The 72,089-nt window shown below is 38.5% G+C and overlaps 4 protein-coding genes across 4 annotated transcripts in view; 3 read left to right on the forward strand and 1 right to left on the reverse strand.

Annotated features, from left to right (window-relative positions):
- Window positions 1-743: 743 nt before the first annotated feature.
- Window positions 744-3,045, forward strand: LOC117304765 (ficolin-2-like). The gene is made up of 4 exons (XM_033789372.1): window positions 744-1,242; window positions 1,525-1,661; window positions 1,789-2,050; window positions 2,772-3,045. Exons 1-4 carry the CDS (start codon window positions 744-746, stop codon window positions 3,017-3,019), a joined length of 1,146 nt encoding a protein of 381 aa, XP_033645263.1. The 3' UTR covers window positions 3,020-3,045.
- Window positions 3,046-28,803: 25,758 nt separating this feature from the next.
- Window positions 28,804-31,421, forward strand: LOC117304352 (ficolin-2-like). The gene is made up of 4 exons (XM_033788756.1): window positions 28,804-29,622; window positions 29,904-30,040; window positions 30,168-30,429; window positions 31,151-31,421. The coding sequence occupies exons 1-4, from the start codon at window positions 29,136-29,138 to the stop codon at window positions 31,393-31,395; spliced, it is 1,131 nt and encodes a 376-aa protein (XP_033644647.1). The 5' UTR covers window positions 28,804-29,135; the 3' UTR covers window positions 31,396-31,421.
- Window positions 31,422-43,302: 11,881 nt separating this feature from the next.
- On the reverse strand, window positions 43,303-57,270 carry LOC117304654 (annexin A13-like). The gene is made up of 13 exons (XM_033789214.1): window positions 57,253-57,270; window positions 54,819-54,863; window positions 53,093-53,168; window positions 51,689-51,783; window positions 50,961-51,074; window positions 49,935-49,991; window positions 48,479-48,512; window positions 47,887-47,966; window positions 47,078-47,146; window positions 46,676-46,777; window positions 45,738-45,813; window positions 44,722-44,834; window positions 43,303-44,445 (listed from the first exon to the last, which is right to left on the reverse strand). Exons 1-13 carry the CDS (start codon window positions 57,268-57,270, stop codon window positions 44,308-44,310), a joined length of 1,017 nt encoding a protein of 338 aa, XP_033645105.1. The 3' UTR covers window positions 43,303-44,307.
- A 2,818-nt stretch (window positions 57,271-60,088) lies between these two features.
- LOC117304543 (annexin A13-like) overlaps window positions 60,089-72,089 on the forward strand; it is a 15,513-nt gene continuing 3,512 nt past the window's right edge. Inside the window, exons 1-10 of the mRNA XM_033789065.1 lie at window positions 60,089-60,158; window positions 64,838-64,913; window positions 65,953-66,047; window positions 67,887-68,000; window positions 68,757-68,813; window positions 69,344-69,377; window positions 69,679-69,758; window positions 70,639-70,707; window positions 70,948-71,046; window positions 71,983-72,058. Of these exons, the coding sequence (XP_033644956.1) occupies window positions 60,156-60,158; window positions 64,838-64,913; window positions 65,953-66,047; window positions 67,887-68,000; window positions 68,757-68,813; window positions 69,344-69,377; window positions 69,679-69,758; window positions 70,639-70,707; window positions 70,948-71,046; window positions 71,983-72,058 (703 nt within the window). The 5' untranslated portion in view covers window positions 60,089-60,155. The remainder of the gene's footprint in view (window positions 60,159-64,837; window positions 64,914-65,952; window positions 66,048-67,886; window positions 68,001-68,756; window positions 68,814-69,343; window positions 69,378-69,678; window positions 69,759-70,638; window positions 70,708-70,947; window positions 71,047-71,982; window positions 72,059-72,089) is intronic.

Below are 72,089 nucleotides of genomic sequence, written 5' to 3' on the forward strand. Positions count from 1 at the left end.
ACTTGAGGTCTCAAAATCAAATTCGTGGAAAATTACTTCTTTCTCGAAAACTACGTCACTTCAGAGGGAGCAGTTTTTCCACAATGTTTTGTACCATCAACCTCTCCCCATTACTCGTTACCAAAGGAGGTTTTATGCTAATAATTATTTTGAGTAATTACTAATAGTGTCCACTGCCTTTAAATAGTCCGACTGTCTACAAGTAGGTCTGCTCTTGAACTCAATACAATATTCCTACTTTTTTTTTTAAGGTGCCCATGTCATGTCTGTGCTACAATTTAATCATTGTCAATGAGTTGTTATTCGCCTTCGGCCTCAACTGATTTTGAGGTAAAACGCACATTTTGGTTACGTTTCATAAGTGAAAAAAATCTAGTTAAAAAAAAAGCCAGTTCAATAGTTTCAGTCCAAGTGTATTATTTGCGCTACCAATAACTACTGTACACAAAGTGTAATGCAGTGTACATGTATGTACTTCCTCATACTTTCTGGGATATTAACCCATGTAAGTCAATGGATACATCGAAACACAACCTTTGTTGGTGTAGGTTTGGGTCCAATGCTTGACAAAGACACACTATTTTTGTGCCCAAAGCAAATAAGCCAATGTTTTCATTGTGGACCAAACATTTTTGTTAGTGCGTCACAGCAAAAGTTCAGCCCATAAAAAGTCGTCTTGTCTGCACTGAAAGTACGAAACTGCCTACAAAATAACATTCATTGGTTATCAGTTTGCATTAAAAATGGAACCAGCTTGTATGAAAATGACCCTGTTGGTCTTCCTGGCCGTGTTTGCTATGAGAGCAAGGTCCCAAACTCAGCATAGCATTGGGCCCTACACAACGAGCGAGACTGAGCGATGTGTGTGCCAGCCACACATCACAGTCAACCCGCCAGTTTGCGGACGATCCGTTCCCGTGAACTCCGGTACCGGCGGCTACAACTGTACGACCGTACAGGAACTACTTCGTACAGTATCAATAAATCAAGAAGATACAACACGTAAAGTAGATACTGTTTCCTCCGAGCTGACCGATACTAAACGTATAGTCGAGGAATTGCAGGACACAGTCGCAGCAAATCAGGAGACTGTCTCCTCCGAGCTGACCGATACTAAACGTATAGTCGAGGAATTGCAGGACACAGTCTCAGCGGTCTCCTCGGAGGTCCAGGGTTTAAGACGACAGCTTGAAGATCTTCAAGTGTCTGTTTCTACCTTGATTGAACTCCTTCATGTTAGACGTAAGTTTGCAAACAAATTGAACAATATTGTTCACGAAGCCGAAGATAACTTTGTTGGTAAGGTCAAGCAGTGCCGTGGAAATATAAAGATTGTATTAGACACCGTCTTGACCTTGATAAGTATGTTAAATGTGTGTGTCCAAAAACACGTTGAGAACTTGGTTATCAATCTCGTTAAGCATACACGTATAATTTGAATAGAATTGGGGCAAATAAATTATAACAATTAGGTACTTACAGTTACTAAAATAAAAACTGAAATGTTTTTATTGTTTACTACAGTTAACCCTCGAAAGGATTGTTCCGAGATTCTTGCAAGGGGTGAATTGATCAGTGGCGTGTACCCGGTTCAACCTCTAGACTCCGGTGAAGCTTTCCAGGTATACTGTGATATGGAAACAGACGGTGGTGGATGGACGGTAAGTTTAAGAATTATAGTGAATTAGATAGTACTCATGTCTACGAATATATTTGTAAATAAGAATAAGTTTGATCAAGTCAAAGAAGACCAGGGTTATTTTAAAAACCTCCACGTTCCCGTGATAGGTTTTCCAGCGGCGTCAGGACGGCAGTGTAGATTTCTATTTGGACTTTGCCAACTACAGCCGGGGCTTTGGGAATCTAGAGGGAGAGTTTTGGCTCGGTAACGACAACTTGCACCGTCTGACTGCTCAGGGCGAGTACGAACTCCGCGTAGATCTCACAAGCCTCGACGACGATACCGGCTTTGCCTGTTATGGCTCGTTCAGCATCGCCGATGTAAGCGATAACTACACGCTTACAGTGGGAAATTACTCGGGAACAGCAGGTAAGATGCTGTAAGTGGAAACTTCGAAGTGATACAGAAATATTGCAGGGTAATCTGTGTCCATCGTTGTGACCGATTGTTTTTGGTAGGTTTCAATGAAAGACAGAAAAGCAACATCGTGATTCAAATAGTTGAATGAGAAATCACCTCTTTCTCAAAAACTACGTTCCTTCAGAGGGAGCCGTTTCTCACGATGTTCACATCTCCCCATTGCTAGTTCAAGTAAGTTTCTAATAATCATTTTGAGTAATAACCGATAGTGTCTGGAGTGCCTTTAAAAGTGGAGGGGGAATTGTCTATGTTTTGTTCCTCAACTCCAGACGGAAGAGAAGGGTGGAATTTTGCATCCCTTGTAGCCAAAACTAAGCGAAAAATATGAAATTCAAGCTTGTTATAAACATTTTTATTGAATCGTAAAACCACACTTTAGAGGGGCAAATTTTAACAAAGTTGCTTAAATTCGATAGCAATTTTCGAACTATATTATTAAACTGTAACTTAAATAAAGAAAGCAAATTGCAGTTAAACAAATGAACCTGATTGTGAAACATTAACTTCACTTTTCCCAATATCCCAGTTCCATTAATTGATAAATTTGTTTCTAATCCCACCTTATCGGCCTAAGTTATGTTCGAAACAAATTAATGTTTAAAGTTACCTCCTGTCAACATCGCCTTTATTTACACGTATGACTATAATGGCTACGTGTGTTATATTACAGGAGATAGGTTATCATACCACAATAACCAGGCCTTCTCGACCAAAGACCGAGACAACGATGCCTTGAGTAGTGGTAACTGTGCTGAGGCATACCACGGAGCCTGGTGGTACAATGCCTGCTACCACTCCAATTTGAACGGGAGATACTTCAATGAGGCCTCTACGAACGACGAAGGAATTAAGTGGGTTGGCTTTTCGGGTAACCGCTCACTCAAAACAACTGAGATGAAGATTAGAAGGAAAGTTTAGTCCTTAATTAAGATGGACACCATTATTAAAAGGTACGCAGTAATAAACATCTCCTCATAAATCACCTGATCGCTTCATCTTATTAAGTTTCTCGTAAATTTTTAAACAAAAATAATTAAACCTGTACTTTGAAACCTAAAAATGGAAAACATGGAAAACAATTTAATGTGAATTAACTTTTAATGCAATGGATTAAATGAGACATGTATAAAAATCGTGACATCGAGATGCTAAAATAGTCGCAGAAAGTAACTAATAAGGAATGTCACTTTAAACCCAATACGACCAGTATAGTATGTAAGACTTCCAAGTACAAACTCATTGCTTATAAAACTATCAAGATACCCTCCTAATATAACCCGTTCTAAATCCGACTCGTATAATGAGAGTGGATGCTAGTGTTTTTATAAGCAATGCGATGGCTTGTTGAATCGAATACAATATTTTTTTTTGTAAATTTTGTCATGAAAGATCTGCTATTGTAAGTTATTCACATAGAATTTAGATATATACGAACATTAAAAAGGGCTTAATACGATTCCATACTAAATCGACGCCTTTTTAAAGGCAGTGGACACTATTGGTAATTACTCCAAATAGTTATTAGCATGTTCACCTTGGTAACGAGTAATGGGGAGAGGTTGATAGTATACAACATTGTGAGTAACGGCTCTCTCTGAAGTGACGCGGTTTCGAGAAAGAAGTAAGTGTCCATGAATTTGATTTTGAGACCTCAGAACTTGATGTTGAGGTCTCGCAAAGCATCTGAAAGCACACAACTTCGTGTGACAAGGTTGTCTTTTCTTTCATAGTGATCTCGCAACTTCGACGACCAATTGAGCTAAAGTTTTCACAGGTTTGTTATTTTATGCATATTATTAGATACTCCAAGTGAGAAGACTGGTCCTTGACAATTACCAATAGTGCTCATTTCCCAATAATTGTTCTGTTTGGGTCCCCCCCTGCAAATGATTAGAAACAAGCAAATGGCGGTATGGTGGAAAATTGATTATTCTCTTAGTAGGCCTAATAAGACTAATATTAACTGCAATGGATATGTCCTGGTTAATTAATGCTCAGATATAATCTATGACAGAAGTATAATCTATGAATGAAATCTAAAATAAACAACTGTGTAACAGGTAATGATCCAACTTGGGTAGGTTTCTAATTTCCTGTACTCAAAATCTTTCAGATTGGATTCACTGGCTATCCCAATGTGATGAAACTTTCACAGATATTATTTTGCTAAATGGATTTTGAACTTGAGGTTGTGATTGATTGTATCTTGAAATAACAATCAGATAGCAGCCTGGCAGCGCAAGGAGGACTTCTGTTTTATCTCTCTGCTTAAGTTTTAATTTCTACATAATTTTGCCTGCTCCAAGTGGATTTCCTGCTAATAATTATGGAATCAGTTTCAAAAGCCATTTTGATTTTATTTTATTTTATTTTTTTTTTTGTTAGCTTTGGTCAAGGTTTCTTATAGTTTATTTTGTAATAGATGTTAGATTTGCATCGGGGATAAAGAATATTAATTTTGGTTTTTACCCATACACCGATGTGTGTAAGCACTGTATACTCAGTACTTTCCAGTGTCCTGTACCCATACACCGATGTGTGTTAGCACTGTATACTCAGTACTTTCCCGTGTCCTGTACCCATACACCGATGTGTGTTAGCACTGTATACTCAGTACTTTCCAGAGTCTTGTACCCATACACCGATGTGTGTTAGCACTGTATACTCAGTACTTTCCAGTGTCCTGTACCCATACACCGATGTGTGTTAGCACTGTATACTCAGTACTTTCCAGAGTCCTGTACCCATACACCGATGTGTGTTAGCACTGTATACTCAGTACTTTCCCGTGTCTTGTACCCATACACCGATGTGTGTTAGCACTGTATACTCAGTACTTTCCAGAGTCCTGTACCCATACACCGATGTGTGTTAGCACTGTATACTCAGTACTTTCCAGAGTCCTGTACCCATACACCGATGTGTGTTAGCACTGTATACTCAGTACTTTCCAGAGTCTTGTACCCATACACCGATGTGTGTTAGCACTGTATACTCAGTACTTTCCCGTGTCCTGTACCCAAACACCGATGTGTGTTAGCACTGTATACTCAGTACTTTCCAGAGTCTTGTACCCATACACCGATGTGTGTTAGCTCTGTATACTCAGTACTTTCCAGAGTCTTGTACCCATACACCGATGTGTGTTAGCACTGTATACTCAGTACTTTCCAGAGTCTTGTACCCATACACCGATGTGTGTTAGCACTGTATACTCTGTACTTTCCAGAGTCCTGTACCCATACACCGATGTGTGTTAGCACTGTATACTCAGTACTTTCCAGAGTCCTGTACCCATACACCGATGTGTGTTAGCACTGTATACTCAGTACTTTCCAGAGTCTTGTACCCATACACCGATGTGTGTTAGCACTGTATACTCAGTACTTTCCAGAGTCATGTACCCATACACCGATGTGTGTTAGCACTGTATACTCAGTACTTTCCAGAGTCCTGTACCCATACACCGATGTGTGTTAGCACTGTATACTCAGTACTTTCCAGAGTCCTGTACCCATACACCGATGTGTGTTAGCTCTGTATACTCAGTACTTTCCCGTGTCTTGTACCCATACACCGATGTGTGTTAGCACTGTATACTCAGTACTTTCCAGAGTCCTGTACCCATACACCGATGTGTGTTAGCACTGTATACTCAGTACTTTCCAGAGTCTTGTACCCATACACCGATGTGTGTTAGCACTGTATACTCAGTACTTTCCAGAGTCCTGTACCCATACACCGATGTGTGTTAGCACTGTATACTCAGTACTTTCCAGAGTCTTGTACCCATACACCGATGTGTGTTAGCACTGTATACTCAGTACTTTCCAGAGTCTTGTACCCATACACCGATGTGCGTTAGCACTGTATACTCAGTACTTTCCCGTGTCCTGTACCCATACACCGATGTGTGTTAGCACTGTATACTCAGTACTTTCCAGAGTCTTGTACCCATACACCGATGTGTGTTAGCACTGTATACTCAGTACTTTCCAGAGTCTTGTACCCATACACCGATGTGTGTTAGCACTGTATACTCAGTACTTTCCAGAGTCTTGTACCCATACACCGATGTGTGTTAGCACTGTATACTCAGTACTTTCCAGAGTCTTGTACCCATACACCGATATGTGTTAGCACTGTATACTCAGTACTTTCCAGAGTCTTGTACCCATACACCGATGTGTGTTAGCACTGTATACTCAGTACTTTCCAGAGTCCTGTTTATGTTGGTTTAGGTTTAACTTGGTTTTCTTTGTTTGAAGTTCCGAACAGAGTCATTTTTAAGCTTTAGATCACAAGTTCATACATTTTGGGATTTGCATTGTTTTATACTGCTTTTGTTAAATTGTCTTATAATCAATAAAGTCATTTTTTAATTTTGTTTGGGAAACCTATACTTTGTGTCATCTGTTCCAAATTTTTTTGTTTTGCATTTCCTCGCGTCTTTTCCCCATCCGATCTTGAGTGTGTTTAATTAGTTATTATTCAATATAGTTTTATAAGTGTATCCTTTTTCCAGGTTACATTTCATCACACGGCGATTGTTATAATTTATGCAACTTCTTCAATTAAACGAGAAGTACCCTCCTTCGGCCAAGTTAGTCAGTTCCAAGTCTAGTTAGAAAAAAAATAATAACAACCAAATAAAATCAGCCCAGACAGTGCAATGATTTTTGCTACCTACCGCTGTATACAAAGTGTAGTGCAGTCTACATATGTACTTCATACTTTCTGGAATATTAACCCGTGTAGGTTAATGGATAGATCAAAAAACAACGTTGTTGGCGTAGGTTTTGGTTCAATGATTGACCAAAAAACACACAATATTTTTGTGCGCAAAGCAAACAAACCAGTGTTTTCACTGAGGAAACATTTTTGTTAGTGCATAAATAAGTCGTCTTGTCTGAACTGAATTTCCCATCTGGGATAATAAAGTGAATTAAATTTAATTGAATGTTGCAATTAGAATTAAAGGCACTGCAGCCGATTTCATGAAATGCTAGGATAAATCCTATCTCGAGTTAGGACGAGTAACTCGTCCTAGGAGATGGGTTCAATGCGTCGTAACATCTAGGCCCATGGTTACGGAACTGAACTCGTCCTAAGTCCTAAAATTGATTCTAAACTTAGGCAGAGTTTGGTGAAAATGACGGCTGGACACGTTTGGTATTAACTGTCAAAGACCATTCTCACTTGGTGTATCTCAACATAATGCAGAAATAACAATCTGTAGAAAAGTGGACTCAACTGGTCGAAGTTGCAAGAGAATATTGAAAGAAAGAAAAACGCCCCAGATAAGCTAGCTATCGTGCCCCCCCCCCCAACTCGCAGTTGATAGGGCAAACGACTGATGTTAAAGGAACACGTTGCCTTGGATCGGACGAGTTGATCTTTAAAAAGCGTTTGTGACCATTTTTTATAAAATGCATATGGTTAGAAAGATGTTTTTAAAGTAGAATACAATGATCCACACAAGTTTGCCTCGAAATTGCGAGGTTTGCCTTTTACTGTGCGAACTCACATAAATGGCCGACCATGTTAGTCGACGCGGTAAAAGGAAAACCGTGCAATTTCAAATTTGTTTGTGTAGATTATTGTGTTCTACTTTTACAACATCTTTTTACCCATGTGCATTTCATAACAAACGGTTACACACGTTTTTCAACATGTTATGTCAAAGACCAACTCGACCGTAGGCAACGTGTTCCTTTAAATCTAACAAGGGGCGCTGGCAATCGGCTAGACTAACCATCGCAGACCCCAGCAGTGCGCCCACAGCATGCAGACGACCAAATCTGTGTCAAATCTGTGTTTTGATGATTGGTCCAATGTGATGTTTGTCAGCTGTACCCACATCACCTCTGACCAATTGAAATACAGATGTGGAAAGCTAACGTCACTTCACGTTTATCCATTGAAATCATTGTATCCAATGAAATCACTGATGGTGCAAAAGCAAGTATAGGGCCGCTACCCAAAAAGGGTTTCAGGGTGTAGGCCTACACATTTTCCCTATTGTGACTTGGGGTTGTTAACTTCCATCTTGATGTACGATTTGGATGAGTCCCTAAAAAAGTGGCATTATTGACTTGGAGGCCAGCAGGGAGACTAACTCGACAGGCCTAGGGACTACTTATACTAAGTTGAGCAGAGTATTTAAAGGCAGTGGACACTATTGGTAACTACCCAAAATAATTATTAGCATAAACCCGTACTTGGGTACGAGTAATGGGGAGAGGTTGATAGTATAAAACATTGTAAGAAACGGCTAAAGTGACGTAGTTTTTGAGAAAGAAGTAATTTTCCACAAATTTGATTTCGAAACCTCAGAACTAGATTTTGAGGTCTCGAAATCAAGCATCTGAAAGCACACAACTTAGAGTGACAAGGGTATTTTTCTTTCATTGCTATCTCGCAATTTGTACGACCAAGTTGAATATGAATTGAATCTAAAATAAACAACTGTGTAACAAGTAATGAATGATCCAACTTGGGTTAGTTTTTAATTTCACGTACTCAAAATCTTTATTTTACGTTATTTTGCTAAATGGATTTTGAACTTTAGGCTGTTTTTTAATATTTTATCTAAAGACATCGTGCAGTTCTCACAACCCAAACCTTCATGCGTTCGAGTAAGAATGTCATGAAATCTTCACCTGATACACTCTCACTTGAGTTATCACTCTGCGATTGTTATAATTTATGAAACTTCTCCATTTAAACGACGTGCACGTTAGCCGGAAAGTGTGTGGCGAACATTTTTTTGGGGGAATCCTTCAAGCTGAGAAAAAGTTCTATAAATGGTTTCTTATTCGTTTTCTCAAGATTATTTGGCCGATTTTTATGATTCAAAATTGGCTTTCACGAAAACACTGTTTTCTAATAAGCTAGTTCATTATAATTTAAACAAGAATCTACAATTCCTATAGCACAGAAAGCAGAGAAAGAAAAAAGGATCATAGACAACACCTGACAGTGTGAAAACCTACAATGTCGCTCTATCTCATCATGAAGTATACTTGAAGTTTTACCCTTTTACACTGATGTGTGTTAGCACACTATACGCAGTAGCCTACTTTACCGAGCTCTGTTGAACAAAAAGTCAAACATATTACTCGGGTGGGATTCTAACCCACTTGCAATTCAAGAGCAGTGTTTAAACCAACTAGACCACCGAGACTACCCGGTAGCTAGAGGCAGTTCGAACACTATGTTTTGGCAGCGGGTGCGATTTAAGATAATGTTAATGAAATGTGCATTGGGGGTATAATATCCCGATGCAAATTTAACAGCTCTTAAATGACTGTATACATTTTATAAGCGATTTGCGTAATATGCTCCGGTGCCCAAAAGAACACATGGTAGATTAAAGAAAAGGGATGATAGACAAGCCCACAATGCCGATCCACTACTAACTTGAAGCGATTTGCGTAAAGATAAAAGATAAACATTATTTTGAGAAAATGTAAAACTTGTTTAATTTCCATATAAGCATTCTCGAGTGTCCTAAGTCGACCCTCGTCTTAGGGTCATGTATCGATCCGATTTAATCACTCAAAGGGCTGTCTAGTCACAAAGTAATAAATTTATCTAATCACCTAATACTTTATTTATTACCGATTTGTGTATGTATGTTTGCGTCAAAGATAAAATGTAGCCGAATAAAATACTAGTTTTAGTTGCAACTGTAATTTAATTCACATTTTCATCCGCGCTCTTAAGAAATATTTAATTATGTCGTTTCAAATCAGTGTTGTTATGAGTGTAAGTTGCTACCACTCTAACCTGTCGATTATTATCTTGGTAACTAACAAACAATGAGGCCGCGGCTTTTTAATTTATATTAATTCCATCGTTCCTAAACTAACTTGTTTAAACGACCGTTGTCGTTGTCATTGTCATTGTCGTTGTCCTTGTCGTTATCGTTCCCGTGTGGAGAAGCAGCGTATAACTGATAATGCTATTTTGTTGTGATTTACCCTCGTATAATCTCAATCTAAAACGAGCCCACGATTCTCTTTTGCAATTTGTTAGAGACTCAGGACCCAACCCATTACCAAGCGCTATACTACATTGTCCACAGTGAAAGCTTTAAAAACCATCAATATCTTGTTAAGCCATCTTTCCTTGTTATGTTCAGACTGAGTTGTACTTCCTGGTTCGTTGTCAACACGTCATTATAACAGCTTTGGGTCTGGCCCAAGTCCAAAACCGATCCTCGAGTCTGGTTGAAAGTTGTGCACGCGACACTCTCCGAACTCTGACCTACCTACATAGCTCCCGAGTCAGTCTCTCTTAAAGGCAGTGGACACTATTGGTAACGAGTAATGGAGAGCTGTTGATAGTATAAAACATTGTGAGTAAAGGCTCCCTCTGAAGTAACGTAGTTTCCAAGAAAAAAAGTCAATTTCAACGAGTTTGATTTCGAGACCTCAGAATTAGATTTTGAGGCCCTCGAAATCAAGCAACTGAAAGCACGCAACTTCGTGTGACAAGTGTATTTTTTCTTCCATATTATCTCGCAACTTCGACGACCAGTAATGAGCTCAAATTTTCACAGGTTTGTCATTTTATGCATATGTTGAGTTGTGAGAAAACTGGTCTTTGACAATAACCAATAGTGTCCAGTGTCTTTAACGTTTAACGGCTATTTCCCCTAAGAATCCAGGTCGCTCTAACAGCGTATCAGGAAGAAAAACAAACTTTAATGCGGGTACCATCTGTTCAATATAAAATGATCTACAGATAGGCTTTTCCAGTAATAAGGTATTTTGATGTGTTGACCTTTTTCAGAGGTGTAGTTGGTCCTTTAATAAGTTATAAGTTATGTATTAATTTACTGTTCACGTTTGGTTAATTATATAATTTCTTTTTGCTTTGGTATTTCTCATAATCTGGTTAGGGTAGTTTTTCCTCGTTTTTCTACCTATCTGCCTGGTTTGCGTTAAACGTGGGTTTCAGTCCGTATTGCTACCCTTTGTTCTTATTTTTTTATTTGCGGAGTTCCCAGGGGTCTATTCAATGGCTAAATTCCATTTAGCTTTGGTTTTTGGACGGGTTCATCAGTTACGTCACGGGTCCTTTTTGGTCCATGGCGGGTGGGGTTGGGTTTGGGTTAGTGGTTTGGGGGAGGGTTTTTTGTCCAACCTTTTTTTTTTTTTTTCTGCCAGTGGCCCTTTTTTTGCTGTTTTGGGGGGGTTTTGGTAATGTAAAAACCCTGGAGGAGGAAATATGCAGTACTAGTAAAACCTTCTTTCTGTACAGTCAAAGCTTTCGTGTATACGATATGTAGAGAATGTTAAGGCTATTGCGTTGGTTACATGGAATGTCAGTTTACTTTCTATTACTGTGTTGCCTTTACAATTTCTTAAAGGATTGTAGATGATTAACGGTCAAAGTACTTATATAAAGCAACGCCAGCTCCTATCCATAGCCTCTATGAATTGCCGTGGTTTGGCTGATCACACAAAAAGGACGGATCTTCTGCATTTTTTGAAATCCAAGAAACATTCCATTTATTGTTTGCAGGACGTCCATTGGGACACAAATATTGAGAGTAGAGTAAGAGCTGAATGGGGGCTGGAATGCTTTTTTAGTTCTTTTAAAAGCAATGCTAGAGACGTGGCTATTTTGTTTAACAATAATTTGGAGTTTAATGTCCATAGGTCTTGCAACGATCCTAATGGTAATTTTTTGGCTTTGCATATTAAAGTGAGTGACATGAACATCACCTTGATTAATATTTATGGTCCAAAGGATTAGCCATTTTTCTACGATGGTATTAGCGATACTATTAATAATTTTGATAACCCCCACACGGTTATTTGTGGGGACTGGAACTTGGTTTTGAACGATAATATTGATTGTATTAACTACGTGAATAAAAATAACCCGTTAGCTAAGAAAAGAGTTCTCAGTCTTTGTGGTGAGCATGATCTTACTGACCCCTGACGTATTCAGAATTCTACTACTGCTAGTTACACTTGGAGGCGGCACGATTCAGTGAAGCAGTCTAGATTAGACTTTTTTCTCATCTCTTCAGAGATGAACTCTAAAGTCACCGGTTGCGATATTAAGCCAGGGTATCGTACAGATCACTCCTTAATAGACATTCAGTTTGACTTCAATCAAATGGATAGAGGGCCAGGTTACTGGAAATTTAACAATGCCCTTCTATCTGATACGGTGTAGGTTGATCAAATTAAAAATGCTATTAAAAAGGTTGTAGAAACTTATGCAGCCTTTCCCTAGCTGCATTCCAACTTGGTTCACATCCATCCAAATGACATCCATTTTACTGTTAATGATCAGCTCTTTTTCGAAATGCTATTGTTGGAGATTAGATCAAAAACAATCTCGTACGCTTCGTGGAAAAAGAAAAGCAATAACAAGAGAGAGTCCCACATTGAGACAGCGATTCAAAATCTTTCTTATCAAATTTCTCAGGGGGACTTAACAGTCACCGAAGAGCTTAAGTCAAAACAAACTGAGCTTATTGATCTGCGTAATAAGAAAATGGAGGGTGTTCTTATTCGATCTAAGACCCGCTGGATAGAAGAGGGTGAAAAACCATCACGGTATTTTTTGAACATGGAAAAACGCAAGATGATTAATAAAACTATCAGTTCTGTTGTCAGAGATGACAACACTTATGCTAGGTCCTCCTGTGAAATCCTAAATGAGTCTAGGCTTTTCTATACAAAACTTTATTCCGAGGCTGAAAACTTGAACGACAGCAATTTGAGCTGTGTTTTTAATGGAGTTCCAGTTCTCTCGGATAAACTGCGGGAGAGTCTGGAAGGTCCTTTGCCATACCATGAACTCCTAAATGCCCTAAAGGGGAGCAAAAATGACAAATCTCCAGGTTCGGATGGTTTCAGCTTCGAATTTTATAAATTTTTCTTTTCTGATATTGCATGGTACCTGTTGCGTTCTTTAAATTATGCATACTCCTCTGGGAGTCTTTCAGTTACGCAACAGTATGGTATTGTTACGATGTTGCCTAAGGGGGACAAGCCACGCCAATTTCTTAAAAATTGGAGACCTATTTCACTTTTGAATACCTCATATAATCTAGCCTCTTCTTGCATTTCTGATAAACTCAAAAAAGCTCTTCCTTTCATTATTCATGAAGAACAAAAGGGTTTTCTTAGTGGCCGGTATATTGGAGAAAATATTAGGCTGATGTACGACTTGCTTAATTTTACAGAAAACAATAATATTCACGGTATGTTTTTGTAAATTGATTTTGAAAAAGCCTTTGATTCAGGTTCACACAGTTTCATTTTGGAGGTTCTTGAACAATTTAATTTTGGCCATTCCATTCAGAAATGGTTCAGTGTTTTTTATAGCGGGGCGAAAGCTTCCGTTCTTGTGAATGGTTTTCTTTCCGAATCTTTTAAGATTGAAAGAGGTTGTACACAGGGTGATGGTTTGAGCCCCTACCTATTCCTTTTATGTGCAGAAGTGTTTGGAATGTTGATCCGAAAAGACAAACTGCTTAAAGGCATAATGGCTAGCGGTTGTAAATTCAGACTTTCCCAGTATGCTGATGATACAGTTCTTTTTTTAGACGGCTCAGAAGGATCCTTTGAAAAGTCCTTTGAAATACTTGCGGCCTTTGCTAGAATGTCTGGCTTAAAAGTCAACATTGACAAAACTAATGCGGTTTGGATTGGTAGCAACAAAGGGCGTAAGAAAGGGATTTGTGAGCACATCAAAGTTAACTGGGTTTTAGCTGAAAACTCTTTCAGAGCCCTTGGTATAGACTTTAACACTAATCTTGCTAGTATGGTGAATTTGAACTACACCAAGGTCATTTCTGCTATTAAAAGTTTAATTGAGCAGTGGTCTAAACGTAACCTAACGGTGCTGGGGAGAGTTACTGTAACAAAGTCGCTCCTTTTATCTAAGCTTACTTTTCTTATTTTAACTCTCCCCAACCCGCCTAGCAATGTTATCAAAGAATTAGACTGTACGTTGTATAACTTTATATGGAAAGGGAATGACCGTGTGTCCAGGAACCAGATGATTCAAGGCTATTGTCATGGAGGAGTTAAAATGATTGACATGCATTCGTATATAAAGGCCCTTTAAAGGTCACCTGGATCCGCAGATTTCTAAATTCAAATAACTTGGGTTGGGTCACTCTTTTTTTTTGAAGATTTTGAACATTTATGATCCTCTAGCACTCGAAGGAGGCCACCAGGCATTGCTGATCTATTTAAAAGGGGCCGCAAATCAAAACCATTTTTGGATTGATGTTCTTAGTGCTTGATGCGTGTCATGTACCTGCCAGTCAAATTGACGCTTTGAAAAATGTGTTGTGGCATAATCAGAATATTATGGTCGGTAACAAACAAATTAACTATAAACACTGGGCCAAAAAGGGTGTGAACTTCGTGTGTGACATTTTTGACTCGCAAGGTGTGGCTCTTTCTCTTGTGGCATTTCAAAGGAAGTTCAGGGTCAGAACAATTTTTTTAGAGTACGGGGTGTGGTCAATGCAATCAAACATTCCTTCCGTAATGTACTGAATCGAGAAACCTCAGAAATTGCTCGCCCTTTTTTACCATTTAATTTTGAGACTTTGTTGATGGGCATAAAGGGCTCCACCCGTCTGTACAGAGTTTTCACCTCCAGCAAAAAAGTTGTGCACAAGTTTATTGTTAAATGGGAAGAAAAAATTGGCGTGATTTTTCCGATTCCTCAATGGCACATTTTCTGTGGTTTACCCTGAACATGTGACACCAAGTTACGTTGGTTCCAGTTTAGATTGGTGCATAGAATTCTGGGTGTAAATTCCTTTCTTTCTAAAATTGGTCGGAAGAATTCTAATCTGTGTACTTTTTGTAAAATGGAAGAAGAGACACTAGTCCACTTGTTTTGTAATTGCAAGGTGTCTCTGTATTTTTGGCGTCAGATAAAACACTGGTTGACTAATACACTGAACATTAATATTAATTTTGACAACACGACCAAGCTGTTTGGTGTCCTTAATAGAAAATGGTCTGCTCTCAATTTAATTCTCATTCTTTGCCGTTTTCATATTTATCAGATGAAGATGAAAAACAGAAAGCCCTCATTTGTTCTTATCAAAAAGGAAATAGATCATTATTTTATAATGGAAAAAATGATCTTTGTTAAGAATAACAACTTGGATAAGTTCAATACCAAATGGGAGTCTTTTGTATTGCTATGTACCAACTAAATGTCTTGCATAATCATCAAACTTCCTGTTTTTGCAATTGCCATTTCTCTCTTAGTATCGTTCTATAAGTAGTTGGTTTTACCAGTAGTTTGTGTAGCTTTGTACATTGAAGAAACTTGAATAAATTTCCCCCTTCAGGGAAAAAAAAAAGAAAAAAGAAAAAAAAAAGATAGGCTGTTGCTCACTCATTTTCTACCCTATTTAGCAACGAAAGAAGTCGTGTTTTGTTGTTGCAGTTATAATTGAGCAAGATGGGGTTGTTTATCCGTTCGCTCTTGGTCGTTCTGATTGTGAAGTCTCTTGTTAAGCCATCTTTCCTTGTTATGTTCAGACTGAGTTGTACTTGGTGGTGCATGAGACTTTAAATTTGTTTAAGTGTCATCGTGTTTCTACAAAAGTCCTTAATGTTTTTCCAAGTTCTGGTCTGCAATGCCACAGGACAGGACCATTCAATGTCACGTTTTCCTGGAATCTTCTTCAGCAAAATGAATCTCTGCAAGCCCTCAGTTACGTCTTTCTTTTCTTGGGCAGTCCAGGGGCGTCGCTTGAATTGTCGACGCTTGACTTGTCAAGCTTTTGGAGCTGGATCCGTTTGGGTTGGTGGCCTTCCTACAACACACAGGAAAGAAGAGGTAAATTAGTAAACATAATCAAATGGGGCGTATACATTTGTACATACCCTAAATATGTTCATTTTACCAATGTGCCGGTACTTGCCGAAAATGCCTGACAAGAAGCAGCCATCTTGTTTCATCCTAGCGTACAAAATGAGTTGCCGAGATGGGCTAATCTAGACTAATCACTTGGCTGTGCCTACAGAGTGACTCTAGGTTATGACTGTACTTTGATGGTGCATGACACCTTAAATTTGTTGACAGCAAACAGAGTCTGGCATCTTATCGCATTTTGGTCTGGGGGGGGGGGGTAAACAGGGAATAGGACCAACATATGCAAGAGACCTACAAGAGATATAGGCAGTCAAAAATATTATAAACTTACTGGCATCAACACTGTCCTCCAAAGCTGGGTCACACGAGTCACCTGAATCACTGCTGTCCTCATCGCTTGTGAAGCCTTCTGCAATAAAAAGAAATTAAACTTCTACAGTTAGCTTTGATTGGTTTCTGGCACACAAATAACAATGTGGGACAATCCGTTGGGTTGGGTGTGTGGGATTTGGGGTGTACAGTGAATGAGGTTCACAGGGGGGGGGGTAGGTGATGACGGCCACAGGCCGAGTTATCAGGCCCCCAAAACAAAGAGCAATTGTTTCATTTAGGTATGCTTGCTTTTTGGCGTACACACCTAAACATGTTGGCCAATCCATTGGGGGGGGGGGGGGGGGGAAGGGGGGGAGGTTGTACAGTGAATGAATGTTATTTGGGGGGGGGGTACCACAGTTTGAATTAAATTGGAAAGACAAGTTAAAATGGGTTTGTTTACCTCCAGTAACATGCAACTCCTCCAAAGATTTGCCATGTTACCAACCAAGTTGCCTCTCTCCAAGCTGAGGAAAAGTCTAGACAGTTTGGTAACCCTCTGGACAGTGTCTGGCAACTGGTAGTACTCACGATGGACCCGCAAATCATGACCCATGAAGTCTGCAAGTGTTTCAAGTTGATGTTCATTCAAGGCCAGAATTTGTGAAACAGTCGCTACATGTTTATGAAGCTGGCGGGGATGCACGAATACTTCCAGTGATGCATTTGGTTGGTGGGTGTTTTTTCTCAGTTGTATAACAAGACGACCAAGTTCTCGTAGTTTGTTCCGAATGTAGCCATGTTGTGTAACATCGTGGCCAAGTCTGAGGTATTCACGTTTGGCAACTTCCAGAATCAAAGAATCATTCTTGACAACCAGACCAACATTGTCTCTCCTCATAGAACTAAGAACCTTGTTCAACTGGAAAGATACACCAGCAGGGGCTGGTTTTAACAAATCACTATTGTTAGCTACTCGCCCCCTAACACAACCTATCCTACTGCTACCATCAGTCTGTGCAGGGAGAGCAGGCTTAAGTGGGCACTGATGACGCCAAAGATCAAGACGCACGTAATAGCCATAACAATGTATGCATGGTCCATATGCGTGTGGAGATGCTTCATGATTTGGTCTGTATACTATAATAAGGACACCCTTTCCCTCTCTAAGGACTTGGCAATTGTGTCTGTGATTACCAATATTGCGGATGTATAACAGAAGTTTCTTGCGGGCAGTAAAGTCCGTCTCCGATGCTATCTCTACAACTTCCCTCTCCTCTTTGTGACGCGACTGAAGATGATGGGGTAACTTGGCCTGAGGCTCATCACAGTAAAAGCAATATTGATTTTTGTCCCATTTCCTTTGTCCACCGACATTATCGGTCTGCATGACTGTTACGGCACACTTCTCACTAGAATCATTTGTTTCACATCCTACAGCTTGATTGCTTTGGTGAAGCTCAGCAGTTTCTAAAATAGCTTGTGGGTCATCGTCATCCCAGGAACTGGTGTTGGGGTTGACAGAACTTGAAGGATCAGACTGAAAAATAGCTTGTGGGTCATCGTCATCCCAGGAACTGGTGTTGGGGTTGACAGACCTTGAAGGATCAGACTGAAAAATAGCTTGTGGGTCATCGTCATCCCAGGAACTGGTGTTGGGGTTGACAGACGTTGAAGGATCAGACTGAAAAATAGCTTGTGGGTCATCGTCATCCCAGGAACTGGTGTTGGGGTTGACAGACCTTGAAGGATCAGACTGAAAACTAGCTTGTGGGTCATCGTCATCCCAGGAACTGGTGTTGGGGTTGACAGACTTTGAAGTATCACACTGAAAATCTGATGTTTGATGGGCCAGCTAGCAAGGAAAAGACAAATGACATAATTAACACCACTGAGAAATGAAAAGCGTTTGAAACCGTTTGTTATGAAATGCATATGGTTAGAAAGATGTTTTACAAGTATCACTACAAATTGCACGTTTTCATTTTACGTCGCGAACGAACACGGTCGGCCATTTATGGGAGTCCAAGTTTTGACTCCCATAAATGGCCGACCGTGTTTGTCGACGAGGTAAAACGAAAACCACGCTATTTCATGGCCTATTTGTGTTGATCATTGTATTCTACTTCTACAACATCTTTCTAACCATATCGATTTGATAACAAACGGTTACGGGACTCTGTTACATTTAGAGAGGACATTCTATTGCCGCAACACGTCGTAAACCTTGAAAAAACGTCTCAATTGTACAGAACATAATATACTATGAAGAAACATAGCATGTTATTAAACTCATATTGATGCAATTAATACATGACATCATCATTTACTCACCTGGTGCTCAAATAAGGAGCGTGTGATGCCATCCTCATTGTAACGCACAGAGTACTTCATTAGTGACTTCCCTAAAAAATGAAAGGCAAAGGGTTTATTAATTTGTATTTCATTTGGGGGGGAGGGGGGGAAACATACAACTTTGTGCCATCTTTAAAACGTGCTCTGCACGTGATGTGGATCACAATAAGGGTGTGTAACTGTAATTTCGTGTGTCCACAGTACAAAAGTAATGATACTTGTTTAAATATGTGAATACAAAACTTTCGGAGTGCCACGGCAGTTTGGGGCTGTATAGAAAGATTCAAGGGATGTTTGTTGGCCCAATGACCAGGGGACTAATGTAAAGCGCATTGATACGGTTTATTGTGAAATGCGCTATATAAGAATTTGTTATTATTATTATTATTATTAAATACCTTTGGTTATGGAGGTGATTACAGCTGGATACCATGACGAGTCTGGTGGCCACAGTGCCATTACGCTGTCCCCTTCTTCATACTAGAAAGAAAACATACAAATTATGTAACATATCGATCGGTTTAGTGGAACATGTCATAAGGGTCGCACTAAATAGCGACAACTCACGACCCCTCACGACGTAAAAAGGTCAACTCGTACCCAAGTCAACTCGTACCCAAAATGTTGTACCCAAAATGTTGTACCCGAGTCAACTCGTACCCGAGTAAACTCGTACCCGAGTAAACTCGTACCCGAGTCAACTCGTACCCAAGTCAACTCGTACCGTATAACGTACAATGTATGCCGAAACGGAGAATTCCCGTGCGCCGTGATTTTATATAAGTGATAGTAAACCGTGTTCTACTTTAGTACTTGCTTCATAACATAATGTCGTTTTTCATAATGTTATATGTTCCTCTCGTTTCTGCTGAAAATCATTCAGATCCACTTTTTTTTAGCAAACAAACATGTTTGATGTTCATCTCTTTTCTTAAAGACATAGCTATAGACATAGGCCTAAAAATATACGTTTCGTGTCATGAGATGTGTTGAAAACAAATCCATTATTGAACTTGTGGAATTCCAACTGGGGTACGTATTATTAGGGGTGAATTCTTAATCACAGGCATAAACTTAAATTGGTAATGTCCTAAATCATTTAACTATTATGTGTTGGTTGACAAGTGTAAGGAATCGTTAACTGGTCAAACGACTGTATATAGTGATGTAGTCAGTACAGTAAGGATTACATTGAAATTTATTTACACTTAGATCACTCACCATTTCTTGTCTTCTCTCGAGAGCTGCCATGGGTCGAATGGTTGTCTCTAGGGTCCTGGTGGATGCAATGCACTCAATGTTTATGATGCGTCCCCATGACACCTGCAACCAGCCACGCTACCCGACTCAAATCGAATAAGCTAACCGTCATGCATAAATGAGTTCAGGATTAGAAATGGCCGCCTCTACTAGTACTACTCTACAAGAAGGAAACTTCATATCAACAGAGGGCGATGTAACCATCCAAGAGTGCTAACCGGCAACAGAATGGTGTTAACTCACACATACTCCTCTCGAAAATGACGTAAACCGAGGATTAGTCCCAAAAGCTTAGATATCTCAGTGGCGTCCAAACTGGCATTTATCACAATTTTTCAAAGCGAGGACGTCCTCGCTGTGCTCAAAGTCCTCGATGTGCGAGTGTGTATTCACACAGAAGACCTCGCTTCCCGGCGATGACAAGTACACGCAGTTTGCAATACATACACATTCCCACACACACACACGACGTCAGTTGCATGGCCGTACGTGAAAGAGCTCATTATATATGCGGATGACCCTTCAGTGGCCTTTCAGTAGACGACCGCAAACGGCCGGCCACCTCCCTGAAGCCTGAATGGGAATGAGTATACCAACGGCGCTGAAACGCATGAGGGCGATATTCAAAAATCTATACAGGGAAATTTGCAAGCCTTGACCGTGCGTGGATATTCAATGATTTCATGCAAAATGTGTAATCGGTTTTTCACTATTTTCTCAGGACCCAGATGGCTGATCGATCTCAAACTTCTACAGGTTTGTCAGTTTATGAATATGGTGGCTTACATTAAGTGTTTACACTGCCAGCAACTGTTTTGTTAGTAACAACCAGTTCTGTAACCGCCCTTTAGTTGGTTGTAAAATCATTGCTTAAAAACACTTCATTAAGTGTTTGTCGCTCAAATAAATTTCAAGTCTTTGAGAAAACAAATAAGCTGTAGTCTTTCCAACAATCTCCACAACATACAAGTAGTAAGTATATTTATTTAACCCTATGGTTTTTTGTAAATTTGTTTTAGCCCATTTGTACTATTTTATAGCCTACACCATGTGTACATATATGTCAGCCCTTGTTAAAATTATGAAATATTTCGACTTTTTTTTTTCTAGGACCAAATATCATGTCTGTTTTGATGAGTGTTTTCTATCTGTATTATGTAGTTGATGATTTTTGTTTTGTTTTGTGAAGCGCTTTGAGGCCTTGCTTAAGGCGCTATAAATAAATGCTTATTGATATTATGATGTTGTTATATTTCATTACCATCTATTCTGTGACTTATTCATTTCCTTCACAAAAATGTCCATCAAAAAGAAACATTTCAACCATGACAGTCAGACAAATCAAACGGTCAATTTAATTCAGAGAAAGTTTAAAACATATCTGTTTTTGCAATAGCCTTCAGTATTTCTTTCTGTATCAACTCAATTTTGCTTTTGTAATTACCTCATCTGTATTAACTTTTACTTCTATTTTGTTTTCATCTCAAAGTGCATAGAGACAGCTCTGTGATTGTGATATGCGTTATACAAGAATAGTTCATTATTATTATTACTAAGGGAATCAATGTGTGGTGAATGGGTTTTCAACTAGTGGTTTATGTTAATCCCAACGAGGCCTGGTTCTTGATAAATTACAAAGAACCAGGCCTCGGCGGGTTTAACCCACTAGTTGAAAACCAACACATTTTGATTCCCATTCATTAATACCTTTTCGGTCAAAAACATCATAACTTTTTGGTCAAAAAGTAAAATAAACGCAAAAATTATAATTGTTAAATGATTTCTTTCAACACAACACCCCTCCAGCTATGAAATGGTAAAGCCCTCCGCCGCCCTCAGGTAAACAACTCCTTATAAGGGAATGCTGTGCTCGTATCGCGTGATGTGGCACAACTGTTGCTCTCGACCAATAGGAATGAAGAAACTGTCTTATAAGAACAGGTGCAAGGTCGCGTGTCACGCCCATGAATTAACACTTTTTACCGGTCATAAACAACGGTTTATACACACCCACGCGACGCGCTCTCCACCAATAGGAAGAGCGAAACTGTCCGAGGTATTTATGAATAATCAATTATGATGCCTTCAACTCTCCCTAATTAACCAATAATTTTTTTTTTGCAGGAACCACCAGTTTAAAGCCCCAGTGACCTGACACCATAGCTAGACATCAACGCATCCATGAGTTGCTGTTGATTTATAAGTAATTCTAACAAAGAGGGTAACTTGTTTCAGCTTAATTTTTGTAATCCAACCGTCCAGTTATCACCAGGTTTTAGTATCGGACGCTATCAATGTTACTGAGGAAATTTCAAAAGTGTGAAGGAATTGTGTTCATAATTTTTTGTTCATGGAATTTTTTTCCCAAACAAGACTAAAGGCCACTTTATAGTCGGTCGCACGGTAGTTGCGCAATGGAAATCTTGACGCGTGATCCTAAAAGTCATCGCCGAGGCATATAAACTGTTTTTTTTTAATGATCGACGCATCAAGATTTCCATTGTGTGACCATCGTGCGCCTGACTTTAACCCATCACTCTTGCTAGGGGCAACAAGAAAAACATCTACGATTGATGTAAAGTTGAACTTTCTAATGTTGAGTGATATTCATTCGGTATTATTACTGACTTTTACCTTCCATCAAAGAACAATATTGTTAAATTTGGTTTTACCCATATACACCGATATGTGTTAGCACTGTACAAGCATTCTCAGTACTTTCCAGAGCTCTGTCAACAAAATTACAGGCATATGAGTAAAGCCAAAATTAATATTCTTTATTCCTGATGAAAACTTCCATCTATTAAACAATAGTTGATTTCGTCATTTGTAAAATTTTGGTCCAGGAACTTTTAAGAGATTCTACAAAAAGCAATATTTGGCCTGACAATGACTTGCAGTAGGGATTGGTGATAACACACTGTTTGTGAGCATGGGGGCTAATGACACCTTAAGGACCTTTGCCGACAAAAATTACCCACTCAAAATAAACAATATCACAATATTATCTGCAATATTTATACTGTCTGTTATTATTTGAACCAAGCAGTCGGTTGATGATATTTTCAGGCAATCTCTGAACATCGTGTTGAGTATTTGGGCGGTAAACTGACACGAACTCAACTCTTAAACCTCATTTTCTCATCAGGGATTTATTTAATATTATTTTGTAGAGTTCAAAACAAAATGCGTCCCCACCTTTTGCAGCATTTTGTTTGTTCCCAGTGTTTATACAAATTAAGTTTAAATCGTCCTATCTATTAAGACTTCTTGATCAAAGTAAGAGAAAGTTATAGATGAGTAAACAAAATAAATAAATTATCGACGAGTGCGAAAACTGATCAATGTTCACTGATCATGGAATTAAATTTGTTTAAACAATGTCAAATCGTTCTGGGTCTGAATTTGGCTATACCGGGCAGGACATTCTTCCTACTTTTAGTCCGATTTCCGATTCGTTTGCTCTTGGGAAAAATCTTAATATTTTTGATTTAGTAGCCTTAAATTCTATTAAAGACTACACCGTGTGTAGAGGTAGGTCCACCCTTGAACTCAATAAAATGTTCCTACTTTTTTTTTCCTCCAAAGGTTCAAATATCATGCCTGCTATACATTTGAACAACGTCGAGAACTTCCTTGTTTAGTTTGATTTCCGATTTTGTTTGCCCAAGGAAAAGTGTTTTGATTAAAGACAGTGGACGCTATTGGTAATTGTTAAAGACCAGTCCTTTCACTTGGTGTATCTGAACATATGCATGAAATGACAAACCTGAGCTCAATTGGTCGTCGAAGTTGGGAGATAATAATGAAAGAAAAAACACCCCCCTCTCCCCATTACTCGTTACCAAAAGAGGTTTTATGCTAATAATTATTTTGAGTAATTACTAATAGTGTCCACTGCCTTTAAATAGTCCGACTGTTTACAAGTAGGTCTGCTCTTGAACTCAATACAATATTCCTACTTTTTTTTCCTAAGGTGCCCATGTCATGTCTGTGCTACAATTTAATCATTGTCAATGAGTTGTTAGGATTTGTGGAGTAAGTTGCTCCAAGTCTTGTCTTTGATTGTTTCACTTTGGATCTTTCACCATAAGCAGTTTGTGCGGATGGGTAAACACAGATAATTAATTAACCTGTTGATGTTATTATTAACAATCGTGCCTTCTGAACTGTATAAATCCAGTCGTTGATATGCATTATGATGTCCTTACCAAGTGGATCAACATCAATGCGATTTTGTTTATATTAAAAAGGAAAACAGATAAACGTAAAGTTGTGATATAGGCACTTTTCGAAACCTCGGCTTTGGATTCGGCTCGGCTAGCTTGGCCCCCGGTTATTTTGACATTTGCCCGTGCTTTGTGTACGCGATCAGGGCTTCAGACGAGTGGACGGAGCCTGAGAAAAAGAAAAGAAACTAACAGTATTTCAAGTATTTTAACTCTATTTTGGCATAATGGAATCTTCTGTTGCAGGAAAGAAAGATCCGTTTAAAACAAGTTTATGAAAAGTGTAATTATTATAGTATTGTGATAAGTTAAAGTGGAAACAAGTGGGCCAGGCAATCCTCGAGATAAATTGTTCACCTTTAATATTACAGTTTCTTTTTTCCCCTGGTGTTTCCCAAACAAGACCAGTGAGACACCTGTCTTATAGGGAAGGTACATGTTTGGTAATTGTCAAAGACCAGTCTTCTCACTCGGTGTATCTCATCATAAGCATAAAACAACAAACCTGTGAAAATTTGAGCCCAATTGGTCATCGGAGTTGCGAGAAAATGATGAAAGAAAAAACACCCTTGTTGGACGAATTTGTGTGCTTTCGGATAGGAATAAAAGACTTCTAGCTAGAAGTCTTTTATTATTTTAGTGAGAAATTACCTCTCTCAAAACTACGTTACATCAGAGGGAGTCGTTTCCCGCAATGTTTTATACTACCAACAGCTCCACAATGCTCTTTACCAAGTCAGTCTTTGAGTTAATATTTGTTTTGAGTAATTATCAAACGTGTACCTTCCCTTTAAAGGTTTTTAGTAATTGTTGTCATCATTTAATTGGTACACTTAAAAAATATAATACATTACTACATTGCGTGGAAATTAGCATAACAAATGTTGCTCCTTTCAATACATTTCAGAGACTCGATTTAATTTTTCAGAGCTAAAAGTGTCTGAAACTTTTCACTGCTGACTGTACGATGTAACAATATTCCATTACCCCATACACTATCTGTATTCTTAACAATGGAAGGGATTGCTTACCGATGTCAAAGGTTAAAATTATCTTTAATTTCCTTTGGAGTGTTTTGACATGGATTTGAAGAGTAGATTGACCCCTTATTTACATAATTAAGTTTAAGGTGCCACTCATGATGTAATATTAGATTTAAGTTAAATTTAGGAACCTATAATCATGTTTTTTTCAGGAGCATTAATGTGTTCTTACCATACATGGCCACCTGTTTGATTCATTTTTAAGTGCTGCATTTTCATGAAGCAAATAAGAAAGAAAGAATGATGGTGTTACGTGAATGAGCAGGATACCAGCCACTAATGTACATTGCACAGCATTCTGGCAGGTCACCAGTGTAGGCCTACAAGCTTTTATACAAAAGCATCAATATCTACCATATAGTAGAATACCCAACGATTTTGACGAAAGTATGGTGTTCCTTCAAAAATAATGAAATCTGAAAGAAATATCGTTTTGATAATGTTGAATTCCCACTGCTTATTAGTGATGTATGGGTAAAATGTTTTATTATCATAATTATAATGTGATTATGCAGATTTTTTTTTTTCTGACTGTGAATAAACGATTGTAAATGTTTTATAAACATTCTGTGTCCATGTTGAGTTATCATTTGTAAATCTGTTTTAAATATTACATTTTCTGACCTTTAAGACCGAATTACAGAAACGATTAATTATGTCATGATTGTATGGGCTTTTAATGTGGGCAGACCTTCCGTCCATGGGCCCTGAAGTTCACACCCACCTTTTCAAATTGCATAGTATTTTACACTTTATTTAAAGAAAATAAATATACAAAAAATAAACTCTTCAGCTAAAGTGAAATGGAGGGTAATGGGAAGTTATTTAACACCAGTGTTTATGTTTGGTTCAAAGGGTTGGACTGTCTTGAGTTGGTGAATCCGGTGTGATTCTCTATGCTTGCGGTGTGTGTCATCACCCTTGCGAAGCTTATGTGTAATTGTGTGGTTTAAAAGTCAATATCTGTAAATAAAGGTAAAATAATGGATGAATAATGAATTACGTGTTGTATGATTAACTATTTTGTAAATATTGCTTTAAATAAAAAAAATTACTGTTGGCGCCCCATAGAGTCGCGACCCCAAAACTATGGTTATGACGTCACTTGGAAAAGTTTGTGCGTATAAGCCACTTAGGAATGTCAGCTGCGCATGTCTGTTACTGCTGACAATGGGGTTCGTCTATCTCCCATAACCTTTTGACAATACCCGCTGGGAGAATGACAAAATCCGTTGTTAGCAGTAACAGACATGCGCAGCTGACATTCCGAAGTGCTCTGAATTAATTCCAAAACCTGTTCTCGTTAGCACATTTTGACGGCGAGCGCGCTCTGTACTGTGTATGCTACGTGTTGTTTTATTGGGTGCGTTCGTTTAGCTTCCCTGGGTCGACCCCGGTCTGCCCCGGTACGTTCGAATAGCTTTGAGGGGGCTCACCTGGGTCAGCCCCCCAGTGCCCTGCTTGTGGAGTGGGTCACTTGGGGGTGACCTGAGATGCATGCCGTCACCACGAGAGAGCGAGTGTGATCGTTCGATTAGCTCTTGTCCGGGGCTCACCCGAGTGAGCACTGCGGGGGTCGACCCAGGGAAGCTAAACGAACGCACCCATAGTAAGTTTGAGCATATGCTTCGGGACCTCTCACACGAGAATGGGACTTGAATCAAGTCTACAGTGCAACTCAGGCAACGTTTATTCAGGCGACTTGTTGAACTCGTCGACTGCTGTGCAAAAGGTCGAGAGGTCATAACTGTAGCTGCTCCGGCAAACATTAGGCTGGTAAGATAAAACGGTAGCGTGTAACTCCCTAATGCATCTTTGACGGTTCCTGGAAAAAAGTCAGATGTCACAATTACATAAAATAATGATCGTAGTAATCTCTGGTGACTTTATGTCAAGTGATAGTTTGGGTTTCGGTCAATGAACTATCATGCGGATTTTTATCTTTGAAAAAAGGATAATAACCCATTGCGGGATTTTCTTTTAAAGGGAAGGTACACGTTTGGTAATTCGGTAATTGCAAATTAACTTCAAAACTGATTTGGTAACGAGCATTTGGAGAGCTGTTGATGGTATAAAACATTATGAAGTATCATCGATTTTGAGAAAAGAGGTAATTTCTCACTAAAATAATAAAAGACTTCTAGCTAAAAGTCTTTTATTCCTATCTGAAAGCGCACAATGACAAGGGTGTTTTTTTCTGTCATAGTTTTCTCGCAACTCCGATGACCAATTGAGCTAAATTTTCACAGGTTTGTTATTTTATGCTGATGGTGGGATACACCAAGCGAGAAGACTGGAAGGTGTACCTTCCCTTTAAAGGGTTTGGGTACATTTCGTACGTCACAAAGCTCAAAAGTCGTCCTCTACACCTTTATTCAGCCGAGACTCAGGACCCAACCCATAGCCAAGCGCTATACTACACATTGTCCACAGTGAAAGCTGCAAAAACCATCAAACTCTTGTTAAGCCGTCTTTCCTTGTTATGTTCAGACTGAGTTGTACTTCCTGGTTCGTTGTCACCACGTATAACAACTTTGGGTCTGGCCCAAGTCCAAAACCAATCCTCGAGTCTGGTTGAAAGTTGTTCACACGACACTCTCTGAACTCTGACCTACCTACATAGTTCCCGAGTCAGTCTCTCTTAAAGGCAGTGGACACTATTGGTAATTACTCAAAATAATTCATAGCACAAAACCTTACTTGGTAACGAGTAATGGAGAGCTGTTGATAGTATAAAACATTGTGAGTAAAGGCTCCCTCTGAAGTAACGTAGTTTCCGAGAAAAAAAAGAGTTTGATTTCGAGACCTCAGAATTAGATTTTGAGGCCCTCGAAATCAAGCAACTGAAAGCACACAACTTAGGGTGACAAGGGTATTTTTCTTTCATAGCTATCTCGCAATTCGTACGACCAAGTTGAAATTTTCACAGGTTTGTAATTGTATGCATTATGTTTAGATACTCCAAGTGAGAAGACATGGTCCTTGACAATTACCAATAGTGTCCAGTGTCTTTAACCACAACGTCTCATTTCCTATTGTTCTGTTTGGGTTGCCCTCTTGCAAAATGGCGGTTTGGTAGAAAAATCGGTTATTCTCTTAGTAGGCCTAATAAGACTAATATTAACTGCAATGGATATGTCCTGGTTAATTAATGATTATAATATATGACATAAGTATAATCTATGAATGGAATCTAAAATAAACAACTCTGTAACAAGTGATCGGACTTGAGGTATTTTCTAATTTCCTGTGCTCAAAAGCTTTCAGATTGGATTAACTGGCAATCCCAATGTGATGAATCTTTCACAGATTGTTTTTTTTGCTAAATGAATTTTGAACTTCAGGCTATGTTGTTTTTTTTTTTCTGAAGACATCGTGCAGTTCTCACAACCCAAATCTTCCTGCGTTCGAGCAAGAATGTCATGAAATCTTCACCTGATACACTCTCACTTGAGTTATCACTCTGCGATTATTATAATTTATGCAATTTCCCCAATTAAACGAGACGTATTCTCCTTCGGCCTCAACTGATTTTGAGGTAAAACGCACATTTTGGTTAAGTTTTTTAAGTAAAATAAATCTAGTTAAAAAAAAAGCCAGTTCAATAGTTTCAGCCCAAGTGTATTATTTGCGCTACCAATAACTACTGTTTACAAAGTGTAATGCAGTGTACATGTATGTACTTCCTCATACTTTCTGGGATATTAACCCATGTAAGTCAATGGACACATCGAAACACAACCTTTGTTGGTGTAGGTTTTGGTCCAATGCTTGACAAAGACACACTATTTTTGTGCCCAAAGCAAATAAGCCAATGTTTTCATTGTGGACCAAACATTTTTTTTAGTGCGTCATAGCAAAAGTTCAGCCCATAAAAAGTCGTCTTGTCTGCACTGAAAGTACGAAACTGCCTACAAAATAACATTAATTGGTTATCAGTTTGCATTAAAAATGGAACCAGCTTGTATGAAAATGACCCTGTTGGTCTTCCTGGCCGTGTTTGCTATGAGAGCAAGGTCCCAAACTCAGCATAGCATTGGGCCCTACACAACGAGCGAGACTGAGCGATGTGTGTGCCAGCCACACATCACAGTCAACCCGCCAGTTTGCGGACGATCCGTTCCCGTGAACTCCGGTACCGGCGGCTACAACTGTACGACCGTCCAGGAAATACTTCGTACAGTATCAATAAATCAAGAAGATACAACACGTAAAGTAGATACTGTTTCCTCCGAGCTGACCGATACTAAACGTATAGTCGAGGAATTGCAAGCAAATCAGGAGACTGTCTCCTCCGAGCTGACTGGTACTAAACGTATAGTCGAGGAATTGCAGGACACAGTCTCAGCGGTCTCCTCGGAGGTCCAGGGTTTAAGACGACAGCTTGAAGATCTTCAAGTGTCTGTTTCTACCTTGATTGAATTCCTTCATGTTAGACGTAAGTTTGCAAAAAAAATGAACAATATTGTTCACGAAGCCGATGATAACTTTGTTGGTAAGGTCAAGCAGTGCCGTGGAAATATAAAGATTGTATTAGACACCGTCTTGACCTTGATAAGTATGTTACATGTGTGTGTCCAAAAACACGTTGAGAATTTGGTTATCAATCTCTTTAAGCATACACGTATAATTTGCATAGAATTGGGGCAAATAAATTATAACAATTAGGTACTTAAATTACTAAAATAAAAACTGAAACTTTTTTATTGTTTACTACAGTTGTCCCTCCAAATGATTGTTCCGAGATTCTTGCAAGGGGTGAATTGATCAGTGGCGTGTACCCGGTTCAACCTCTAGACTCCGGTGAAGCTTTCCAGGTATACTGTGATATGGAAACAGACGGTGGTGGATGGACGGTAAGTTTACGGATTATAGTGAATTAGATAGTACTCATCTCTACGAATATATTAGTAAATAAGAATAAGTTTGATCAAGTCAAAGAAGACCAGGGTTATTTTAAAAACCTCCACGTTCCCTTGATAGGTTTTCCAGCGGCGTCAGGACGGCAGTGTAGATTTCTATTTGGACTTTGCCAACTACAGCCGGGGCTTTGGGAATCTAGAGGGAGAGTTTTGGCTCGGTAACGACAACTTGCACCGTCTGACTGCTCAGGGCGAGTACGAACTCCGCGTAGATCTCACAAGCCTCGACGACGATACCGGCTTTGCCTGTTATGGCTCGTTCAGCATCGCCGATGTAAGCGATAACTACACGCTTACAGTGGGAAATTACTCGGGAACAGCAGGTAAGATGCTGTAAGTGGAAACTTCGAAGTGATACAGAAATATTGCAGGGTAATCTGTGTCCATCGTTGTGACCGATTGTTTTTGGTAGGTTTCAATGAAAGACAGAAAAGCAACATCGTGATTCAAATAGTTGAATGAGAAATCACCTCTTTCTCAAAAACTACGTTCCTTCAGAGGGAGCCGTTTCTCACGATGTTCACATCTCCCCATTGCTAGTTCAAGTAAGTTTCTAATAATCATTTTGAGTAATAACCGATAGTGTCTGGAGTGCCTTTAAAAGTGGAGGGGGAATTGTCTATGTTTTGTTCCTCAACTCCAGACGGAAGAGAAGGGTGGAATTTTGCATCCCTTGTAGCCAAAACTAAGCGAAAAATATGAAATTCAAGCTTGTTATAAACATTTTTATTGAATCGTAAAACCACACTTTAGAGGGGCAAATTTTAACAAAGTTGCTTAAATTCGATAGCAATTTTCGAACTATATTATTAAACTGTAACTTAAATAAAGAAAGCAAATTGCAGTTAAACAAATGAACCTGATTGTGAAACATTAACTTCACTTTTCCCAATATCCCAGTTCCATTAATTGATAAATTTGTTTCTAATCCCACCTTATCGGCCTAAGTTATGTTCGAAACAAATTAATGTTTAAAGTTACCTCCTGTCAACATCGCCTTTATTTACACGTATGACTATAATGGCTACGTGTGTTATCTTACAGGAGATAAGTTATCACACCACAATAACCAGGCCTTCTCGACCAAAGACCGAGACAACGATGCATCTAGTGGTAACTGTGCTGAGCTAGGCCACGGAGCCTGGTGGTACCGTTCCTGCACCTACTCCAATTTGAACGGGAGATACTACAATGAGGCCTCTATAAGCGCATACGGAATTAGGTGGCGTGGCTTTTCGGGTTACCGCTCACTCAAAACAACTGAGATGAAGATTAGAAGGAAAGTTTAGTCCTTAATTAAGATGGACACCATTATGAAAAGGTACGCAGTAATAAACATCTCCTCATAAATCACCTGATCGCTCATCTTATTAAGTTTCTCGTAAATTAAAAAAAAAAAAAATTAAACCTGTACTTTGAAACCTAAAAATGAAAAACATGGAAAACAATTTAATGTGAATTAACTTTTAATGCAATGGATTAAATGAGACATGTATAAAAATCGTGACATCGGGTAGCTAAAATAGTTGCAGAAAGTAACTAATAAGGAATGTCACTTTAAACCCAATACGACCATAGTATGTAAGACTTCCAAGTACAAACGCATTGCTTATAAAACTCTCAAGATACCCTTCTAATATAACCCGTTCTAAATCCGACTCGTATAATGAGAGTGGATGCTACATCTTCATGAGTGTTTTATAAGCAATGCGGTGGCTCGTTGAATCGATACAATAATTATTTTATTTTGTCAATTTTGTCATGAAAGATCCGGTATTTTTAGTTGTTCACATAGAATTTAGATATACATGTATACGAGTATTAAAAGGGGCTTAAAGATGCTATGTCAGATTTTTTGCCCCCAACATTATAAAAAAAAAATTCTCTTAGTAAACCTAATAAGACTAATATTAACTGCAATGGATATGTCCTGGTTAATTAATGATTATAATCTATGACATAAGTATATAATTTATGAATGAAATCTAAAATAAAAAACTCTGTAACAAGTGATCGGACTTGAGGTATTTTCTAATTTCTTGTACTCAAAATCTTTCAGATTGGATTTACTGGCAATCCCAATGTGATGAAACTTTCACAGATTGGTTATTTTGCTAAATGGATTTTGAACTTCAGGCTGTATTGTTTTTTTTTTATCAGGAAACATCGTGCAGTTCTCACAACCCAAACCTTCCTGCGTTCGAGCAAGAATGTCATGAAATCTTCACCCGATACACTCTCATTATGAGTTATCACTCTGCGATTGTTATAATTTATGAAACTTCTCCATTTAAACGACGTGCACTTTAGCCGGAAAGTGTGTGGCGAACATTTATTTGTGGGGGGAAAATTCCTTCTAGCTGAGAAAAAAAGTCCCTTTAAATCGTTTCTTATTCGGTTTCTCAAGATTATTTGGCCGATTTTTATGATTCAAAATTTGCTTTCACGAAAACACTGTTTTCTAATAAGCTACTTCATTATAATTTAAACAATTCCTTATAGTACAGAAAGCAGAGAAAGAAAAAAGGATCATAGACAACACCTGACTGTGTGAAAACCTACAATGTCGCTCTATCTCATCATGAAGTATACTTGAAGTTTTACCCTTTTACACTGATGTGTGTTAGCACACTATACGCAGTAGCCTACTTTACCGAGCTCTGTTGAACAAAAGTCAAACATATTACTCGGGTGGAATTCTAACCCACTTGCAATTCGAGAGCAGTGTTTAAACCAACTAGACCACCGAGATTACTATGTTTCGGCAGCGGGTACGATTTAAGATAATGTTAATGAAATGTGCATTGGGGGTATAATATCCCGATGCAAATTTAACAGCTCTTAAATGACTGAATACATTTTATAAGCGATTTGCGTAATATGCTCCGGTGCCAAAAAGAACACATGGTGGATTAAAGAAAAGGGATGATAGACAAGCCCACAATGCCGATCCACTACTAACTTAAAGCGATTTGCATAAAGATAAAAAGATAAACATTATTTTGAGAAAATGTAAAACTTGTTTACTTTCCATATAAGCATTCTCGAGTGTCCTAAGTCGACCCTCGTCTTAGGGTCATGTATCGATCCGATTTAATCACTCAAAGGGCTGTCTAGTCACAAAGTAATCAATTTATCTAATCACCTAATACTTTATTTATTACCGATTTGTGTGTGTATGTTTGTGTCAAAGATAAAATGTAGCCGAATAAAATACTAGTTTTAGTTGCAAGTGTACTTTAATTCACATTTTCATCCGCGCTCTTAAGAAAATTTTAATTATGTCGATTCAAATCACAGTGTTGTTATGAGTGTAAGTTGCCACCACTCTAACCTGTCGATTATTATCTTGGTAATTAATAAACAATGAGGCCGCGGCTTTTTAATTTATATTAATTCCATCGTTCCTAAATTAACTTGTTTAAACGACCTTTGTCGTTGTCATTGTCGTTGTTGTCCTTGTCGTTATCGTTCCCGTGTGGAGAAGCAGCGTATAACTGATAATGCTATTTTGTTGTGATTTACCCTCGTATAATCTCAATCTAAAACGAGCCCACGATTCTATTTTGCAATTTGTTAGAGACTCAGGACCCAACCCATTGCCAAGCGCTATACTACATTGTCCACAGTGAAAGCTTTAAAAACCATCAATATCTTGTGAAGCCATCTTTCCTTGTTATGTTCAGACTGAGTTGTACTTCCTGGTTCGTTGTCAACACGTCATTATAACAACTTTGGGTCTGGCCCAAGTCCAAAACCAATCCTCGAGTCTGGTTGAAAGTTGTGCACGCGACACTCTCTGAACTCTGACCTACCTACATAGTTCCCGAGTCAGTCTCTCTTAAAGGCAGTGGACACTATTGGTAATTACTCAAAATAATTAATAGCACAAAACCTTACCTGGTAACGAGTAATGGAGAGCTGTTGATAGTATAAAACGTTGTGAGTAAAGGCTCCCTCTGAAGTAACGTAGTTTCCAAGAACAAAAGTCAATTTCAACGAGTTTGATTTCGAGACCTCAGAATTAGATTTTGAGGCCCTCGAAATCAAGCAACTGAAAGCACGCAACTTCGTGTGACAAGTGTATTTTTTCTTCCATATTATCTCGCAACTTCGACGACCAGTAATGAGCTAAAATTTTCACAGGTTTGTCATTTTATGCATATGTTGAGATGTGAGAAGACTGTTCTTTGACAATAACCAATAGTGTCCAGTGTCTTTAACGTTTAACGGCTATTTCCCCTAAGAATCCAGGTCGCTCTAACAGCGTATCAGGAAGAAAAACAAACTTTAATGCGGGTACCATCTGTTCAATATAAAATGATCTACAGATAGGCTTTTCCAGTAATAAGGTATTTTGATGTGTTGACCTTTTTCAGAGGTGTAGTTGGTCCTTTAATAAGTTATAAGTTATGTATTAATTTACTGTTCACGTTTGGTTAATTATATAATTTCTTTTTGCTTTGGTATTTCTCATAATCTGGTTAGGGTAGTTTTCCCTCGTTTTTCTACCTATCTGCCTGGTTTGCGTTAAACGTGGGTTTCAGTCCGTATTGCTACCCTTTGTTCTTATTTTTTTATTTGCGGAGTTCCCAGGGGTCTATTCAATGGCTAAATTCCATTTAGCTTTGGTTTTTGGACGGGTTCATCAGTTACGTCACGGGTCCTTTTTGGTCCATGGCGGGTGGGGTTGGGTTTGGGTTAGTGGTTTGGGGGAGGGTTTTTTGTCCAACCTTTTTTTTTTTTTGTTCTGCCAGTGGCCCTTTTTTTGCTGTTTTGGGGGGGTTTGGTAATGTAAAAACCCTGGAGGAGGAAATATGCAGTACTAGTAAAACCTTCTTTCTGTACAGTCAAAGCTTTCGTGTATACGATATGTAGAGAATGTAAAGGCTATTGTGTTGGTTACATGGAATGTCAGTTTACTTTCTATTACTGTGTTGCCTTTACTATTTCTTAAAGGATTGTAGATGATTAACGGTCAAAGTACTTATATAAAGCAACGCCAGCTCCTATCCATAGCCTCTATGAATTGCCGTGGTTTGGCTGATCACACAAAAAGGAGGGACGTTCTGCATTTTTTGAAATCCAAGAAACATTCCATTTATTGTTTGCAGGACGTCCATTGGGACACAAATATTGAGAGTAGAGTAAGAACTGAATGGGGGCTGGAATGCTTTGTTAGTTCTTTTAAAAGAAATGCTAGAGACGTGGCTATTTTGTTTAACAATAATTTGGAGTTTAATGTCCATAGGTCTTGCAACGATCCTAATGGTAATTTTTTGGCTTTGCATATTAAAGTGAGTGACATGAACATCACCTTGATTAATATTTATGGTCCAAAGGATTAGCCATTTTTCTACGATGGTATTAGCGATACTATTAATAATTTTGATAACCCCCACACGGTTATTTGTGGGGACTGGAACTTGGTTTTGAACGATAATATTGATTGTATTAACTACGTGAATATCAATAACCCGTTAGCTAAGAAAAGAGTTCTCAGTCTTTGTGGTGAGCATGATCTTACTGACCCCTGGCGTATTCAGAATCCTACTACTGCTAGTTACACTTGGAGGCGGCACGATTCAGTGAAGCAGTCTAGATTAGACTTTTTTCTCATCTCTTCAGAGATGAACTCTAAAGTCACCGGTTGCGATATTAAGCCAGGATATCGTACAGATCACTCCTTAATAGACATTCAGTTTGACTTCAATTAAATGAATAGAGGGCCAGGTTACTGGAAATTTAACAATGCCCTTCTTTCTGATACGGTGTACGTTGATCAAATTAAAAATGCTATTAAAAAGGTTGTAGAAACTTATGCAGCCTTCCCCTAGCTGCATTCCAACTTGGTTCACATCCATCCAAATGACATCCATTTTACTGTTCATGATCAGCTCTTTTTCGAAATGCTATTATGGAGATTAGATCAAAAACAATCTCTTACGCTTCGTGGAAAAAGAAAAACAATAATAAGAGAGAGTCCCACATTGAGACAGCGATTCAAAATCTTTCTTATCAAATTTCTCAGGGGGACTTAACAGTCACCGAAGAGCTTAAGTCAAAACAAACTGAGCTTATTGATCTGCGTAAAAAGAAAATGGAGGGTGTTCTTATTCGATCTAAGACCCGCTGGATAGAAGAGGGTGAAAAACAATCACGGTATTTTTTGAACATGGAAAAACGCAAGATGATTAATAAAACTATCAGTTCTGTTGTCAGAGATGACAACACTTAAGCTAGGTCCTCCTGTGAAATCCTAAATGAGTCTAGGCTTTTCTATAAAAAACTTTATTCCGGGGCTGAAAACTTGAACGACAGCAATTTGAGCTGTGTTTTTAATGGAGTTCCAGTTCTCTCGGATAAACTGCGGGAGAGTCTGGAAGGTCCTTTGTCATACCATGAACTCCTAAATGCCCTAAAGGGGAGCAAAAATGACAAATCTCCAGGTTCGGATGGTTTCAGCTTCGAATTTTATAAGTTTTTCTTTTCTGATATTGCATGGTACCTGTTGCGTTCTTTAAATTATGCATACTCCTCTGGGAGTCTTTCAGTTACGCAACAGTATGGTATTGTTACGATGTTGCCAAAGGGGGACAAGCCACGCAAATTTCTTAAAAATTGGAGACCTATTTCACTTTTGAATACCTCATATAATCTAGCCTCTTCTTGCATTTCTGATAAACTCAAAAAAGCTCTTCCTTTCATTATTCATGAAGAACAAAAGGGTTTTCTTAGTGGCCGGTATATTGGAGAAAATATTAGGCTGATGTACGACTTGCTTAATTTTACAGAAAACAATAATATTCACGGTATGTTTTTGTTAATTGATTTTGAAAAAGCCTTTGATTCAGTTTCACACTGTTTTATTTTGGAGGTTCTTGAACAATTTAATTTTGGCCCGTCCATTGAGAAATGGTTCAGTGTTTTTTATAGCGGGCCAAAAGCTTCCGTTCTTGTGAATGGTTTTCTTTCCGAATCTTTTAAGATTGAAAGAGGTTGTAGACAGGGTGATGGTTTGAGCCCCTACCTATTCCTTTTATGTGCAGAAGTGTTTGGAATGTTGATCCGAAAAGACAAAGTGCTTAAAGGCATAATGGCTAGCGGTTGTGAATTCAGACTTTCCCAGTATGCTGATGATACAGTTCTTTTTTTAGACGGCTCAGAAAGCTCCTTTGAAAAGTCCTTTGAAATACTTGCGGCCTTTGCTAGAATGTCTGGCTTAAAAGTCAACATTGACAAAACTAATGCGGTTTGGATTGGTAGCAACAAAGGGCGTAAGAAAGGGATTTGTGAGCACATCAAAGTTAACTGGGTTTTGGCTGAAAACTCTTTCAGAGCCCTTGGTATAGACTTTAACACTAATCTTGCTAGTATGGTGAATTTGAACTACACCAAGGTCATTTCTGCTATTAAAAGTTTAATTGAGCAGTGGTCTAAACGTAACCTAATGGTGCTGGGGAGAGTTACTGTAACAAAGTCGCTCCTTTTATCTAAGCTTACTTTTCTTATTTTAACTCTCCCCAACCCGCCTAGCAATGTTATCAAAGAATTAGACTGCATGTTCTATAACTTTATATGGAAAGAGAATGACCATGTGTCCAGGAACCAGATGAATCAAGGCTATTGTCATGGAGGAGTTAAAATGATTGACATGCATTCGTATATAAAAGCCCTTAAGGTCACCTGTTCCGCAGATTTCTAAATTCAAATAACTTGGGTTGGGTCACTCTTTTTTTTTAGGATTTCGAACATTTATGATCCTCTAGCACTCGAGGGAGGCCACCAGGCATTGCTGATCTATTTAAAAGGGGCCGCAAATCAAAACCATTTTTGGATTGATGTTCTTAATGCTTGGTGCAGCTTTGTTAGTGTCATGTACCTGCCAGTCAAATTGACGCTTTGAAAAATGTGTTGTGGCATAATCAGAATATTATGGTCGGTAACAAACACATTATTACTAACCTGAAATTCAAAATTAACCCTAAGCAACACCGATCCTTTCAAATAAACCATAAACCAACCTTAATAATAATAATAATAACTTTCGATTTATATAGCGCCTAATAACTAACACTTAATTCTCTAAGCGCTTTACATTAGTGCCCTGGTCATAGGGCCAATAACATCCCTTTTTAATGTTTCTCAGCTCCCTTGGGAGTATACAACCTGGGCAACAGTTTATATCGCTCCAAAGGCTTTTTCATTCACAATATCAACCTCTGCCCTCGCAGGTACCCATTTATACTCCTGGGTGAAGAGAAGCAATTATAGTAAAGTATCTTGCTCCAGGACACAAGTGTCACGACCGGGATTCGAACCCACACTCCGGTGAAAACGCACCAGAACTTGAATTCGATGCTCTTAACCACTCGGCCATGACACTCTATCAACCTTGCGACCCTCCACAACCTCCACAACCTTGCAACCTAACCCTGACCCCTAAATTTGAGCAACCCCAACCCTCCAAACTCCAAACAACCCGACCCTTAAAAAAAAACAACTTTCCAAACCATCATTCAAAATTACCATTAAAACCTAGCCGACCCTTCAAAACTAACCCTGACCCATCCAACCCCACAAGTTTATACCCGGAAACCCGGAGCTACCAAAATTAACCTTTCGGAGTTGTGGTTCTGTCCATTAACATTGGCCAGCAACGGAGCGGTCATTACCACACAGTGGATTTTACCACACGGTATGGCTGGAGACTCTGTCCACCGGAGATTTGCCCCTCAACTCCAACGGACTCCCCACTACACCACACGACGCTCAACCAATGATAGCTCTTCACGCGTGTACAATTCATCAAAGATGGCGGCCGATGACGTTTTCAGCTAGTGGTTTGTAATCCCAACGAGGCCTGGTTCTTGATAATTTACCTCGACGAAGTGTTTCATTTATTGAGAGGAATTAACTAGCAGTTCGCAGCGTGAACGGGGAACTATTGGGACGCTTGGTGCAGCAGACTTACCAGGTAAAATCCATTGTTCTCGGTAATGTGCGCATGCTCAGAACTACGTCAACAATGGAAATTTACCTGGTAAGTCTGCTGCCACCTAGCGCCTCAAAGTCTCCCATTGACCTACCAGCACGGTGGCTTTAACGGCACTTCGAAACATGAGATAACGTTAATGTAGGTTAGAGGAACATTACATAATTTGATTTTGCTATAACAGTTAGTGGCAATATAGGATGTGATCCACCATAACATAAACTGACAAACTTGTAAAAGTTTGAGATCGATCGGCCATCTAGCTCACGACAAAAAAGTGAAAAACCCATTATACGTTTTGCTTGACATCGTTTAAAATTAATTAATAAAACGCTGACTGAGCGATAAACTCCAAACGGAAATTATTTTTTTCTCATTAAATATAAAATTTCTCATTAAATCTAAAATTTCCGACAGAAACAAATCAAGGGATTGTTCTACTAGCTATCATCATCAATATACTGTGTTAGTTGTGTGTAAATCTGTGATCTGGGACAAGTTGTTATTGTCTCCATTTCTGTAATGTTCCTTTGAGAATTATAATAAGTTTGATGTCGCTAGCCACCAGCAACCTACCCTACCTGGGCAAAGATTCAAAAATGGATGACAGAATAAACAGTTTAACATTCTCAAATATTCATTTATTCAAACCCAAGTCAATAACTGTAAACAAACAATATCAAGACAATCGTTACTAAGGGAATCAATGTGTGGTGAAGAGATTTTCAACTAGTAGTTTAATCCAAACGAGGCATGGTTCTTGATAATTTTACCGAGACGAAGTCGAGGTAAATTATCAAGAATCAGGCCTCGGCGGGTTTAAACCACTAGTTGAAAACCGATTCAACACACATTGATTCCCTTGGTAACGATTGTCTTGATATTGTTTGATGACGTTTTCAGCTAGTGGTTTATAATCCCAACGAGGCCTGGTTCTTGATAATTTACCTCGACGAAGTGTTTCATTTATTGAGAGGAATTAACTAGCAGTTCGCAGCGTGAACGGGGAACTATTGGGACGCTTGGTGCAGCAGACTTACCAGGTAAAATCCATTGTTCTCGGTAATGTGCGCATGCTCAGAACTACGTCAACAATGGAAATTTACCTGGTAAGTCTGCTGCCACCTAGCGCCTCAAAGTCTCCCATTGACCTACCAGCACGGTGGCTTTAACGGCACTTTGAAACATGAGATAACGTTTATGTAGGTTAGAGGAACATTACATAATTTGATTTTGCTATAACAGTTAGTGGCAATATAGGATGTGATCCACCATAACATAAACTGACAAACTTGTAAAAGTTTGAGATCGATCGGCCATCTAGCTCACGACAAAAAAGTGAAAAACCCATTATACGTTTTGCTTGACATCGTTTAAAATTAATTAATAAAACGCTGACTGAGCGATAAACTCCAAACGGAAATTATTTTTTTCTCATTAAATATAAAATTTCTCATTAAATCTAAAATTTCCGACAGAAACAAATCAAGGGATTGTTCTACTAGCTATCATCATCAATATACTGTGTTAGTTGTGTGTAAATCTGTGATCTGGGACAAGTTGTTATTGTCTCCATTTCTGTAATGTTCCTTTGAGAATTATAATAAGTTTGATGTCGCTAGCCACCAGCAACCTACCCTACCTGGGCAAAGATTCAAAAATGGATGACAGAATAAACAGTTTAACATTCTCAAATATTCATTTATTCAAACCCAAGTCAATAACTGTAAACAAACAATATCAAGACAATCGTTACTAAGGGAATCAATGTGTGGTGAAGAGATTTTCAACTAGTAGTTTAATCCAAACGAGGCATGGTTCTTGATAATTTTACCGAGACGAAGTCGAGGTAAATTATCAAGAATCAGGCCTCGGCGGGTTTAAACCACTAGTTGAAAACCGATTCAACACACATTGATTCCCTTGGTAACGATTGTCTTGATATTGTTTGATGACGTTTTCAGCTAGTGGTTTATAATCCCAACGAGGCCTGGTTCTTGATAATTTACCTCGACGAAGTGTTTCATTTATTGAGAGGAATTAACTAGCAGTTCGCAGCGTGAACGGGGAACTATTGGGACGCTTGGTGCAGCAGACTTACCAGGTAAAATCCATTGTTCTCGGTAATGTGCGCATGCTCAGAACTACGTCAACAATGGAAATTTACCTGGTAAGTCTGCTGCCACCTAGCGCCTCAAAGTCTCCCATTGACCTACCAGCACGGTGGCTTTAACGGCACTTTGAAACATGAGATAACGTTTATGTAGGTTAGAGGAACATTACATAATTTGATTTTGCTATAACAGTTAGTGGCAATATAGGATGTGATCCACCATAACATAAACTGACAAACTTGTAAAAGTTTGAGATCGATCGGCCATCTAGCTCACGACAAAAAAGTGAAAAACCCATTATACGTTTTGCTTGACATCGTTTAAAATTAATTAATAAAACGCTGACTGAGCGATAAACTCCAAACGGAAATTATTTTTTTTCTCATTAAATATAAAATTTCTCATTAAATCTAAAATTTCCGACAGAAACAAATCAAGGGATTGTTCTACTAGCTATCATCATCAATATACTGTGTTAGTTGTGTGTAAATATGTGATCTGGGACAAGTTGTTATTGTCTCCAATTCTGTAATGTTCCTTTGAGAATTATAATAAGTTTGATGTCGCTAGCCACCAGCAACCTACCCTACCTGGGCAAAGATTAAAAAATGGATGACAGAATAAACAGTTCAACATTCTCAAATATTCATTTATTCAAACCCAAGTCAATAACTGTAAACAAACAATATCAAGACAATCGTTACTAAGGGAATCAATGTGTGGTGAAGAGGTTTTCAACTAGTGGTTTAATCCAAACGAGGCATGGTTCTTGATAATTTTAACGAGACGAAGTCGAGGTAAATTCAAGAACCAGGCCTCGGCGGGTTTAAACCACTAGTTGAAAACCGATTCAACACACTTTGATTCCCATTCATAAATACCTTTTCGGTCAAAAACATCCTTACTTTTTGGTCAAAAAGTTAAATAAATGCAAAATTTATAATTGTCAAATGATTTCTTTCAAAACAACACCCCTCCAGCTATAAAATGGTAAAGCCTTCCGCCGCCCTCGGGTAAACAACTTCTTATAAGGGAATGCTGTGCGCGTCGCGCGTATCGCGTGATGTGGCACAAAACTGTTTCAGCCGTTGCTCTCGACCAATAGGAATGAAGAAACTGTCTTATAAGAACAGGTACAAGGTCGCGTGTCACGCCCATGAATTAAGACTTTTTACCGGTCATAAACAAAGGTTTATACACACCCACGTGACGCGCTCTCCACCAATAGGAATAGCGAAACTGTCTGAGGTATTTATGAATATTATAGAAAGCACTCTTGGCTAAATATCAAGTTTACGCTCTTGTAAATATAATCATAATGTTTTGTCATAAAGTAACATCCTAAAATGTTGACAGTTAATTTTAATTGACAAAGCAAAAACAAAACAGCAACTGCTCAAACTAAAAGTTGAATTTTCTCGAGGAACATTATAGCCCGATGTATCTTGTGGTATTCTGCTGGGTGCCAGCCATAGCCAGTTTCACAAAGCTGCTTAAGCACACAAAGTGGCTAAGCACAACAACAATAATTATGCTTATCAGAAAGTTGTTACCAGCCAAACTACCCTTTTTTATATCACATATGCAATTTTTGACTGGTATAATGCTAATTAATTTTTGCAGACCGCGGAAAATTTTTAAACGAGATTTTCTGCTAAAACAGGCCTATGAAATTAATGATTTTGCGAGCTACAGGCATTATAAGTTTAGGCATTGCGGGTATTAATGTTTTACTGAATGAATGGAAAAAACCAAAGCAAAGTCTTAATAGAGAGCTACATGTATATAGTTCGCAGTTTCTTTATCCGAAGGCTGGGAAGGGACAGCGGTAAAAGAAGAAGAACAAAGTATTGCTAAATTGTTTTAAAACAAAGCTAATCCAAGTCGTTTCCACTGAACCCTTAAATCAATTCGAACGATTATAATATTAATAGATGAAAGTTTGCATCGGGGATAAAGAATATTTATTTTGTCCACTGCTAAAATATAGGATTCGAACTGCCTCTAGCTACCTGGCAAGCCGTGGTTTAGTTGATAAGACACTGCTCTAGAAGTGCAAAGGTCGTTGGTTCGAATCCCACCCGAGTAATCTGTTTGTGTTTTTTTCCACAGAGTTCGGGAAAGTACTGAGTATACAGTGCCAGCACACATCGGTGTATATAGGTAAAACCTAAATTAAGATCATAATCTTTGAATGTTTTTTTATCCGATGAAACAAAATGATAAAATGGAAAAAACAACAAAGTCTTACGAGAATGCTACAATGTACAATTCAATGATTTCGAGTTACACAACATTGTTTGTTTCAATGATATAGAGCTATTAGTTACACTGAAACATAAAAGTCAATAACTAGACAGGGGAGTGTAGAAACTTGAAGACGATAAATCGACTGTGAGGAACCAAAATATCAATAAAGAAGAAGCAGGTTAAACCCATGAAACAATTCTTACAAACTCTCTCATAATTGGCGTGTTTTTAAAAATAAGTGCAATGAAATAAGTAGATAGTGCATTATCAGATTTTAAACTGTGTTTTTTATAAAACCTACTTGGTGCTTTTTATTACTATAGCTAACATAATTTTGAACGCAACCGAACGGCTTTAAAAGAGTCTAATACAGATAAAGATACAGCATTTTGTCATGATCCAAGGCAGCCGATTTCACGAAACGCTATGGGATTAATCCTATCTCGAGTTAGGACGAGTAACCCATCCCAATGGGTTCATTGCGTCCCAACGTCTTCGAATACGGAACTTAACTCGTTCTAAGTCCTAAGATTAATCCTAAGTTAGGAAGAGTTTTGTGAAATCGACTTCGGCACGTTTACTCTGATCTTAGTGCTGCTTAGTCTTGATTGGAGACGTTCATTTTGTAAACTTATTTGCTGATATCGCAACACGTATAGTGTCCGCAACAAAAATCACTGGAGAAGAGATATCTGTATCACACAAACATCTGGATCAAACCTAACAATCCATATGTGTAGACTTGCTCCAGTCCTTCCATGCCATGCTCTAAAACAGTCGATGTAGCGCCCTCTACCGGTGATTAATAAAACAAAAGTCGCGAATCAAGACTATGTGCTGCTCTAATCATCATCGGTGTCTCCCTTGACGAGGGCAAGAAGAAGTTTACCGTAGTCTCCAGAGCAGTCGTCTTTGATGAAACTTGCCAAGCCGACCTCATATTTGATGAAGAAGGCAATCTTTATTTTCCTCATATCAATCTTTACGGATCAGAAAATGAATAAAGTCAATCAATGAAATGAATCGCTTATTATCGGAAATACTACATTAACATGCGCCATACAAAAAATGTCATGAATGCAACTCTGGACTCCATTCAAATTTGTTTGGAGCTTAATAACTGTTAAACATTATTTTGATTGAACGAAGCAACCATAACATATGGGACCTACAGCTTTTACGTCCCATCCGAAGGACGCAACAATAGTGGTTAAAGTCACCTGGAAATATATATTATTTTTTAAAGTAGTTCCTACCTCTGATCGTGAGACAATGCATCGGATGAGTCGTTCATCATCAGTGCCAGCTCCCTTCATTGAATCATACATACGATCAGCGAAAAACACTGCAGGGCTCTTAGCACGGGCAACTGCAATTTAGAGACAAGACATTGATCATTACTTTATTTTTTGAACTGAAAAATAAATGAATGCATATTATGATTAAATCTGCTACAATAAAAGTGATTTATGTAGAGTTGCAAATTTACCGAGCTCTTGATTCTGGCGTTTTGATTGTACTGACAATATCTCTGAAAACAATAAAGTCTTTGAAACGACAAATTTTATGGACAAAGCATGTTTAAATATTAATATGATGCTAAGATTTTGAACAGAGTGTGCAAGTTAGACGCGCTTTTGAAGTATGTCAGTTGTATCCTTAAAAAATGCTAATATGTTCCAAAGTGATTCCCTTTTAAGGCTGTGGACACAATTGGTAATTACTCAAAATAATGAACAGCATAAAACGTTACTTGGTAAAGAGTAATGGGGAGAGGTTGATAGTAACTATAAAACATTAGGTGAAACGGCTCCCTCTGAAGTAAGTGGGAAGACTGGTCTTTGACAATTACCAAAGGTGTCCAGGGCCTTAAGGACACTGGACACTGTTAGTTATAACTTAAAATAACAGTTAGCATAAATAATTACTTGGTAACGAGCAATAGAGAGCCGGTGACAGCATTACAGAAGAGAAACGGCTCCCTCTTATTAAATGTAGTTTTTGAGAAATCAGTGTAGCTTCTAACCCCAAAAAATAAAATACTTCAATTGCCTAAAGCCTTTTACTATGTATCTGAAAGCACACTTATTTTTGTGCAACAAGGGTGCTTTTCTGCCATTATTTTCTTGCAACTTCAATGAGCCCAAGTTTCACAGGTTTATAATTGTATGCATAGTATGCCCGGATACACCAAGTGAGAATACTTTGACAATTACCAGACGTGTCCAGTGTCTTTAAGGAAATTGATGGTTTTGTGTGCATTTGTCATTACCTATAGCGAGGTAGCCATCCTGTAGATTACCGCTGCATTCATCGCGGATGGATTCTTCAATGTCACAACCAGCAATCTATAACAAAAACAAGAACCAGTGACGTCACTGTTTATCAACAATCGATTGATTGCTCATGACGTCATTGACCGCCATCTTTGATGTAAATAAACTCTCCATTATTCCTCTTTTCATTTTGAATATGACCCTTTTAAAGGGTTTGGGACCTTTTTGTACGACACAAAACATGAACGTCCACAGATTTCATCAAACTTAACGGTACAAAGCTTCCCTTAAATATTACTTGCTGTGGTGCTGTAATTTTTGAGAAATAATAAATACTTTTTCATTTTTTTTCAATTATTTACGTCTCAACTGGACCAACATTATTTTGGCATGTACAACGGATTTACACGACTCTCTTAAAAACATCGCTCTGTGTTTTACACTTCCCAAAAAAAACTTGCTGACTAAGGAAACTGAAACTTGTACAGGTAAATTATATTCATCTTCATTCACAGTGACACTATTGATAGTTACTCAAAATAATTATCATATTAAAACCTTTCTTGACTACGAGTAATGGGGAGAGGTTGATAGTATAAAACATTGTGAGAAACAGCTCCCTCTGAAGTGACGTATTTTCGAGAAAGAAGTAATTTTCGTGTGACAAGGGTGTTTTTTCTTTCATTATTATCTCGCAACTTCGGCGACCGATTGAGCTCAAATTTTCACCGGTTTGTTATTTTATGCATAAAATGTTGAGGTACACCAACTGTGAAGACTAGTCTTTGACAATTGTCAATAGAGTCCACTGTCTTTAAGGCTGAAGTTGTTCTTGATCATCAAGTGAATAATGACAGCACCATTCTATTTAGTCTAATCGACCTCAGTGTGTTTGGGTATAATCAGCATTATCAATAAAGTCTAGTATCTGTACTTCTTGGTATTGTTTGAAGGTTTCCTTCAGCTGCTCGAAGTTTCTGGTTGCCAGGATACGGTTGAATGTGCTCTCGTCTGTGCCCCAACGGTCTTCACCAGCCTAAAATAATAATAATAATAAAGATAATAGTAGTAACAAATCAATAAATCGTTATTAATTGTTGGTTTTTACCCATCACCGATGTGTGTTAGCACTGTATACTCGGTACGTTTCCTGATTCCTTTGAAAAAGTATCACATGCATATTACTCGGGTGATATCATTTGACACAACCTAAAACTCAGAGAACGAGCTGGTATCAACTTCTGATTTACCGAGAGGATTTGCAAATTATAAAGTAAACTTTGTAAACATGGGAACACTTCAAAACACTTCAGAGTTGAATATGAATGTGACTTACATCAAAGAGTTCCTGCGCATCTTCCTTTGCTTGGTCTTCATCTACATCATCACTCTCGTCACGTCCGCACTGAAACATCAATGTACAAAAGCGTGTATGACAATTTGCATTTTTACCTTTGGATCGGAAGAGTTGGTATGAAAAGCGTTTTAAACCCGATGTCATGAAATGCATATGGTAAAAAAAATGTTTAAAAAGTAGAATACAATGATCTACACAAAATATGCTTTGAAATTGCACGGTTTTCCTTAAACGTCGTGAACTAACACGGCACGCAATTTTGTGGAGTCAAATCTTTTACGCCACCAAATGGCCGACCGTGTGTTAGTTTGCAAAATAAAGGGAAAACCGTGCAATTTCGAGGCATATTATTTTGAGTGGATCATTATATTCTACTCTTAAGACATCTTTCCAACCATAACAACCGGTTATAAACCCTTTTCATAGACCAACTTGGCCGATCCAAGGCAACGTGTCCCTTTAAAGGTACTGGATACATTTGGACTCAAATACTTATTAGCATACAAAAGCGACGACAGAGATCGTTGATAGTATAAATCGACGTGAGATACCACTCACCCTAAAGCAGCGTAGCTTTAGAAAGAGGTGACTTCTCATTCAAATGCTTGAAATTAAGGAACACTTCTGAACTGAAGCCTTTCTCAGACATCTGAAAGCACACACGTTTGTATAACAATATCACCCCGAACAGAGATATTAAAATATAGTGAGTGCTCCAACATCAGGGAGCATAGCTCATAGCAACCTGTCCATGGTTCATTCAAACACAAGAATAAAACAAAACATACCGCGCAGATTGACAACATGAGATACTTAAAGTCCCCGGATGTCTCGTTCTCAAGGTCCTCAGCAAGGTCCCGCTCAAAAACTGAAATAAAAACAAAATGGACATTAGTCTACTGACGATGACGACCGGTCTCCTGACCATGACTTCCAGGAGACTGTCTCCGGACGATTACTAGAGCAAGCTAATCGAAACGTTGAGAACTGACTCCGGGAAGTCCCCACGATTCCACTAAAGCAAAAGTAGTTCCGGGCGATTTGACATCAAATTAAAGAATTTGAAGCTTCAAGTCGTTGTTTTAACTTTAAGTCAAAACACCTCACGGATTCTTTTGGAAATGAAGAAGTAAAAAATCAAGGCTGACAAAATTAAAGGGAGCAACGGAATGACATTTTGGGTTCCCTGGCTGTGTGGTTTAGATAGAAATTGCTTCTTAACTTAACTAAACTTAAATGCATCATAAAGCACTCTAACACTGTTTCAAAGCGCTTCAAAACTTCTCCACCTAGTTAATATAATATGATCTTTACAGCCATATAAAATACTGTACTTAGTGTGGTTATAATAATGTTCTACATAATCACTTTTTCTCTTACCGATTGCATAAGCCATCTTGATTGCCTCAATTTCCTGAAAAGTTATAAAACAATTCTATAAGAAAAGTTTGAACGTAAATAATAGATGTGCTTTTGTTACAATTATTGTTCAGACTCTTTCAGTAAAAATAAAAGAGGAAACTTACCGTTTTATTTGCTCATCCCAAACAGTTTCCTGTATATACCCTATTGACATTAATCTATTTTTTTTCTCGTTTGAGCTGAAACCACTAAAGGGTCTATGTAATTTTTGTTGGACAAAAAACGCAATGTCCACAGATTTACATCAAACTTACACAGTTTGAAGATAATGATAATAGAAAGCTTCACTGGATATTGCTTGCTGAGGTGCTGTACTTTTTGAGAAATGAATAATGATAAACTTTCGTCTCAGTGATTATCAGACGAAAATTAGCAGGTAAAAACGTATTTTTATGACTTTGTTTTACTAATTTCTCAAAAACTACATCACCCCCGCAACTAATATTTTAAGGTACGCTTTCTACTGTCATTATCTTCAATGTAATTCTGTGGACATCGTGTTTCGTGATACAAAAAGTACCCAAATGTCAGTTTTTACAGCACCCCCGTTTTGCAAATTTTGAACCACTATAAAATTAGTAAAATACATGTTGTACAAAACAGTCTTTTGTAAAAACCTAAGGCGACATCACTTCGTCTTTGGCTAATACTGTGGCTTCAACCTGAGGCAAATTTAATAAAGCCTATAATTAAGCATAACAAACTTGCTCAGCCCAGAAAAATATTGCTCAGCCGAAACTGGTAACCAGCCAAAAGTTCATAAGGTGTTACATTGTTGTGACTGGTGCCCAACCCATTTGTTGCTTATTTTTAGCGTAGAAGTTTGCTTAGCAGTATTTTCTGCTTAACATCTTTATGAAATTATGCCAAAAGTTTCGCTGAATAAATCAAGGTCATGTGTCAAAAATATACTTTTAAATTTGCTGACCGAGCCCAAGGCACAACCTCTCAGCTAAAGCCCTAAGGTGTTTGGAACGTGCATCTGCGCTGATTATAGTATTGGCCCAAGACGTCAGTGATCGATAGTGTATCCTACGCTAACTTGTAAGTCACCACAGCAAGCCCTCCCACGGTATATAATTTAACCACTTTCGACCACTGACGTCTTGGGTCAAGACTACGGTGATTCAAACTAGGCTTGACAATAAGCACTTTTTATTATCGTGAGATCAATGGGGAGGCTACACTTATTCAGTCAATAAAAATATATTTAGAAATCTTGATGATTGATTGCTAGTCAGCTGGATTCATCAATGGGAGACTTTTAGGACACTTGGTGGCAGCAGACTTACCAGGTAAAATCCTTTGTTCTCGGTAATGTGCGCAGGCTAAGAACTACGTAAACAATAGAAATTTACCTGGTAAGTCTGCTGCCACCTAGCGCTCAAGAGTCTCCCATTATAATTGATCCTACCTCATTCATCCTTGTACACATGATTTCAATTATAGTACGCTCATCTGTGCCAGCACCCTGGAATACAAACACAACACAAACCATTTTGTTTTTAAAATTATAAGCTGTTGGGAAACAAAATTGGCTTTACTTGTGAGCGTATTTTGCAATAATGACTTGCATTTTGTAAACACTGGACACGTTTAATGGATTTGGGTACTTTTTGTAACACAAAACACAATGTCCACAGATTTACATTAAACTTACACCGTTTGAAGATAATGATAGTACAAAGCGTACCTTCACATAGTAGTTGCTGAGGTGCTGTATTTTTTTGAGGAATTAGTAAAACAATGTCATGAAAATACGTTTTTACATGCTAAAATAATTTTCGTCTCATGATCACTGAGACGAAAATTATTTTCATGACATTGTTTTTCTCATTTGTCAAAAACTACAGCACCTCAGCAAGTAGAATTTCCAGAGAAGCTCACTACTATTATCATCTTCAAAGTGTGTAAGTTTAATGTAAATCTGTGGGCATTGTGTTTTTTGTTAGGTAAAAATACAAAGACCCTTTAAAGCTGTTTATGATAATAAACAGAACGTCGGCCTCATTAACTTTGTTTTAAAAAGCCCTAAAAATATTATATTCTAGACAGATTTGAGAGCCCAAGAAAAGGGGTACGGTGTAAAAATGTTACCCAATTGTGACCTGGGCTGGTTGACTTCCAACTTGGTATTCTGAATGACATAGGCTCTGAAATTAATGGTATTATTTTGCGGGGAGGTGTTGGGACATTTTTCAAGATTTATGCTCAGACGTTTGGAAATTTACACTGGTTTAGGATGTTTTTTTTTTAAAGGGTGAATAACTCGATGGGCAATGGAATTCCCCATATTAAACTGAGCAGAGGATTTAAGTTCAAGAGTCAATTAATAATTTCCCTTTTACAGTAAAAAGCTGTGAGACTTTTTAGTGTATTTTTTTAATCTTAAAAAAAAAGTTTGCTTTGGAAGTTTATTTAGTAGGATGCAACCTTGTACCTTCATTGCGTTACGCAGTGTTTTTGCGTCAAAGACCGGTGGGGGCGTCATCAAGGCTTCAATGGCTTCTTCCAAGTTGCCTCTCAATTCACTTTTCAGCTCATCAACAAGATCCTTTGAGGTCAAACAGACATATTTTTGTGTGCTTAACTTAATCATTCATTCGAACTAAACATAAGTTATTCGTCATAAAGCAATGCAGGACTTCCGGTAGTTATTTGGTCAGGACAAAGTAAGATCGACAATTATGATGAAATAATCTGTTCTTTACGGTGTGTCTGGGGGAAAAGTTATATTATTTATGAGAATGCATTTTAAATAAGAAGACAATTCGCACAAAAATAGGATGGACAAGAAACTAGAAGAAATGTTCAGTTTAAGATTTGTAAGGCAAACCCCAAAGTGGTGGAAACCCACTCAAACAGATATAGGGACCGAAAACCCAATCCATATGACGTGGTTTTGGATTTGTTGGCAATCTGAAAACCTGTAGCTCCGTCCAAACCAATTAGCTTACAACGCCCTCTATCTATGTCAACCAAGAAAGGATGTAAAAGACAGTTCATCATTGGATATGGTCACCAGTCTGAAGATGGAACACCTATACAGTGTAAGTAACATCTACGTCATTTTTGGATTCGTGAAAACATCTTAATTTAAATTGAATAGACTTTCCCAGCCTTTCCCAACTTGTAGTATTTAGTGAGACACTCGGGTTGATCTCTTACCTGTCCATAACATGCCTTGAACTTCATAGCGATAAGGAGTCTCTCCACCCCGGTCCTATTGGCTAATATTTCAATTATTTCATCTTCATCCGTGCCTGCAAAAAGTGTTAAAAGGAAAGGTACATGTTTGGTAATTACTCAAAACAAATATTAACTTAAAAACTGACTTGGTAACGAGCATTGGGGAGCTGTTGGTAATATAAAACATTGTGGGAAACGACTCCCTCTGAAGAAACGTAGTTTTTGAGAAAGAGGTAATTTCTCACTAAAATAATAAAAGACTTCTAGCTAGAAGTCTTTTATTCCTATCTGAAAGCACACACATTCGTCCAACAAGGGTGTTTTTTCTTTCCATCCTTTTCTCGCAACTCCGATGACCAACTGAGCTCAAATTTTCACAGGCTTGTTATTTCATGCTTATGATGAGATACACCAAGTGAGTACACTAGTCTTTGACAATTACCAAACGTGTACCTTTCCTTTAAGAAACAAACCGTTCTTTTTTATTTTAAAGGCCTGGACACTTAAACTCAAAATAATTGATAGCATAAAAATTGACTTGGAAACGAGCAGTGGGGAACTGTTTATATCATAAAACATTGTGAGAAACGGCTCCCTCTGAATTAATGTAGTTTTTGAGAAAGAAGTAATTTCTCACTCATTATGTTAAAATACTGGAGCATGTTATTGGGCATCGGATCGGAAAGCACACAATAATTTGTGCAACAAGGGTGTTTTTTACTTTCATCATTATCTCGCAACTTCGATGACCAATTGAGCACAAATTTTGACAGGTTTGTTATCTTATGCATATTTTGGGACACACCAAGTGAGAAGACAGGTCTTTGACAATTACCAAAGGTGTCCACCGCTTTAATACAGTAGTCTTCAGTTTAGGCCTAATTAATTGTTACTTCATTTACAATTGATTTTGGATTGAACAAAGAAAAATTGACTAGAGCGGGATTTGAACCAACGACCTCCGGTTTAACGTGCCGGCGCTCTACCAACTGAGCTATCTAGCCCTATGTTGGTGGTCTCCCAATTTTGTCAATATCTTTGTTCGGGGGGTGCCTGTCAGAAGCCATTAAACCCAAAATCATTTAAAAATGTACCCAGTCAGTTTCCCTTGTGGTTTATTATTTCATTTACAATTCTGACGAATTTATTTTATTCGTCCTTATCTGAGCAGGTAAATAACAGGGACAGGGCTGACGCTCTCAGGTTATTGGAAAGTAAATCATAAGAGATAAAAAGAATAAACATCTACCGCAGGTATCGACACCCTTTAAATTTTAGTGCTCAGTTCGCGTTTTGCCAATCCGAGGGCTTCCGTCTTGTTCTCCTTTCCATATAAAGTTTCAACAATAACCGAATTGATCAATTAGCATAATAAGACTTTACCTAGTCCTCGCATGGCACCTTTCAGTGCAACTGCATCCTCCTCGGCATCAAAGTCATCCTTAGCAAAGATGGTTCCCTGGAAACGCATTCAAAAATTACGTTAAACAAAATGTATTGCTCAGCACGCGTTGACTTAAGCTTATTGGTTCATACTTCCTGCGAATGCGAATGCTATACGAATTTTTAACGTACAAAAATCGCAACGAATGGTTCGAAAGTGTTGAGCTGCGAAATATTTGCAGCTAAAACAGAGCTGTCACGTCAAAAATTGTTTTGCATTCGCAGGAAGTATGGACCGGGCTTATGTAAATAGAGGTTTCTATGTTTTGACCTCAAGATTCGCTTCAGTTGCGGTATTAATTCTTCGCTGAATTTCTCGAAAATCTCCGACTGCTCAACGTCTCAAACACAGAAGGGCAACAACTATTTAACAACTTTATAAAAAGATAAGTAAAAAATCTAACACAAGGAACATACAAAGGGCTTATGCTAACTCATCTTATTGAATACAATTACTTGGGCATATGATATCTTAACAAATATTCAAAATAAAAATGTTTTCTCAGTGTCACCTAGGCTCGAGAATTGACTGAGCCAACCACTGTTTTCATTTTAATAATCATGACGGAAGCTCCGTGCATATACATAATTCAGGATCTGCTTACGCCATGTTTTTGACTGGCAATTTCCTTCGCTGCCCTACTTTAGAAAGCAAATTAGCTGTACTTCCTTTGATCAACTAGTCTTCATTGGCGACCCTGTTTTTGTATGAGTCACCGCAGGTAGAGGGCGCTACATCGACTGTTTAGGAAAATGACTTAGACATTCGCAAATCCCATTGCGCAATCAATCATGCTGGTCTACCTAGGGATCAAACTATGAGCGCTACCTCGACCACCATTACCTCATTCAACTCGTACAGCGCGTACCGATTTTTTGCGATAAGGGACGCTTGGTGGCAGCAGACTTACCAGGTAAAACCACTGTTCAATGCAATTTGCGCATGCTCAGGACTACGTAAACAATGAACATTTACCTGGTAAGTCTGCTGCCACCTAGCGTTCCAAAGTTTCCTTCGTAGAGCTGCTAAGCACAAACAAGTTCTTAGCATGAAATTTCTTTCTTGATAAAAACAGGATTACCAAACAAATTTCCATGTGTTGACAATTGCTTGTTACTGGTATTCAGCTGGTGTTTGCTTATCCTAAAAATCACGTGAAAATTTGCTTGATAATCCTGTTATCAAGGCACGAGTTTCATGCTATGCAAATTTGTGAAATCTATGAAATATACCTTTCCCATGAAATATGTAAATTGCACATAGCGCCTGCGCACTAAAATTTTGGTTGGCAAAATGAGGGAACATCGCGCTGTTTTGTACACGGCTAAGGGGTACACGGCTATGGCATTTGCCAACCAACAGGGTCTGTACGCATGCGTGAATGTGATTAGCTTATTCACGGGAAGGGTCCATTGAGCCAAGGTTTTTGGATAGACCACCGGGCAAGTTTACACAATATCTGAATCATACAGATGTTTGTGTGATATATATATAAATCTATTCTCTAGTAGTTCGTTCTGCGATATCGGCTACTACACTAAATGAACGTTGCCGATCGAGAACATGATCCACTATGTTCAAAACAGATCGAAGTGTATGAAACGAACGCATCGGACTTTGATTGGTATTAGTCAATAATTAAATTAGCTTTAAAGTGACACTTACCAGGAGTTCCAACCCAGCTCGGGCTGCTCTGTATCGCACTATATACTGCAGATAGATAAAAACAATAAAACAACAAGGTCTCATTTGGTCTTATGTTAGAACATTATTTGACTTCAATCTTCCAGTGTCTAGCGTTTAGAGGGCGCTATACAGTTTCAGAAAGACATTGGGACAAACATCAACCTCGTTTTCCCCCCAAAGAGGTTACCCTTGAAGAAAACAACATATTTTGTACCTTAAAGGCACTGGACACCTTTGATAAATATCATGTCACTTGGTGTAACTCAACATGCCTAAACTAACAAACCTGTGAAAATTTGAACTCAACTGGTCGTCGAAGTTGCGAGAGAATAATGGAAGAAAAAACACCCTTGTCGCCCAAACTGTGTGCTTTCAGATCCTTGAAGTCGAGACCCTACCTGAGATCTCGAATTCAATTCAATTCAGACATACTAGTGAGAAATTGCTTCTTTCTCAAAAACTACTTTACTTCAGAGGGAGCCGTTTCTCACAATGTTTTATACTCTCAACAGCTCTCCATTGCTTGTTACCAAGTTTGTTTTTATGCTATTGAAACAATTATTTTGGGTAATTTTAAAAACAGTGCAATTAGAAGGGTCATTAAGTTAGATCCGGAACAATTGTATGGTCATTCATATCTCCAATTTTTCAATTTTGTATGGACGCCAGTTTATAATCTGTTTGTTTGTCTGGCATAGTTTATACAATCGGAATTTAGACAAACAGACATCAGTTTGAGTAGTTATGCAACTTTGTAGTCTTTTGGGATCATAATGATAAGATATTATTCAGGATTAGATTAACGTTTGCGGGGCGAGCTGGAGATAAGAACAAAATGCTACGCCAATATCTGACTAATTAGGTACCGGCACGTTTTCTAATGCTTGTTCCATTCATCGTTTGCACTGGCCACTATTGGTAGTTATTAAAAAAACTCTTAGCATAACAACTTGTTTGGAAACAAGCAAAGGAGAGCTGTTGATAGCATAAAACAGTGTGAAAATCGGCTCCCTCTGGAAAGTAATTTTTAGTAATTTCTTTTCAAACTCAATTTTTAAAGACTTCATGCCTGAACCTATAGGGTGTTTTTCTTTCATATTTTTATTCGCAACTTCGACGACCAATTGAGCTCAAATTTTCACAGGTTTGATATTTCATGCATATGTTGAGAAACACCAACTGTGTCCAGTGCCTTTAAATGAAAACTTACTACTATAATTGATGCTATGCCAATCACTCTAACAAACCTGCACTCTAAATGGAAGAGATTTAAAAGTTAATCCAAATGATTGTGGTAAGAGATCAATCCATTTTAAGATTTAAAATCTAAATCTAAAAATGGATTTGTCCCTAATAACAATCCCTTACATCAACTTTCTACCGTCCCTCCATAATTGTAACTTGTTGGAAAGGACGAGTTACAGACTTCATTACAGACTAGACACATATAGCATTAAAGGCAGTGAACACTATTTGTAATTAATCAAAATAATTATAGCATAAAACCTTACTTGGTAATGAGTAATGGGGGAGAGGTTGGTAGTATAAAACATTGTAAGAAACGGCTCCCTTTGAAGTAACGTAGTTTTCGAGAAAGAAGTAATTTTCCACCAATTTTATTTCGAAACATCAGATTTAGAACTTGAGGTCTCGAAATCTAGCATCTGAACGCACACAACTTCGTGTGACAAGGGTGTTTTTTTCTTTCATTATTATCTCACAACTTCGATGACCGATTGAGCTCAATTGTGTAAAGGTTTGTTACTTTATGTATATGATGAGATACATTAAGCGAGAAGGTGTCCAGTGTCTTTAAGTCATTAAGAAAGAAAGTCCAACCATGCACGATGGACAGTTGAAAATTAGTTTTTCATTACTTTAGATATCTCTAATGTTTAAAAAACGCGTTTTTATGAACACGATTTTTAAAAATATTATTTATTATTAATGATTCTAAATGAAAAAAGGGGCCCAAGACATCAGACTGCCACGTCAACATGCATACATGAATATATCTGATGCTCTTTTACTCATATTACACTTCGAGAATTAGAAAGACATGACAAGTACGCCTTTCAATTATAATTGTGGCTAAAAAAATAATTTACTTCAGTTTTTTTTTAATTTTCCTGTGTTATTTTTTTTCCAAGTGAACATAAAAGGATTTTTTTTTTTTAATTGAATCGGAAATGAGTTCTTTTAGGCCTTGTTTGATTGTTTCTCTTGTGATAAAATATGTGACAAAAAACAGCTTATTGTGTATTGACTATTGTGCATAACAATATTATTTTGCGAAAATAGTAATTTATTATATGGACGAATGTTGTAAATGGAGAACCAAAACCCCCAAAATGTTTCTCTTAATAAAAGCTATCATTCGGTAAAAAGAAAACTGATGAAATGATATTCTTACCTCGGCAAGATCTTCCATGTTCTCAAATGACTTGTTGGTTTGTCGTCAAAGCTAGACACAATGATCAACAATTATTGCCAAGTTCTCGTGCCGCCGATCGACCCAACCCTATTCCGTAGTTGCGCTACCTCATACGATTAGTATTTCACCTTTGACCCGGATGAAATGGTCATATCTTTAGTGTTTATCAAAACAAACAATATTACGTAAATAACTAACTTTGTTTTGCAACTCCTACATATTGCAATTGAACACACCTCCTTTGCATTGCAATCACCTTATCTCTAGAAGTTGTGTATTAACTTAAAATGTTTGATGTAGCCGAATAAGAGGATTAATGATTACTCGTTGGTACATGATGATGTTTTACATGCACTTTAGTCAGCAAACAGCGCTGTTTGCTGAGGAAATTGGAAAATGTTTATGGACTTCGATTCTACCAGACTGCCAGGTGGCTTGTCGAGGATTCGATGTTGTCATTTCCTGGTTGTTAAAAATAATTTACAGAAAAAGAAAATATATAAAACTGGGTGTTTTGTCGAATATATTGCAGACTTTAGTTGTATCGAAAAAGATCACATTTTCATTGTTCTGCTTGATAAATATTAAATTCATAATGTAGGCTCCCTGAATTATAAAAAGTGGTTCAGTGTGGATTAGGTCTATAGTATAATTTGGAGCTTCCTTTGAAAGAATCAAAATTATCCAAAGTTGAAAACTAAAAAGTTCACTGTAACAAAATCCCGTCAAATTCAAGGTCCTTTCCTGCCAGCTATGAGTGCATGTTGAATCCCAGTAAACTTTACCGTGGAAGTGTTGTAAATTGTGCCTTGAAGGGGTAGTTTGCAAAACTTCCACCGTGAAATTTACTGCACTTGACCTAGCACCCTAGCTGCCAGGTAAAGCACCGTAAATTTTACGGGAATTTTATTACAGTGTGCCCCTCCCCCATCCGAAACAAAAAACCTGTGAAGTGTGCACCTACATGTTTACTTTTAACAGTAAAATAATGCAACTCCACAAGGTGTTCTTTATTAAGGCGGTATCCACAAATACTTGATTCAGAAACGCGAATGACAGAACGACAATGGAAGTACCGCACATCCCGATCCGTACAAAAATGTTTCTCTTAACGCTACACACGAAGTGTGAACAATTAGAACAAAAGAGGCCAAAATAATGTAGGGGTTTGAAACACTACGTGGACTTACATACGCCCACACGTTTTTTGTTTACAGTGTTGGAGAATATGATTTTCCTTAGTGTACAGAGCAAAGGAGTTTCCACATAGCTGGCCGTGTGTGCTAATTTTTCATCACACCTACCTAATTAAGACCGACGGGAAAACCCAACAGGAAAACAAAAGGACTCCATAAAATGGGAACTCTACCGACTGGGGCACTCCACAGAGAAATGTGTCTACAAAGTTTAGGGAAACTGTTAATTACAAGGACGAAGAAAAGAACAATAGAATGATCCACTAGGTTGAATGGTAGGCCTACGTTGTTAATTAATTCAACGGATCGACCAATAAATGTGTTCACTTAAAGACACTGGACACCTTTTGGCAATTATTGTCAAAGACCAGTCTTCTCACTTGGTGTAACATATGCGCAAAATATGCACAAAATAACAAAATTGGAGTCAAATGGTAGTCGAAGTTGCGAGATAATAATGGAAAAATAAATACCCTTGTGAAACGAAGTTGTGTGCATTTAGATGCTTGATTTCGATACCTCAAAGTCTAATTCTGATTCGTGGAAAATTACTTCTTTCTCGAAAACTACGTTACTTCAGAGGGAGCCGTTTCTCACAATGTTTTAAACTATCAACAGCTCCCCATTACTCGTTAACAAGTAAGGTTTTATGTTAGCATTTATTTTGAGTAATTACCAATAGTGTCCACTGCCTTTAAAGGGAAGGTACACGTTTGGTAATTACTTAAACAAAATATTAACTTAAAACTGACTTGGTAACGAGCATTGGAGAGCTGCTGATAGTAATACAACTTTGTGGGAAACGACTCCCTCTGAAGTAACGTAGTTTTTGAGAAAGAGGTAATTTCTCACTAAAATATTAAAATACTTCTAGTTCTAGCTATAGAAGTCTTTTATTCCTATCTGAAAGCACACAAATTCGTCCAACAAGGGTGTTTTTTTTATCATCATTTTCTCGCAACTTCGATGACCAATTGAGCCCAAATTTTCGCAGGCTTGTTATTTTATGCTTATAATGGGATACACCAAGTGAGAACACTGGTCTTTGACAACTACCAAGATGTACAGTGCATTTAAATGTGCATCTAAATTGAAGTGAAGTGAGATTTGTGAATAAAGTCAATACTAAAATGCTGTTTACTAAATTCGATTTGATTTAGACAAACATAATCGGAACAACTTATTAACTTTGTGCAATATTACACGTTTTTAAAGGCAAGGTCACCTGACACATTATTACTTTGAATTAGTTTAATCTTAAAGTGCAATTGTCGATCCGTGCCTTTTTATAGCACAGTTGGACCATTTGAAGTTTTGTATTCAATCATTGCACGATGATTGAATGTAGGTTCAAAGCTAAATCATTTTAATAATTTCACGGCTAACCATTCTCCATTCGCTTACCGATGACGTTCCCCCGGTAACCACAGGGCCGGGAGATTAAAATAAACCTATGAGCCAACTACTTTACGGAAATCACATTTTAGAATCAGCAGTGTGCTGTGACTCAAGGGTGGGTCCATTATGAACCATGGATGATGACGTAATGCAACGAAAGGGCAAAGGTCAATCTTGACTGGGTGAGTGCATGCTCATGTTCTTCCATCGTAGCTTGCCACTCTAACTGAAGCAAGGTTATTAATAGTACGATCTTTAACCTACTGTGAATCTGTTCATCAAGTCAAAATGGTAAGTTGCTAACATTGTTCATCTTTTATACTTGTTCTAAAAAAAAATCTTGTTTATTTCTTGGGTGTTGTGAACATAGCATGTTGGTGTTCTTCATTGTGGATAACAGAACTGACTCCGTAACGGGTTCCACCTCTCCGACGAGTGTAACGCTCGTGGGGGACGGAGCGCCGCTGGCCCCCACGAGCCACCTCTCCGACGAGTGCCTCCGACTCTGCACTGGTGTTCTTAATTGTGGATAACAGAACTGACTCCGTAACGGGTTATGTCGAGAAAAATCCATGGAGACAAACTCGCTTTTCATACGACAGCAATTTAACATGGGTCCCTCGCTTTGTTTTAGCATGGTTGTAAAATGTAGTAAAGTTAGACAAGATTTTACAAGAAACCTTGGAGAGTAACATTGTGTTTGTCCTTTCACACGAGGCATAATTTTTTTACAACCATGCTACAACTTAACAAGGGATCTTTGCTCAATTGATCTCGTGTGAAAGGGACTTTATACAGCATCGTGTAAAATGGACCCCGGAAAATGTTTGAGGATGAGGAGTGTGCGTTCTGAGCCTTGTTTTTTCTCTTATAATCTTTACACCATCGCAACCTTTCTTCAAAATAATCAGTGGGTAATTAGTTGGGTCCGGGGCAAGGTACGGCATTCACAGACTAGACACATATAGCATTAAAGGCCCTGGACACTATTGGAAATTACTCAAAATAACTATTAGCATGACAACTTACTTGGTAACGAGTAATGGAGAGCTGTTGATGGTATACAACATTGTGAGTAACGGCTCCCTCTGAAGTAACGTAGTTTTTGAGAAAGAAGTGATTTCTCACTAAAATATATGAAGTGAATTAGATACCTCAGCTGGGGTCTCGAATTCAAGGCATCTGAAAGCCCACCCACTTGTGCGACAAGGGTCTTTTCTTCCATTATTCTCTTGCAGGTTCGACGACCAATTGAGTTCAAATTTTCACAGGTTTGTTATTTTATGCACATGTTGAGATACACCAACTGATGAGAAGAGTGGTCTTTAACAATTACCAAAGGTGTCAAGTGCCTTTAAGTTTATTTCTTTTCGTTTACATGAGAAGACAATGCATGCTATTTTAAGACAAGTGGATCATTCCGTTGGCATGTTTGCTGATTGTTATGAATTAACTAATAGACGATTCTAATTTGGAGTTGGGACCATCCTGGGTGTTGCAAACTTAAAGACAGTGTGTACTTATGGTAACGTCAGGGCACAACAGTTGAAAATAATGTAAAGTGGTGCAGGCCTGATACTTCACGAAGGCACAAAGGCGATTGTCTCCATGCCCTCTGGTCATTGCCTCTGGTCAAATTGTATTTTTAACTGTAAAAAAAGTGTTTTTACCCCGAATTTAGTAACGAACGGAAATATTCGCCTTGTTGTATTTCGACGTACTTGGACGATTCTATTACACCGCGGGGGCAGGGGGTAATTTCTGAGGGCTGATTTTTTCTTTTTGGTTTTAGCTGCTCTTTTTTTCTTTCTTGTTAGTAGCTAAGCCGCCACTCTGGAATTCGAAGTGAAAAGGGGAGGTTTTAAATATAATATTTGTTTAACTCCATGGGATTGAGAGGCACATAAAATGGTAAATAATCATCTTGTATATTCTATCACCCCTGCGGTGTAATGGAATCGTCCAAGTACGTCGAAAGACAACATGGCGGATATTTCCGTTCGTTACTAAGTTGGGGGTAAAAAACACTTTTTTACAATTAGTAATACAATTTTTTCAACAGCTTGAAAGTGATTTGGGTGCATATGACTCTTGTGCATATATTACACGGTTGACTTATGTTCAAATGATCTGTTAAAGTGCATTTAAAAATTGTTGTCGTGAGTTGTCGTGAGGGGTCGTGTGTTGTCGGTAATTATTGCGACCCCCTTGGTGCCCTTGAAATGCTCCAGTATAAATTTACAATTTCTTTATGGTGCCCTTTACCGAGGACAAAATGCCTTGGTGCCCTTGCCCTTTCAAAAACGAAGCGTGAACTTTAAACGAACTTTACTTGAAATGAAATTGAAAAAAGGATGGGGTTAAGACTTATTTATTTAAGATGATACTTTATCAAAATTTATTAAAATTGGATCGGGCCATGAATAATGGTTCCCCCTGTAGCTAAGCATTGAAGTGGTTTGCACAATGCTATGGGGAAACAACAATGGGCCAATTGAACTATGCACACCATTCATGGACCTAAGCAACACATTTGGATCACCTCTTTTCTCGGTAAATCTAAATACTAAATGTGTTGGAAGTAAACTTGGTTGTTGTCTGAATTAACAGATTAACTGAGTTCCAACTGGGTTTGGGTGCTATAATGATATATAACTTGATCTCCATTAAAATGCTAATAATCCGAACTCCGACTGCCAATATTGTCCGGCAGCTTATTCGTCGAAACTTAGACGAACTAAAGCCGTCGGACTTTATTAAAACCAGTTGTAATCACGGCCCAATTTCAGTTGTGTATTTCTGTAAACACAGTGTCCACAGATTTACATTCAAACTAGTTTGAAATAATGATGGTTGAAAGCTCCCCCTAACAAATAATACATAAACGAGAATTCGAAGAAAACACAAAATAATTATATATAAAGGGTTTTGCAACATCAAATGAGAACGGTTACCAATTTGTGTACATAAGCGATAACGATGCCTCTATCGAGACAAGGAAATTGTGTGGAATGGTCGCTTTAATCTGATTAATCGGATACAGAAAGTACAAATAAAACCATTTTATCAAAATGCAATACTACTTCAGATGATTGATGGACAATGTTGATTGTTGAAACCAACGGTTCTGTTCAGAACCACCCAAACTCATTTAGATATTATCATTACATGGTATTACTGAAAACGTGATATTGTTGTTTAATATGATTCCCGATACATATTTACCTTTAAAGGCACTGGACACTTTTAGTAATTACTCAAGATAGATGTTAGCATAAAAACTAACATGGAATGGGCGACGAGAGCTGTCGATTATAAAATATTGTGAGAAACAGCTCACTGTGAAGTAATGTAGTTTTTGAGAACGAGGTAATTTTTCACTCAAATATTAAGAGACTCCGGGCCTGAAGACTGTTTTTATGCATCTGAAAGCACATAAATTAGTGCACCATTGGTATTGTTCTTTCAGTATTATCTGACAACTTCAATAACTAATTGAGTCCAAAAAATTAATGTTCACAGATATGTTGGGCAAGGTGAGACTACTTGTCTTTGACAATCATACTCCGGGGTTATTAAAGCCATTATACACTTTCGGTAAACAGTATTGTCCAAGTCCCAAACTTCGTGTACCGCAACATATATATAAAATAACAAACCTGTAAAAATTTAGGCTCAATCGGTCATCGGAGTCGGGAGAAAATAACGGGAAAACCCACTCTTGTTTCCGCGCGTTTCGCCGTGTCATGACATGTGTTTAAAAAAGATCCGTAATTCTCGCTATCGAAATTGATATTGTTTTAATGTTTTCTCAAAAAGTAAAGCATTTCATGGAATAATATTCCAAGAGAAGTCTTTCACCATTACCTTTTGTAAACCCTGTAAAATATTTGTAAATCTGTGAACTTTGCTGTTTGTCTGTACCGAAAGTGTATAATGGCTGTAAGGGAAGTCACAAAATGTTTGTGAATTACATCACGAACTGTCTTGGGAAACTGCCTTGGTATTACTCAAAGGGATTATTTTTCAAAAACTCCAAGAACGGGTTCTTTTAATAGCGCACAAATCCTTAGGTGCTAAAGGGCACTGTGAAGATGGAACACTAAGAATCTGTACAGTTCTGGTTTGAGCAATGTTCTCGAAAGTAGAAGTTGAAATAGATGCCCGGATGTTGTAGGGAAGGCGGTATTAATATAAGGCTCTTCGGCCAACAAATAGTTTTAACAGTTATTCAAGTGAGAGGATCGGGGATGGGGAACTTTTGGGCGCTAGGTGGCAGCAGACTTACCAGGTAAAAACCATTGTTCTTGGGCAATGTGCGCATGCTCAAAACTACGTCAACAACGTCAATTTACCTGGTAAGTCTGCTGCCACCTTGAGTTGGATAGTCTCCCATTGATCAAAGTCACTGTCTCGGTAATAAAATGATATCAACCTAGAAAGTTAAGATGAAGCCTAGGAGTTGATGGATTTCCAGTCGATCAAGAGGATTTTAAATTTGAATTTAGAGCCAGTGCAGTTCCTTGAGAATGCAGTTCCTTGCGAATACATTGGTTGGTCACTGGTCATTGATCGATACAGTTTTGGGTTTCAACCGCCAGAAATGTACACCGGGCTGCGGATTTGTTTTCTGTAGTATAGAATTATATTGGAAGGTTTGCGGTAACACCATGTAATGACTACCTCAAAATGAGTTGAGTGGTAAGAACCGTTGGTTTCAACTCGACGTTTCGATGAGTATAGGTATAGAATTGCCAACTCTAAAAAATGTTTCTGATTTTGTTTAAAGATTCTCTTTTTTTGAACCGATCTTACTAGAAAAAAAAATCCCATTAAAAAATTATTCAATAGTGGCTACAGATACAAATATTGCCCCCGGGCCGGGGTAATGTGGTCATAATTATAGTATGACTGTGTTATTTAAAGAAAAAAAACCGAACTATAAGTAAACTCTCTTGACTTTGCTACAGGCCACCGTCACCGACTATGGAGGTTTCGATGCAGACAGTGACTGTCAGATCCTGCGGAAGGCAATGAAGGGATTGGGTGAGTATACACTACAGTGACTGGGTGCAGTCCTCGACGTACTGGTACCACGTGACACGAAGGTGTGGCAAACTATAAATCACATGCCGTCACAATAGTGTGAGCATTTGTTTGTTTTACATTGCTCATTACCCGATATTACTAGTCGGTTAAAACCTTCAAACGAGGCACATTGTCAGCACATGCTGCAGAATTGTAATAATTCTATTGTCTTATAAAACATGCGGTTTGATTAGAAAAGGCGGGAAAACACTGGCAACATCACGCCATGGAGAGCTGTTGATAGTATACAAATATTGACTGCTTCGAATGCTATGGTTAAAACTACGAATCCCGAAGTGATCCCCGGAGCGTTCTATTTTTCCAAGGCGCAGCCGGGGGGAAATGGAGTGGTCCTGGGCTCACCGAGGGAGTCATAGTTTTAACCATAGCACGAGTTAAAGTAGTCAGTATTTGTTTTATTACACCCCAACAGACTATTTATCATAATCGTACACGTAACGTTCGTACACGCCTTTCAGATACACAGATGCACAACCAATTGGGTTCGAGGTGGGTAAAAAAACCGTCTGGGTACTGCACGCCGTGGCATAGTCGTCGGACTATCACACGGCAAACGATGCACTATAACATGGCAAACGATGCACTATTACACGGCCGCCGTCTAGTAAAACTAGGACATATCATGTGAAGCGCTCTAAACCAATGAAAAGGCAGAATATTTGTAAGATGTGTTATAATATAAAACATGCTCTCCTTTGGTTACGGTGTCTCACAGGGATATCTGTCCGCCAGAGATTCTCGCCCCCTCATGGGAAATTAACGTTGGCTGTAGGAGGATGAATCAAAAGAGGGCGCTATTAGAAGAAGTTTATACACAGTTCGCCGTATGGGGGACACGATCTCATGCCATAACGGCTTTGGCCTGGAGCCAAAGCTCAAGCTGAGGTTTAGAAAACTTAGGAAAGAGTGTCGTCACTCTCTGATTCTGCCTTGCCTCTTATAATTTGCTCTTTTATGTGGCTGTTTTATAATCAAGGAACTGACGAGAAGGCGATAGTGGACATTTTGGGCAACAGGAGCAATGCACAAAGACAGAAGCTGTTGGTTCAGTACAAAGCTTCATTTGGCAGGGTAGGTATGCTAAAATAAGTCACGTTGAGTGCTGTTCACAACAGTCTCTGCTCCAAAGATCTTCTTAAGATATCACAAACACTGCATCCTCTACGGCACGGTAGTTTGCTCTATGGTTTAAACATGTCAAATATACTACAAGCAAGGGCCGGTATCACGGTCTCAGATGTCCGGCGTGCTAAAAGTTCCGGGTGAAGTCACCGGGCATTTCGGCACACAGTAGTCACGGTCTCAGATGTCTGGCGTGCCAAGCTTGCTGGGATGACGCACCATCCTGTCGTTGCGGGCATGAGTCGCCTGCGCTCAGCTGCCGCTTCGATCTCCAACATCTTTGTTGTTGTTATCGTACGAGTGCTTTATCGCCTGGCAGCCCCAAACCCTTTTCTGGCTTTCAGAATAACCTTCCTTGTATAATTTCCGCTCCTCAAACACTACATTATGTGCTACCTCTTTTTTTCACACTACTGCCGTAGACGCTCCACTCGTTCCAGTCAATTTACGTGTGGACGCCGCCATGACAGCTACGAGCTCGAGCAAAACAGTTGACTCAGCCCGGCAATAAAATCGACAACTTTCGCCTGCTGTGCGCAGGTGTATGAAGTAACGTAATACTGCCGTTGTTGGTAATCCGGAGCTTTTAGCACGCCGGAAATCTGAGACCGCGACACCGGAAAATTTGTCCTTTATACAGAATCCCCTGCCACACACCGGTACCCAACAATACTTAACCGTGTTTCATCGTTCAAAAGAATTATACAAAGCATACCAACTCGAGTCTCACACTTTGCAAACTTGGTAACAAGTCCAAATGCTAAAGGTGTTTAAAAGGACAAACCAGCTTACCGCATTTCCTAAAAAGTTTCTTACAATTATTGGAGTGTGTTTGCAGAAAGTGGTCGTGTTCTGCTGGGCTCACACTTACTAGCTACAATAACTGATTACATACACGACAATCGTCTTCATTGTGCTTTCATGAGTTCCGTGTAAAAAAACAAAAAACAAGGAATGGAATTTGAACCCAAGACCTTTGCACTACAGCCAGCCCGGCTAGAGGCAATCGAATCATGTGTTGGCAGCGGCTACTGCAACGACGCAAGATTAGCCTTCACTAAATCGTTGTGTATAGTGGTTCAAGAACTGCTCTAGCAATACAAAGGTTCTGTGCTCGAATACCACCCGAGTGATTTGCCTTTGATGTTTTTCACAGAACTCGGTGTAAAAACCAAACAACATTCTTTATTTTCGATGCAAAATTAACAAAGGCACTGGACACTTTTTGGTAATTACTCAAAATAGTTGTTAGCACAAAAACTTACTTGGTAACGAGAAGTAGATAACTGTTGTAGTACAAAACATTGTTTGAAACAAATCCCTCTGAAGTAACGTAGTTTTGAGAAAGAGGTAATTTCTCACTCAGACAACTAAAGACTTCAGGCATCTGAAAGCAAACAAAATTCTCTTGCAACTTTGATGACCAAATCCATATTAATTTCACAGATTTGTTGTTTTATGTATTGTTGGGATACATCAAGTGAGAATACTAATCTATTACAATATTACCAAAGGTGTCCAGGGGTGGATTTCACAAATGTAGTTCTAACTTGGGACTAGTCCTAGGCAATGCTAAGAGATAGGACCAGTCCTAAGTTAGAATCAGTAGATCATCCTAACTTAGGACCAGTCCTATCTCTTAGCATTGCCTAGGACTAGTCCCAAGTTAGGACTACCTTTGTGAAATCCACCCCAGTGCCTTTAAATCAATCACCCTTTTTTCGAGCCTAATGTGCCTACATTTATTAAACATGATTCTACAACTTACAATTCTTATTATTCTTATAGGACCTCGTCAAAGATTTGAAGAGTGAGTTAGGAGGTAACTTCGAGGACGCCATATTGGCAATGATGGATCTACCAGGAGTGTTTGATGCAAGGTGTCTCAAGAAAGCCATGAAGGTATCATTAGTTTACAAAACAATAGGCCTAAGTGGAATAAGTTCCTATTGCCCTAATTTGGCCAACACTTCTAAAGCCTTCATGTCTTGTTTTGAGTGCTGGTTAAAAAAGTGTTAATTTTTAAATTAGTTTAAAGTCACCTGGAAGTGGTATTTTGTCAAAATAAAGCTTTTGTCACTAAAATATGTGTTTTGATGAGTGGAATATAAATAAACAATTAACTAAGGTTTAAAAAAAATAGTTTCCATGTTATTTACAAATTTGGAAATAAGCCCGACCCGAGAGGGCGCTGTTCGTGACGTCAATCGAGGCGCGATTAATCGCATGCTGTGCCAACACAAGATAGTGACACTTGGCGCAAGCTAAAAACGTGCCCTCAAAGTTGAAACAATACCTGATTTTTTTCACATCAGGCAAATGCTCCTTTACGTTCGTCACGTCTTTCGCGGGTACCTTCTTCGACTTCCTACTAGCTGGACAATTGTTGGGATGGCGTCATGTTTTAGAAAAGAACTGTTCTCTTCATGTCAAAATGTGTAGTGTATTCCGGATTCTCGAAGCACGACGGCTCGAAGTGTTTGCTGCACAGCGTTGGAAAAGACGTCGGACCGGACCGGGCACTGTAATTCAGCATTGTCGACTGTATCAAAGAGACCGCCAACTGCAGACTATTCATTGTTCTTGTGTGACATTGAATTCGCGGTTTTTAATTCTTGTTCACTCTCTAACCGTGTATTGTTTTTGTTGCTGGTTTAGGGGCTTGGTACCGATGAGTCTGTCTTAGTGGAGATCATGTGCACACGATCAAATGCGGTAGGTAATATGTTTTTTAAAAGTCATTTTGTTGTTGGTCAAGACACAAACGTGTAAGCGGTTCTAAAAAATTCCACAATGACCGTGCATGCGTATCAGGCCTACAATCCTTGGCCAAAACAAACCCTCTTTAACTGATCCAGAAGTAACCGCGTATTGTAAAAGCCAACGTTGACCGGGCGACCGTAGACAACTGTGGGGCGACCAGGGACAACAGGTTTTGGTTTTACACATACACCGATGTGTTAGCACTGTTAACTCAGTACTTACCCGAGTCCTGTGAAAAAAATGTCACAGGCATGTTACTCAGGTGGGATTCGAATATGAATATGGTTGGAAAGATGTAGAAATTATCCACAAAATATGCCTTCACCCAATACGTGGTTTTCTTTTCTCTTTGTGAATAAACACTGCAGCGTGTCCCTTTAATTTCTCACATTTTTTGGAACCTTTGGTTTTATAACATGAAGGAAATAAAGTGCCACACGATAGCCGAGGATAATTCTTGATTTTGATTTTTGTGTGTGTAGCAAATTCAAGCCATCAAGAAAGCTTACAAAGCCGGTAAGTTATCTTTCAACACTCGAAATAATAAACCCTACACTAACATCTGAACGATCAATTACCATCAAGGCTCCAATATTCATATTTAAGCATTTTTTTATTTATAGATTTGCCTCATTTTGAATAAGCAATCTATACTTTTTAAACATTCATGTTCCATGTTGTTTTAAAATTGCATCTGAATGACCAATTACCTTTAATGTTCCAACATTCATATTTTACAATGTTTTCGATGTGCATCATTCTGAGTGAGCAATCTATACTTTTGACACATTCATATTCCATGTTGTTTCCAATGTAGGTTTTGACAAAGATTTGGAGGGTGCGCTCGAAAGTGAAACCAGTGGTGACTTCAAAAGGGTTCTGATTGGTCTATGCGCGGTAGGTACACATTGCAAGGAAGCATCATCTACTTGTATGGGGGACGATTTCACAAAGATCATAGACCGTGTCTGAATTAGCGGCTACAGCTGCGGCTCTGGCTAGATTTCCGCGTCATCATGCGTTGAATGTGTATTACGTCCTTAGCAACACCCTTAGCAACAGCCGTAGCCGTAGATGTAGACGCTTATTCTCATACTGCCTTAGATTGATTTTAAAGGCAGTGGTTGGTGGTTGGTATGGTATCGTACTGGTTTAAAGGCAGTGGACACTATTGGTAATTACTCAAAATAATTATTAGCATAAAACCTTTCTTTGTAAACGAGTAATGGTGAGAGGTTGATAGTATAAAACATTGTGACAAACGCCTCCCTCTGAAGTGACTTAGTTTTTGAGAGAGAAGTAATTTTCCACGAATTTGATTTCGAGACCTCAAAAGTAGAATTTGAGGTCTCGAAATCTAGCATCTGCCATCACACAACTTCGTGTGACAAGGGTGTTTTTTCTTTCACCATTGTCTCGTAACTTCGATGACCAATTGAGCTCAAATTTTCACAGGTTGGTTATTTCATGCATATGTTTAGATACACCAAGTGAGAAGACTAATTACCAATAGTGTCCAGTGTCTTTAACTGTGAATCGTTCCTTATTGCCAAGAGTAGGCCTGATGGCATAACACAAATCACTATGATAACACTGACAACACATCTACATATGAATCGTATTGCTTTGTGAAATTGAGCCCAGATTTCATAAGATAATTATACAAACACTCCAATCAGTTGAAATAAGTGTCAGGACAACGCAAAATGTTGTATGTGCAGTGTATGAAACGGCAGTACAAAATGTATCCATAATATTTCCTGTTTCTCCTCTGTAGGCTGGAAGAGATGAGAGCCCCGATGTTGATGATAGCAAGGTTGCTGAAGACGCTAAGGCACTCGAGGAAGTAAGAGAACTTAATCTTACACTTACTTAAACACCCCGTGTTCGCCGCTGCGTTTATTGGGGAACAAAATGGCTTCTTATCGCAAATTGTCGTAACTCTCCCAACATACGGCTCTGGAAATTAGCCTTAGAAATAAAGCGCCCTCAAGCGGTCAAATACGATCAATTGGTAGTAGTTTTTGTGTAAGTTATTTCTTATATTCCCGCACACTCGATTAACGGTGCTATTTTATAATGACAGGCTGCTCAAGGAATGGGAACAGACGAGTCGGAGTTTCAACGCATTATTGTTACAAGAAGTCCAGTCCATCTCAGAGCAGTCTTCTCAGCTTTTGAAGAGGTAACTTTGTATTATGACATTGGCCCACTTTTTTAGCGCTGCGGTCAGCAAATATCCGTGCTAACTGCAGTGGAAAATTTGCTTAAGCGTATTGAAGCGTATTTCACAGGCGAGCAAGAAAATTAGGCGGCAATCTTACGCGTTCACCGGAAGGTTTGGCTCGCCCCTAGCGCCTTGCCTTAACCAAAGGCGCTGGGATGGGCAAACCTATTAAGCACGCTCATTTGTTAAGGCAAGGCGCTGCTCAGTCCCATCATGCGTCACGCCCACACTGCTATAAACTGCACGCATGACATACTTCCTGGACAAGAATCTGTGCGAGCGAACAGAAGGTTAGCATATACATATAGCATAAATCGGCCGTTAAGCAGCTCTATGAAATTTGACCACGAAAAAAACCTAAAACTCGATTTTTAGAATATCTAATATATGGATTGTCTTTTTTACTCTTATCTGTTCCAAGACAACCTCCGTTTATATGTATTGTCCTCTGAATTAAACAACCGCACAAATACTTTTTTAAGCACGACAAATTATCCCGTTATATCATTATAAGATTTTCACCTGAGATCAAGTTGCCCTTCTTCTCATCTCCTTGTACCTCTCTCTCTGCCCCCCCCCCCCACCGCACACCTCTGCTGTCAATCCTCAGCTGACGGTTTTTATTAACAAGTTTGTATTAATTACGTGATTTTCTTTCATTTGGGAGATAAAGAAGACAGGTTTCTAATGAACAAACTCTACTTGGCAATTAGATATACATCTGGATTACAACAAACCAAATATAACATTCTGGTTACTGTGTGCTGTTAGACACACATTCTGAAAACACCACACCTTGAATCTAGTGCACTTCGTAAGTAGTAACAGTTGTTTTTTGATGAAGAGCTAGTGTTTAGTGAATTAATTTTTAATTCATCTTGTTTTCCTTACTAGTCCACAGGTAAATCCATCGAGGATGTAATAAAGAGCGAGATGACTGGCAGCCTCGAGAAGGCGTATTTGACTATCGGTAAACAACTCTCTTTTTATGATATTCCCTG

Source organism: Asterias rubens, chromosome 21 (genome assembly GCF_902459465.1).
Source record: "Asterias rubens chromosome 21, eAstRub1.3, whole genome shotgun sequence".
NCBI classification, from domain to species: Eukaryota; Metazoa; Echinodermata; class Asteroidea; order Forcipulatida; family Asteriidae; genus Asterias; species Asterias rubens.

Coding starts and splice junctions, on each gene's coding strand:
- LOC117304765 (XM_033789372.1), top strand. CDS start 744: ATGGAACCAGCTTGTATGAAAATGACCCTGTTGGTCTTCCTGGCCGTG. Junction 1,243..1,524: donor TGAACTCCTTCATGTTAGAC/GTAAGTTTGCAA, acceptor TGTTTACTACAG/TTAACCCTCGAAAGGATTGT. Junction 2,051..2,771: donor AAATTACTCGGGAACAGCAG/GTAAGATGCTGT, acceptor GTTATATTACAG/GAGATAGGTTATCATACCAC.
- LOC117304352 (XM_033788756.1), top strand. CDS start 29,136: ATGGAACCAGCTTGTATGAAAATGACCCTGTTGGTCTTCCTGGCCGTG. Junction 30,041..30,167: donor CAGACGGTGGTGGATGGACG/GTAAGTTTACGG, acceptor TTCCCTTGATAG/GTTTTCCAGCGGCGTCAGGA. Junction 30,430..31,150: donor AAATTACTCGGGAACAGCAG/GTAAGATGCTGT, acceptor GTTATCTTACAG/GAGATAAGTTATCACACCAC.
- LOC117304654 (XM_033789214.1), bottom strand. Junction 49,992..50,960: donor CACTGCGTAACGCAATGAAG/GTACAAGGTTGC, acceptor TTTGTATTCCAG/GGTGCTGGCACAGATGAGCG. Junction 48,513..49,934: donor TGTGTACAAGGATGAATGAG/GTAGGATCAATT, acceptor ATAACTTTTCAG/GAAATTGAGGCAATCAAGAT.